Source organism: Chrysemys picta, chromosome 2, assembly GCF_011386835.1.
Source record: "Chrysemys picta bellii isolate R12L10 chromosome 2, ASM1138683v2, whole genome shotgun sequence".
In the NCBI taxonomy this organism is placed as follows: Eukaryota; Metazoa; Chordata; order Testudines; family Emydidae; genus Chrysemys; species Chrysemys picta.
This window is the reverse complement of record NC_088792.1, coordinates 216,052,056-216,121,991: the sequence shown is the minus strand read 5'-3', so window position 1 is coordinate 216,121,991 and position 69,936 is coordinate 216,052,056. Positions and strand designations below refer to the sequence as shown.

At 43.1% G+C, this 69,936-nt stretch overlaps 1 protein-coding gene across 1 annotated transcript; it reads right to left on the bottom strand.

The window, feature by feature from the left end:
* Positions 1–12,923: 12,923 nt before the first annotated feature.
* On the bottom strand, positions 12,924–45,975 carry MEP1B (meprin A subunit beta). The gene is made up of 15 exons (XM_065585439.1): positions 45,890–45,975; positions 43,246–43,264; positions 43,017–43,067; positions 42,876–42,919; positions 41,394–41,466; positions 40,550–40,667; positions 31,198–31,376; positions 29,413–29,631; positions 26,531–26,683; positions 24,352–24,567; positions 19,277–19,738; positions 18,253–18,432; positions 17,476–17,617; positions 15,090–15,294; positions 12,924–13,143 (listed from the first exon to the last, which is right to left on the bottom strand). Exons 1-15 carry the CDS (start codon positions 45,950–45,952, stop codon positions 13,129–13,131), a joined length of 2,139 nt encoding a protein of 712 aa, XP_065441511.1. The 5' UTR covers positions 45,953–45,975; the 3' UTR covers positions 12,924–13,128.
* Positions 45,976–69,936: the final 23,961 nt, after the last annotated feature.

Below are 69,936 nucleotides of genomic sequence, written 5' to 3'. Positions count from 1 at the left end.
TGGCTTCCGGTCAGTGGCGCAGCGGGGGTGTAGAGGCAGGCTTCCCACCTGTCCTGGCACCGCGGACCGCGCTGCGCCATGGAAGTGGCCAGCAGCAAGTCTGGCTCCTAGGCGGAGGTGTGCAAGCGGCTCTGTGCGGCTCTCACCCGCAGGCACCAGGAACCGGCCAATGGGAGTGCAGAGCCTGTGCTGGCCTCTTCCGGGGCACAGTGCGGTGTCGGAGCAGGTGGGCACCAACCTGACTTTTAACATCCTGGTCAGCAGTGCTGACCAGAGCCGTTGGGTTGCTGAGCAAGGCAACTGATTGTTTCTTCCTAAGTGCAGTTCTTTGCATTTGTCCTTATTGATTTTCACCCTATTTACTTCAGACCATTTCTCTAATTTGTCCAGTTCATTTGGAATTTTAATCCTATCCTCCAAAGCACTTTCAACCCCTCCCAGCTTAGTATCATCTGCAATCTTTATAAGTGTACTCTCTATGCCATTATCTAAATCACTGATGAAGATATTGAACAGAGCTGGACCCAGAAATGATCCCTGCAAGACCCCACTCAATATGCTCTTCCAACTTGACTGTGAACCACTGATAACACTGGTCTACAATTTTTGAGAAGTCGTCTGCTTCAGAGATAAAATGTGCTATTTATTATGTATTTTGATGTGCTGAATTCAAATATGACAATTAAAACAACAGATTGGCTACTGTTTCTAAGATACTTAAGTTTTTACATTTTATGTCTATGTATATTGTGTAGATAGTAGAGTTTTAATCATAAATTGTAAACCTAGGTCTTTTCATGTGTTTATGGTTGCTTTACATGATAATATTTCACCTGTCCTGTTTATGTAACACTTTAAAAATCAGCAATGCCTGAAAAAGCACCAGCTGGTCAGCTTCCTCGCTCTGTGGATATTATTACTTATGATGATCTGGTGAATATATGTAAACCTGGAGACAGAGTTCAGATAGTGTGAATATATTACTGCCTCCCATCCAAGCAGGGCCGGCTCCAGGGTTTTGGCCGCCCCAAGCAGCCCCCCCCCCCCCCCCCAAAAAAAGCCGCGATCGCGATCTGTGGCGGCAATTCGGCGGGAGGTCCTTCACTCCGAGCCGGAGTGAGGGACCGTCCGCCGAATTGCCGCCGAATAGCTGGACGTGCCGCCCCTCTCCAGAGTGGCCGCCCCAAGCTCCTGCTTGCCAGGCTGGTGCCTGGAGCCGGCCCTGCATCCAAGAAAGGAAACTTCACCTCTGGCACATTTAGGTAGGAGCTTATTTGTGCTCAGTTTGTTAAATTGTCTGAACTGTGAAACAGAAAACATTTTTTTTTCCATTCCAACAATTCTAAAGAAATATACCAACCCTTTGCAGTCAAGTTAAGGTCTGTGCTCTGCATGAACACAAACTTTATTTATATTTCATTTGGATAACTTGGGGGGAGGCATTTTCTCATTACACCTTTTTAAAAGTAACTTTCTTACATACTCTTTTCTCAAAACTAGTTTATAGAATAAAGAAAACCAATAAAAGAGGGATAATCTTAGAGGCCACAAATCAAAGTGTATTCCATTGCTTTTTTGGTCCAGAAATACAGCTTATTTTCAAAATATTTCTTCTGATTTGCAGCATAGCTTAAAACAGTTGTCTGGTCAACTGTACATGATTAAGTGCAAGCCTCTTTGAAAACAAAAAACCTGTTTGTCATTCTCTTTCATTTTCCTTAAGCAGAAATCCCCTCCCAAAACTCAAAATCCATTCTGTAGTTGGGTACCTCCTACAGCATGGAAAGCATGGCTTAATCAGGTTATTTTTGGGGTGGGGAGAGTGGGAGGATGGCAGAGGGGAGAGAAAAATCCCAAATGCTGGAAAATTATGCTATTATGATGTTGAGACTTCATTAAATCCTCTTTTTAGGGGAGGATTTCCTTCATTAAGGCATGTAAAAAGGATAAATCTAATAACCATTTTAAAACCAAGAATTTGATTCTTTGCCCTCTTTTTTCCTAAGCAGCTCTTGTGTCATGAAGACAATTGTCTTCATTCCAGTATTTGTTTAATAGTTAATTTATGTAATTTTCTTTGCATCTGGGTGAAAAATATCTAGGACAATAATTCTGGCTAATAATATCAAAACTGATGAGCAAAGAAATAGCACCATATTCTCAGCTGATGGTGTGGCAAAGATCAAGCAATTCTGCAAAGCTCAAACTAAAGTATATTACAAATTGCACTAACAGAGGCTAATGGATAATGAGATTCCATTCTAATGTTGATAATGTACAATGTAAGTGTTTCCTGTTTCTTAAACAGGATATCTTTGACCATTTAAGCAAGTCTTTAGCACCAAGCATTCATGGCCATGAGTATATTAAAAAAGCCATTTTGTGTATGCTGCTTGGAAGTAATGAGAAAGTTCTCAACAATGGGACACGCATTAGAGGAGACATCAATATCTTATTAATAGGTAAGAGCATGTAGAGTTAATAGTGCATTGATGAGTTATTTTTATTATCCCCTCCTCATCATCATGCTAGTGTTGTTCTGTTATGCAATATTAGTAAGAAAATAAAAGCCAAACTAGTACAATGACTTGCATCATTTTGTCTTTTACAAAAATCTTTGTTACTGTCTTAGGATCAATGTATTTTATTTTGGGGCACATTTTTACAGTCTGTATTTTGTCCCACACTTTCCCGCTTGTTTGACATCTGTTCTATGTTCATAACTTATGGAGTCATTATGGACAATAAATGTACAGCCTAATCCTGGACTCCTTTTTCTGGCAAAATGCTAGTTGATTTCAAGAATGGTCCATCAGTGTCTCTATCAAGTTTGTGAATCTAGACTTCTTCTGTTACGTATCGGCATAGTAAAAGTTCAGTTACTGCTTCATTTGCAAATACCAATTCTTTTAGGTGTTCATAATTAAACTACATTAACTTAGTGATACCAACATGGTACTTGACAGCTCTTGGTAGAGATGATAACTTTCTTATACATATCAAACTGATCAAGTTATTTTGGTAACTTGTCTTTAAAAATGGATTAACGTGAAATAATGAGTGTTAAATCCTTCCAGAACCTCTTTAAAAAATGCTTCCCTTTTCTTTTAAAACAGAGAACTTACATAGGCAGTTACTGGTGCCATCAAAACGATACTTTGTGTACAGTTTACTGCCAACATTTTAACTAACTCAATTAAAAACAGTAGTCCCATCTTTTCTTGTCTGTATAGGAGCGGGAAGGAAATATCTTGCAATGTATGAAAGCACATTGTGTGTGCAGCCACTAATGTTCAGATTAGTCATTTAATGGCTCTACAGGGCCTTTTGACTCAATACAATATCCATCAAACTTCTGTCGTTAGTAAAACAAAAGGCTGGGATGGATATTGAACTAATTCTTTGGAACAGTTGTAATGGGAATACGGCTTTAAAAAACCTTCATTGAATGTTCAGGAAACAGGAAATTCAGGTACATTTCTCTGAAGAATATATAATTGATGACAATTATTCCATGAGGATTCTGGAGCTAGGGAATCTAGTAATCATAAGGGAAAGTCTCTAATTTGGGAGGTTCTATCATACCTGTCGAAATAGTATGACCATTCCTTCAATGTTCTAGCCTTATTGCAATGGACAAAGATTGTTTTGTTTTTTTTCCAGTTCTTTATAAATATTGTACTAAAATAGCTTGGTTCTATAAAATGTAGCATTCTTACAAAGTCCAGGGTCTGTCCTTTACACTCTAACACTTCTGTTTCTAAAGTCAATGTTCTCTTTCTTGTTTCTAAATTGAGTTTGAAATCAACATGACTTTCTTCGCTTGCAATATTTTTTGTACACTAGCACCATACATGTTAGCCTAGGTCCAGAGAGAGCATTTTGGTAGTTAATTATTGAGGCATGATTTTGAAACTAGCTGGGACAAAAGGAAGTGCTGAAATAAAATATCTGAATTCTAGAATGCAAAGGAGACTTCTCACCAGATTCTTAAAATGTTAAGGCTTAAACTACAAGTATCTCATTGTAAAGGTCTATTTAAGTGCTTCAACTTTCGTTTTTGTGCTGCTTGCAACACGTGAGGTCCAATACAGAAAAGTATTCCTAGAATAATTAAAAATGCTAGGTCAAGGCTCTTGCTTTTATTTAGCCTAAATCATAACTTTTTAACAGCTTTCAGGGTTTATTCAAAGTTCAATCTTTCATGGTCTTCATATGAAAACTTTTATTTTGGGGCGGAGGGGAGTATAAAATACAAGTCACGGAAGCTGGAAATAACATATTACTGATAGTTGAAGTTGCTTACAGGACTTACTGAAAGCACATTGTGCTTTGGAAGTCCCTCTCTCCCTCCCCCACCTCTTCTTCTTCCAGGGTTAAATTAAACTTTGCCAGATCTATGTGTCAGATATATCATCTTTTCAATCTGGAAATAAGGTGTAAATTTTTAACAGTGAAGGCAATGGAACAATTTATCAAGGACCTTGATGGATTCAAGACTGGGAGTTTTTTTCTAAAATATCTGCTCTAGGAGTTATTTTGGGGAAGTTTCCTGGCTTAAGTTATACAGGAAGTCTGACTAGATGGTCACAGTGGTCCTTTCTGGCCTTGGAAATTATGTATCTGTATATGATTCTATTGCAGTCATTTAAATATTCTCTTTTTAGAGGTTTCTTACCTTTACCCATTTTTTGCACAGGAATAGCAGTCCAAAAGAGTCCAACTATGAAACTATGAACTCCAACGAGAAACTGCTGAGCTAGAATTGATATGCAAACTAGACACAATCAACTCCGGTTTGAATAAGGACTGGGAATGGCTGAGCCATTACAGACATTGAATCTGTCTCCCCTTGTAAGTATTCTCACACTTGTTATCTAACTGTCTGTCTGTACTGGGCTAGCTTGATTATCACTTCAAAAGTTTTTTTTCTCTTAATTAATTGGCCTCTCAGAGGTGGTAAGACAACTCCCACCTGTTTATGCTCTCTGTATGTGTGTATATATATCTCCTCAATATATGTTCCATTCTATATGCATCCGAAGAAGTGGGCTGTAGTCCACGAAAGCTTATGCTCTAATAAATTTGTTAGTCTCTAAGGTGCCACAAGTCCTCCTGTTCTTCTTTTTGCGGATACAGACTAACACGGCTGCTACTCTGAAACCTTTCAACTATGAAGCATTTGTCACCGCAATTAAAATATATGTTACAAACTTTAGCTACAATTGACTTTTAGCTGGTTGCCAAAGCCAGGCCCTTGAAGTCCATGGTTGCAGGCTCATCTGAAGTGGGGGACCTAGAAATGTCAGGGCTAACATAAGAGGTTTTTTAAACAAGTAAATTCCTAGCCTGCTGCCTTGTGAAATACTCAAAAGTGCAAGCTAATTGCTAGTTTTAAAATCCTGTCATTTGAGTCATCCTAAAAGGTCACATGTTCTCTATCTTATTCCCACTACCTGTCCAGTTAACCAGATTTGGTTTCTGGGGTCTATGAAAGCTGTGACCAGAGGTCCCGCTCCATGGGTGTATTTGGTGTGTGTGTTATTTTTGGGGGGTGGAGCTGGGATGGGGGTTAAGAAGGGAAAGGACCTCAATCCAGTTCATGGCTGTGGGAGGGCAATGTTTCCCAGTCTGCTTCTAATGGCCCTAGGGCTGCTCCAAGCTATCTTGCAGGTGGATGTCTGCAGTTGAGCTGACTCAAGTAGCAACCCCCCTGTTCATGAGGAAGAACGGACAATTGGATAACTTGTGCTCCACGAGGTGCTGTGTTCAGTGACCTAATCTCAGATTTACAGTGATTTATTGTGACCTTATACTCGGTTTCCTCTCTTGTAAAATGGTGAAATGAGCTACCTTACTATCTGCATAACTACACGTTATGCTGAAAAGTACTGGAGACTGCATGGGTCACAAACCTTGTTGAGAGTGATGGGTGTGAACATACACTTCAATTAACATAACTGTAAGAATAAGTTAATCACAAGTCCCTCCCTAAGACAAGACAAAAGGGGTATGGGAACCCACCCAGCAGCTTTGGACTGAATGGCTGGAGAGGCTTTGTTCAATATTGTTTGGGTAAGGATTGTGGGGGGTTGTGAGTGGGCAACCCACAAAGAATCAGAGAGCAAGACAGGAGCAGCTGAAAGCAAGGTGTTTGTTTGTTTGTTTTTGTTCAGGAAGAAAGTAAAAAAAGAAAACTACAACAAAGACTGGGGAGAATAACTTACTATAGAAATGTTAACAAAAATAATGGTCACAAATGGACTGCTAATAGTTCCATCTCTGGCCAAGGGTGGTTGAGAAAGAACTGAGGTGGGTTAGCCTGTGCATGCTGGCTAGCCTTGTGGCAGGGCAGGAGGAGAGACAGTTCACGTGCGGGTCTAATGGATGCTGTTACTGAAGTTCTCCAATCAGCAGTGCAGGAACACATGCACACCTACAGTGGCACACCCCTAGGGACACTACTCAAAGAAGAATTATTCCTTACACCAGGGATCGGCAACCTTTGGCGGCAGGAAGCGGCGCGGGCCGAGGGACGTACTGGCTGCCGCTTCCTGCTGCCCCCATTGGCCTGGAGCGGTGAACCGCAGCCAGTGAGAGCTGCAATCAGCCGAACCTGTGGATGCGGCAGGTAAACAAACCGGCCTGGCCCGCCAGGGTGCTTACCCTGGCAGGCCACGTGCCAAAGGTTGCCAATCCCTGCCTTACACAGTGTGTGTAGGATGTTCAGAAAATTGGGTTACTTACACCCCTGTTTATGTAACTGCTGAATTTTGCCCAGAGACTTTTAGAGTAAGCAGGTAAAATTTCTATGGACCTGAATTTGGCTCCAAGAGAATGTCTACATTTGGAGCTGGGTGTGTGAGGTCCACTCGTGCTAGCTCTCGTCGAACTAGCATGCTAAAAAAATATTGCAGTTGCAGTAGTATGGGCAATGGCGGGAGGGGCTAGCGGCTCAGAGTACAAACCTGTCCAGACTGGACCCCATGCATATGTTCTTCGTGTGGCTAGCCCAAGCCTCTGCCTGCACCACTGTGAGTGCCTGGCTATTTTTAGTACACTAGCTGGATGTGAGCTGGCTTCTCGGCTCTATGAGCTGTGGCGCAAACGTAGTGTCTCCTCAAGCTGGGATCACACCTCCAACTCCAAGTGTAGACATATCCCGCACGTTAATCTCTCGCTTTGCACACACAAGAATGAAATGTGCTTGAGCACATTGTCCCCTTGGAATGAGTGTACAAGTCTCTTAAACTGTACACCCTGAAAGGGCTTGGTTGAAACATAATGCTAGATAATAGCTATCTGAATTGTATATGTTTACTTACATTTAGACAATGCCAGTTATCCCAATCAGTGCTCTGGCTGTTTCAGCTGCTCATGCAAAAGCCACAATGAGCAGGACAACAGACTTTCAAGATGCTGAAATGGCCTTGGAGTTGGTCCAGGTTGCTTCCTTCAAGAAGGTAGAATCATAGAATCATAGAATATCAGAGTTGGAAGGGACCTCAAGAGGTCATCTAGTCCAACCCCCTGCTCAAAGCAGGACCAATTCCCAGCTACATCATCCCAGCCAGGGCTTTGTCAAGCCGGGCCTTAAAAACCTCCAAGGAAGGAGACTCCACCACCTCCCTAGGTAACGCATTCCAGTGTTTCACCACCCTCCTAGTGAAATAGTTTTTCCTGATATCCAACCTGGACCTCCCCCTCCGCAACTTGAGACCATTGCTCCTTGTTCTGTCATCTGCCACCACTGAGAACAGCCGAGCTCCATCCTCTTTGGAACCCCCCTTCAGGTAGTTGAAGGCTGCTATCAAATCCCCCCTCATTCTTCTCTTCTGGAGACTAAACAATCCCAGTTCTCTCAGCCTCTCCTCATAAGTCATGTGCTCCAGACCCCTAATCATTTTTGTTGCCCTCCGCTGGACTCTTTCCAATTTTTCCACATCCTTCTTGTAGTGTGGGGCCCAAAACTGGACACAGTATTCCAGATGAGGCCTCACCAATGTCGAATAAAGGGGAACGATCACGTTCCTCGATCTGCTGGCAATGCCCCTACTTATACAGCCCAAAATGCCGTTAGCCTTCTTGGCAACAAGAGCACACTGTTGACTCATATCCAGCTTCTCGTCCACTGTGACCCCTAGGTCCTTTTCAGCAGAACTGCTACCTAGCCATTCGGTCCCTAGTCTGTAGCAGTGCATGGGATTCTTCCGTCCTAAGTGCAGGACTCTGCACTTGTCCTTGTTGAACCTCATCAGGTTTTTTTCTGCCCAATCCTCTAATTTGTCTAGATCCCTCTGTATCCGATCCCTACCCTCTAGTGTATCTACCACGCCTCCTAGTTTAGTGTCATCTGCAAACTTGCTGAGAGTGCAGTCCACACCATCCTCCAGATCATTAATAAAGATATTAAACAAAACCGGCCCCAGGACCGACCCTTGGGGCACTCCGCTTGAAACCGGCTGCCAACTAAACATGGAGCCATTGATCACTACCCGTTGAGCCCGACGATCTAGCCAGCTTTCTATCCACCTTACAGTCCATTCATCCAGCCCATACTTCTTTAACTTGGTGGCAAGAATACTGTGGGAGACAGTATCAAAAGCTTTGCTAAAGTCAAGAAATAACACATCCACTGCTTTCCCCTCATCCACAGAGCCAGTTATCTCATCATAGAAGGCAATTAGGTTAGTCAGGCACGACTTCCCCTTCGTGAATCCATGCTGACTGTTCCTGATCACTTTCCTTTCCTCTAAATGTTTCATAATTGATTCCTTGAGGACCTGCTCCATAATTTTTCCAGGGACTGAGGTGAGGCTGACTGGCCTGTAGTTCCCCGGATCCTCCTTCTTCCCTTTTTTAAAGATGGGCACTACATTAGCCTTTTTCCAGTCATCTGGGACCTCCCCCGATCGCCATGAGTTTTCAAAAATAATGGCTAATGGCTCTGCAATCTCACCCGCCAACTCCTTTAGCACCCTCGGATGCAGCGCATCCGGCCCCATGGACTTGTGCACGTCCAGTTTTTCTAAATAGTCCCGAACCACTTCTTTCTCCACAGAGGGCTGGTCACCTTCTCCCCATGCTGTACTGCCCAGTGCAGCAATCTGGGAGCTGACCTTGTGCGTGAAGACAGAGGCAAAAAAATCATTGAGTACATTAGCTTTTTCCACATCCTCGGTCACTAGGTTGCCTCCCTCATTCAGTAAGGGGCCCACACTTTCCTTGATTTTCTTCTTGTTGCTAACATACCTGAAGAAACCCTTCTTGTTACTCTTAACATCTCTTGCTAACTGCAACTCCAAGTGTGATTTGGCCTTCCTGATTTCACTCCTGCACGCCTGAGCAATATTTTTATACTCCTCCCTGGTCATTTGTCCAGTCTTCCACTTCTTATAAGCCTCTTTTTTGCGTTTAAGATCAGCAAGGATTTCACTGTTTAGCCAAGCTGGTCGCCTGCCATATTTACTATTCTTTCTACACATCGGGATGGTTTGTTCCTGCAACCTCAATAAGGATTCTTTAAAATACAGCCAGCTCTCCTGGACCCCTTTGCCCTTCATGTTATTCTCCCAGGGGATCCTGCCCATCTGTTCCCTGAGGGAGTCAAAGTCTGCTTTTCTGAAGTCCAGGGTCCATATTCTGCTGCTCTCCTTTCTTCCTTGTGTCAGGATCCTGAACTCGACCATCTCATGGTCACTGCCTCCCAGGTTCCCATCCACTTTTGCTTCCCCTACTAGTTCTTCCCTGTTTGTGAGCAGCAGGTCAAGAAGGTGAAGCGGTAGTATTCTAATACAATTAACTTTTAGTTTAGAAATTAGATGGAATGACTAGAAAATTTTAAATTATCTTAAAGGTCTTGGAGAACCAGAAAAAAAAAGAAAAGTACATGAAGAGAACGTGGATGAGGGGTCAAGCCAAGAAGCGCTTAGTCAATATGGCATCAGATAAAACCAAAACAAATAACAACAAAAAGCCCTAGCTTCTGTGGAGCAGGTTAATTTTTTTTTAATGCTCTCTTGAAGGAAGAGGTCCAGACATAAGAAAAGTCATGAATTGAAAGCACTTCAGGACTGCTACTTTTTCACCAGTAAAGGTCGTACCCAGCCAGGGGTGCTGGAACAATTTGTACAGTAAGGATGCTGAGAGCCATTGAACCAAACTGCAAACCCTGTATATAATGGAAACCATTCCAAGCCAGGGGATACTGCAGCACTCCAGCACTCCTAGTTCCAGCACCTATGTACCCAGCCAAGTATGTAATAATCTTAATAAAATATACCCAGTTGTTTTCTTCCTTTTTGAAACTCATGAACCGGAGTGGGATGTCTGGTTTACTCATATAGAGCCCGATCTGTACATTAACTGTAACACCTTGATGTGTTTTTACTGACAAAGTATTAATTAACAGCTTGAAATGTGTTCACTTCCTTCCTTCCAAGATTTGTTTTAGCTTATCTAAAAAGTTAAAGTGTTTCACTAAATGTGATGGACCCAGTGCTAGAACCTCTGTAGGGAAATTTTCATTCTGAGACAACGTGAGTCAGGTCTTTGAGAAGACTATATAAGACCAGATCTTGATATATCTTTAGTACTGATTTTACTATAAATGGTCATATTGCAATTCAGCTTCATCCCATCAAATTAGAACTCCAAGGTAAGTTCCTGTTGATGGTGAAGACATTCCCAAAATGCAGCACTTTATCACCCAACCCAGATATGTGTTTTTAATTCCCCACCCTATTTGTTTAAAAAAATAGTATCGCAACAGTTGGTTGAGCTCTGAATGGTGTGTTCTGATTGTTATCCCTCCCCGTAAAAAAGCACCTTTAGTCTCCCAATTTTATGCAGTCTTCAACGATTGCTATTTGAAGTCAGCGGAACTTAGTGTATGATAAGTGTTTGATTGAATTGGAGCCTTGGTCAGTGGAATACTATATACCTTAAGCTTTCTCGCTCTAATGATAGAGCTAGTCATGTTAGAGTTCAGGTGGCACTTTTATTTACAGGCCTCTTAAGAATAAATTGGATAAGCTTCTGGCTTAAAAAATATTATATCTGAAGTCCTACATCTTGTAGTTTGTTTAAAATTATGAAAGGCTGATTGTTTACAACATTCCATTCTTAAATATTTTTAGCCAGAGCTAGTTGAAACATATAAAATCATAAGACTTTTTTGTGTGTCTGCTGTTACATAAATCCATGCAAATCTGTCTACATATTTTAAGAGCTGGGGCGTTTTTGACTACTTACATGCAAATTGATCAGTGAGGTGCCTCAGACAAGGGAAGTTATTTCAAGTCAGATACAGTAAGATACAGATATATAGTTTTAATCCACCCTGCTTATTGCCTCTAATCACCATTATTAGTTTTGCCTGACTGGTCTCTGTAGCCTTCAGCGCCAACAAAGGCTAATAGAAAATGGCTAAAAATGCTTTAAAAATATTAGCTGCATTTTCAGACAATGTTGTTGAAATGCCTTGATCACAGAGCCGATGGGGAAATGGTAACTATTTTACACACACAAAAAATCTAAAGAAATTAAAATTTTTGGATTATGATTTTTGGGTAGAAATTTTCATTTTTCAATTGTTCAGGGCAGGAAGTTCTGTTTTTTAGTAAATTTTTTCAGTTTTCAAAATTTTTCATCTTTTTTTTTTGACAAGTTGTATTTGCTATTATGTTAATACTTTTTTCAAGTACTTGGTATCTAAAATTAATATGAAATATGTATTGGTGAATTGCCTACAGATCTGCAAAATCTCTTGGCACATTCTTTGTAGTAAGTTACACCTCTGGGCACTGTACATCCAAATCTACATAATCTAGTAGATCATTAATTTCTAGTGCTCAATCTGATTAGGCCCAGAGATAGGGTGGCCAGATGACAGAAATGAAATATTGGGACACCGGGGGGCGGAGCCAAAAAAAAAAAAAAGCCGGAGCAAAAAAAAGGAACAAGCCGCCCCAACTGCTGCCTCGTGCACACTGACCGCACTCTGTGGTGGGGCCCCGGGCGGCCCCTCCCCCGTGTGTGCCTGGACCCCGCCCCCACTGCCCAGCACCATAGGGTGCGCTCAGTCCACGTCCCCCAGCCCCCTCCCTCTGCCCACTCTTGGCCAACTGCCACTCGTCCCCTGCCACTCCGCTCGGAACATACCAACGCTGCAGATGGGGGTGGGGAGACAATGGCCGGCCAAACACACGCCTCCCCTCATACCCCGCACTGGGGCTGGGCCAGCACGCGTGGGAGAACCCACCCGATGGGACACCGGGCTACTGGCCCTTTAAAGGGATGGAGAAGCGTCTGGTTCGCGGCTGGATCGCGGTGCCCACAAATGCGGCCCCGTGGCCCTGCCCGAGGGCCAGCCCCGAGAGCACTGCCTCCACCCCGGCCTCCCCATGGGTCTCCCGTCCCTGCAGCATCATCACCCCACCCCGCACGGGTTAACCAGAGCAGCATCGTACCCCCCCCATCCTCCCTCCCAGAGCCTGCCTGGCACAGCCCCCCCGCAGTGCTAGCCTCAGGATCCAGCAGGCAGGTCCTGTCCGGGGACCCCAGCGCCCAGCACCCACTTACTGCTGCACTCTGGGTTTGTGCAGTGCTTGCGCTCGGCGAAGTGCCGGTCCAGGTGCTTGGTGGCCAAGCAGAGGGGCTACTGCACAGGCAGGAGCAGGGCAGAGCAGGGCAACTAGGGCGAGGAGCAGGCAGGAGAAGCGCGGCCGTGCTGCAGCCATGTTCGCAGGGCTGGCAGCGGGGGGATGAGGGAGCGTCCCTCTGGCTCCTGTCCGCCTACAGTTGAGGGGGGCAGGAGCGGGGGGGGCTTGCTTTCCGCGCTGCCGGCATCTATAAGCCCCGCCCCTGCTTCTGTGCATGCCTGACACATTTCCATGTACAATGAGTAGAAGCCTTAGGCCTACCAATTTCAGACACTTTATTGGTCTTGTCATAGTACACAGACTTTATCTAAGACGATGCTTAATTTTTCATTCTTAACAGATTTTAGCAGGATGGCTAAGATGAACAATAACTGTAAAATAATTGTGTGGTTGAGGCATCCAGGTGACTTCAAACACTGATCTCTTGGTCATTGGATTTTATGTCTCAGATTTCATTCATTTTATGTCACAGATGTCTATTCTGTTAAATGAAAAAAATGCATCTTATAACTAAGGGAAATGCCAAAACTTGAATGACTCTAGAAACACAAACAACAATTTTCAGGAACAACATTGAACAGTGTAATTTGAGTGCAGATCAAGACAAGATAAGAGACAGAAATTTTAGGGGGAAGTGAATCTTTGTCGGTATGCTGTTGGAAGACTTGTACTGCATTATTGCTGTTCTCTACATTTACAGGGTACTCCCGTGCCTTGCTATGGATGCTGGGATTAGCCAGTTCTTCATCCTTGCTGTATTTTGAGGTTTCATCTTGATCAGATTGGAATAAAGAGTTTTCTCAGTTTAAGACTACATATGTACAACTCCCTGCCTCAAGAAGACTGCCAGAGACCCTGTTTTATTCAGGATTCAGTGAAGGCCACCTGATTCGGTGATTCTGGTTTTTAAAACAGTTTTAACCTGCTCTCTTCTTTATTGTTAATTTTTTTTTTATTATTTTATTATTTTAACATATTATATCAAAAACCTTTTATTTGCAAAAGGAGCGGCCGTTAGACAAAGATGCTTGTCCTCCTGTGCAGAAACCCAGATGTTTTAAGATAAGCATTTAATAAAAATAGTAGAAAATGCAGTAGCAGATCAGATGTTTTAAGTTTGGGAATGACTGAGGCCAGAGAAGATGAGGACAGTTACCAGTTGGAAATCAGGTTTACACACAGCAAGAGACAGTGAAAGAGAGGGGTGTGTGTGTGTGTGTGTGTGTGTAAAATATAGAATCCTGGCTTCAATGGAGTCAGTGGCAAAACCGCCATTAACTTCAATGTGGTGAGGATTTCACCCATCACGACTCAATGCGTTTTCCTTCACTTTTTAGGTTAACTTTAATTGCTACTTTACACAGGGATGAGTTGGAATCAAAAAACTTTAACGGTGGATATCTGAAAAACATTTTCTTATAATAGAATGGTTTATACCTTCTGGGGAAGAGGTATACACGTTTTTTGGATGTGTAATACAGAAAGTTGGCGTGTGTGTGTGTGTGTGTGTGTGTGCGTGCACATGTACATATGCAGCCTGCGGCAGCAAGCTACCCAGCCTGGGTTGACAGATTCAGGCTTGCACTATTGCACTAAAAACAGCTGTATAGACAGCGCTTTGAAATTGCAGCTTGGACTCTGGAGCCCACCCCACTCCCTCAGCTAGAGCTTGGGCAGTGAAGTCTGAGCCACAACTTCAAAATGCTGTCTATACTGCTCTTTTCAGCGTGCTAACGTGAGTCTGTCTACACAGACTGGGAGGCTTACCATTGTGGGTGTGTAGGCATACTGATACAGGTTATATAAGCAAGGGCGGCTCCAGGCACCAGCGCAGCAAGCACGTGCCTGGGATGGCAAGCCGCGGGGGGGCGACATGTCGGTCGCTGTAAGGGCGGTGGTCAGGCAGCCTTCAGCGGCGTGCCCGCAGGAGGTCCGCCAGTCCCGCGGTTTCAGCAGCAATTCGGCGGCAAGTCCACCAAAGCCACAGGACAGGCAGATCAGCCGCAGAAACCAAATCCGTGTGACCGCGGACCACCCACAGGGATGCCACCAAAGCCCGCCTTACTGACGTGCTTGGGGTGGCAAAAAACATAGAGCTGCCCCTGTATATAAGCAACTGGCATTAGATGCAGGGATTGGATTTAGATAATACTATTTAGAGTGGAGGAAAGGAAGTACTTCAGATAAATGGATTGAAACCTTGCCACCTTGTTTAGTAAGTTACAGGCTTTTTATTTTATCTTTTTTAAGTATCAAGCCAGAGTGTCCTGGACATCTTCTTTTTTCCCTGACATTTGTTCAGCTCCTGTTCATTTAAGTTCACTTTTCTTAATGTAACTATATCACCTATTCAGCACACAATTATTTTGCGAAAAAGCCTTGTTTAGAAAATACCCGAATCTTTTAACTAAAAAGACAAATACTTACGTTTTCTAAAATCCAAGCTTCTTTGTTGTTTATCATTTTTTGGTGGTATTTCTTCCTCATGCAACATATACTTATAATAGTGACAAGTAGCATAATGACAAATACAGCAATTGTCGAAGAAACAGCTATTATAATATTTTCTTTAGTTGAGCCTCTCTTCTCACACTTTTCTCCCATATACCACCAGTCATCACCTGCTGGACATCTATAAAATAAGAGCAACACCTATTCAACAGCTAACAAAAATTAAAGAAAGATACAGTTCTGTAAACTGTAGGTTCGTTATTAGTATACACTAAACCTTCATGATGCAATCTAACTCTGAATTAAAGTTGCTCTATGGGGTATTCCCTTTGGTACATACACACTACTTGAGCTGCCACCTTGATGCTATTGCCCTTTGCTATCCTGTTCGAAATGGAGCCACTCTAGTTGACAGCCTTCTAGGGAAAGTCTAAAGGCCAGACTGGTTGATCATTCTGATTACTTTAGCAGTTGTCTTGATTGTATGTGGCCCTATTAAAAAAACAACAACCCACCACTGAAAAGGCACCATCTATGAGGAGAATTCAGTGTCCTTGGACCTCTCTTCCCTCTGGCTGCTGTTTAAGCTCTTCTTTTACCCCTTGAACTGATGGCATTCCTGGTAATACAAAATTAATTTTCTACTCCGGGAAACTGGTGCTACTACCAGCAGAGCTGTTATTTGGTTTGCCTGTGCTACTGTTAATTCATCGTACTGACCTGCTGCAGTTCTGCCCCCCTGCCATGCTCATCTCCTCTCTGTTGCACTTCTGTTGCCTTCAGCCAATCACTTCAAAAGAGTGTGTGGATGGGAGCAGAGGGTTATCAACAAAAGCAGCTCAACCAACCCACCTGGTGGAACCATCCAGATGCCTTATGCTATCCTTACAATTCAAAAGAACTCAATTAGCATGTTCTAGCAACCCTCTTCTTCTGCACCCTCACCTCTTCCTCTCTCCCTCATTATCAATTAATCTCATCTATCAATTTTTAAACTGGAAGACAATCAGGACAGGAACTATGGGCCAAATTCTCAGGTCTGACCAAGTAGAGTTTGGCACGGGAGCTGGGGCCAAGGAAGCAAAGTACGCCAATTCTGTGGTTGGCCCAACTGAAGATGCTTCAGTCATGTCCCCTTTCCTTGGCCAGGCCTTCTCACCCAGTAGCTGGGTGAGATGTTGGTGTAGGGCTGCCACTTGGGGATTTTCCTTATGCTCGGGCAACTCCAAAAGAAATTGGTAAGACTCAAACAGAGCTGGATAAATTCCACCAAAAAGTAGAAATTGCCTTCTGTTCTAAAGAACTACTTCCTTCTCCTTAGCCAGGGCTGCTGTTGTCCCCAGGAGATATAAGTTCTGGCACATGGAGCAGGTGCTCCTGAGTTCTTTATTGAAAAATATTACTGTAAATGTATAATACTACTGAGTTTACAACTGCCACCTTCCTTCTAATCCACAAGCCTGGCAGCCCTGTAGGCTGCAGTTTGTGGCTGTCTGGCCCCTTTAAACTCCCTATTAAATTATGGCCATAGTTCTAGAAAAGGATCCACTTGCATCGAAACTATGAGCTTACATGAAGTGCATTGGCTTCAATGAGATTTTGCATGATAAGGGCTTAAATTAAAAGTTTGATGCATTTGGCCTTCAGAATTCTACTTCACAGAAGTCCCAAGGTGTGCATGCTCTGGCATGACATTGCTGTACTACTAACCAACTGAAAGGATGATGATACTGAGATCTGGAACAATGTTAACCAATCAGATTGCATATATAAATGAATCCACCTTGCTTAGCTGTAATAAATTACATAAATGCTGCTATTCACATCCTTGAAGGCAAAAACCTAGTTTAGTCATCAAGCTTCATGTCCCCTTTAGTTTCAAAGGCAAACAGTTACACTTTTGAAATTCAGAGCCATAATCAGGACCACCTGATATTTCTGAAGAAACTGTTCAGAATGCATGTAATAATACATATGTTGACTTCTTGTTTCAAAAATATCAATTCCCTTGAGATTACATTTAACTTCTGTTTCATCTCCATTAATATTTAACTCTCAGATTAGGATGAGGTAATAATTATGACAACACATTAACAAATCTATTAAAAATAAATATAAATTAAAATAAATTAAAACAGAATACTTTAAAATAGGAAAAGGCTGAGACTGGGAAAAGCTGTATTGCCCAATCTGGTCACAAATTTAGTCCCCTGGATTTGTGATGTTGGAAATTCACTGTATTAAAACCTGCCAGTCTTCTCCGAGGGTAAAAAGTTTAGTTTATTTTCTTGAATAACAAACTCTACTACATGTTTTTTTTCTGATCATAAAATTAATCTTGGGATTGAATTAAGTCAGTTACCTGCACACTGGTTTTTCATCTACGACAATGGCGATACCACCATTTACACAGAAATTTGGAGTTGCTGTCACTGGTACTGTTGTGGGACTGGTGGTGGCGGCGACTGAAAAGTTTTGTTCAGTTGATATCAGATGTGAGATATCTAAAGGAAAAAAAAATGCACGAGGTTTTCAGGCCATACTATTTTTTAATAGACCAGCTATAAGACTTTTCCATTACCCTGTTTTTGAAACTCTCTGATTTTCTGCAGATGGACACATTTCCCTACATGAAAATGAGAATACATAACACACACAAGTTTGCATTACTGATGAATTCTAAAAGTGAGTAGCAATAATCCACTGGCTGTGACACATCCTAAGCAATTTTCAGCTGTTATAAATAAATAACTGGTATTTTCACCTTTCAGCAGCATGAAATTCCTCTACCATGTTTCACAGTTTACATTCAGAAACAGATAAGAGACCAGAAGTGGTCTAGCTAAGAAATTTTGTATAGGAATAACATCACATATTGTATACTTAGATTTTTAACCTAGTAATGAGCTAGGTAGATGATTATACAGTGAATATAGCTATCCATACATTTAGTCAAGCACATGATTAACTTTAAATACATGAGTAGGCCTGCTGATTGCCAGGCTACTCACGCATAAAATTAATCATGTGCATATATGTTTGTAGGACTGCAGCCTTATCTAGTACTAAAAACATCATACTGCATGCTTACTGCATTATAAAGAGTAACTTTATATAGCTACCATCAATGCTTACATACCTTCCATTGTTAAAAGAATGTAAACACCATCTTCTTTAATGAAGTTGAGGCTTCTAAGCCTTTCATGAGTTAGAAATCCACTAGTTCCACGTCCTGGCCCTCTCATGAATTGAGTCCCATTAGCGAAATTAGCAGGCGATCCTACTTTGTCTGGCCTGTCCCAAAAATAAGATGAGGAATCTGCAAGGGGGGAAAAAGATGTGTGTGTCCTGCATATTTAAACCGGAAATTACTCAAAACTCAGATAAGGAATTATATTGGTTGTAGGATTATATAAATTACTGTCTCTCTCCCCACCATGCTTCCCGGGCCTGAGAATCAACTCAAGTGCGATGTGTCCCTCAGGAGGCTATATCAAGAAAGTCTTCTGGTGGTTTGCTAAATAGATTTTTATCTTGCGATAGGAGCAGAGGAACATGAGGTCTATTCTCTGTGTCATCCAAAAAAACTGTTGTGGAATCTTTTTTTGGAATAGAGTTGGAAGAAAAATTGATAACACCGGATTAGTTTTTAAAATGCATTAGTTTGGTGGTTCTCAAAGTGAAGCATTTGCTGGTAGGTTTCAGAGTAGCAGCTGTGTTAGTCTGTATCTGCAAAAAGAACAGGAGTACTTGTGGCACCTTAGAGACTAACAAATTTATTTGAGCATAAGCTTTCGTGGGCTACAGCCAACTTCATCAGATGCATAGAATGGAACATACAGTGAGGAGATAGATATACAAACAGAGAACATGCAAAAAAAATGTGTGTGTCCTGAAGAATAAATATAAAGGATGCCACCCAAGGCCCCTGCTCAACCCTATTATCCTGCTCTGGGACACACAATTCCCCTATGTCACTGCTTCCTTCCATTGCACCAAATTCCCTACTAATGTAAATAGGTGAAACTCCATTGAAGACAATGGAGCTGCATCTAATTGTACCAGGAGAGAATTTGACCCATTGTCTTTTTTGTTCTTTTCTTACAAAAGCAAGACAATGTGTTGGATAAACAAAACATTGTAGTCATCAGTTTTTAACTAACCTGTTAATACAGATAGATCTGTTGTTACACTTCTTTGATTTGACATGCGTTGACGAATATCAGGATTTTGATCCAACAGCAGCATAGTAGCTTGTTGCCATTCACAAGGCCACTGCAGATGATCATCATTTACTCCAGAGATTAAGTGCAAATATATCGCTAAGTTAAATGGGTTGTCACTGGTACCATTCACATACAAGCCAACCTGAAAAGCATATCCTTTACTAGAGTAAAAAGGCGGACTGTATATTTTTCTCCCTGCAGGACTTGTATTGAGGAGATGTGTGAAATTTCGTATATGCCAGACATGTTGGGGACACTGTGTTTCTGAAAGGTTAATGTCATCAATAGAGAGGCCTCCATTTGATGAACCATTTCCTTTTACGCCTTCAAATACAATCCTGAATTTCCTTGTGGCCTTCAAAGGAACATGGTAAAGCTGCCAATAATCCAGAGGTGAACCTGAAAAAGATGGCAAACAAAACAGTCAAATGCTGTACAGTATTCAGGACCTGTTACGACATTACACAAAAATTTATTAATTCCACTAGAGTTGAGGTTGTGTCAATATCTCTCTTATAAACGCTGCTTATCATGAAATTTAAATATGCGTGCAGGAGCACATTCTTTTCCCTTCTAATTTTCTAACATATGTTTAGTTCTTTAACACGCACAATATTTACTGAATTTAATAGTGGGAAAAAGTTATTGTTCTTGGAGATTTCTTTTTCTTGATTATATATTTTCCAAAGAATTTGGCAGTGAGCTAATCCAAATGTTGTGATAACTGGACATGCACAAAATATTACCTAGTATCTCTGTAACAAACCTCTCCTAAACAAAATAATCCACCTCTACCAAAACACAGCCCATGCACCTAAACAGCTGCATATCTCAAGAACAGAAAAGGATGGATTTATTTTAAATCAGATCTATTTAAATTACCGATTTTAATCATGATGTAAATCAGCAAGCAAGAAACCTTGATTTAAATACATTTTATTTTTGTTTTGCCTTTGTACCATTTAATTACAGTATTTTCCTAAAGAAAGACTGATTCTCATTGGTTGGTAACCATTAAAACATGTTGATTTGCAACTAAATATAACTTTTGCACTAAATTTGGAGCTTCTTTTTCCTAACCAGGAGAATACGCTATATCTGTACATATTTATTTAAGCAGTTATATAGCTTAATTTATACGTAGTCAGATTATTAATTTTTACATTTTTATATTAGAAAATGGTGAATGATGCATTTCTTGTTTACTAGATTAATTTTTACTTGTGATTTGTGTCAAGCTCTATTTGTATGGAAATTCAAATCAATTAAAATGCACAAGAGCAGCATTTTAATTTTTTTATTAAATAAAAAATAGCTGTGTGTACCTTAAATATTCTAGATGGATAAGGAAAAAAAGTTTATCAAACATTTTGTATTGAAAACTACCTGATTTATTAAGCAAAGGAAATATTATCTATATTTAGTGAATTGAATGGATTATTTCCTATCACCATGTTCTCCAGGATTTTGGAACTAGCAGATCTCATCCTCTCACACCTGTTTTCTTGGTTGCCAACTGCTTTCTTAACTTTGAATTAATTAATCATTGAACTACACCAGTTGAATAAACTGAAATGCAGAAAATATTCTCTGCAGCTGCAGAAGAGTCTACTGCTATCAAACTCTGGTTTAGCATGTCAACAAACTGGTTCCAGGTGCTTAGCCAGTGACTTCCACCAATTCAATGGTTTGACTTCCTTTAAAACTTGGCAGCAAATGTGTATTGCTTAAAGGTTGTTTTTTTGTTTTTGTGTATTTAGTTTAAATGATTAATAGATAATAAATTTAGGCCTTAACATAGGTTTTCAATTTCAAATTTAATTTTAAATAGCTTTGTTTAAAAAAAAAACTGTGCTTAATATACATTTTAAAAAAAATCTGATTTAAATATTTTTTTTTAAATCCATTGACTTATCCACCCTGTACTGCAACCAAATATCCATGAGACAGATTTCAAGAAGTAGGCTGAAGTATATAGAGAGTAAACTTTCTGTCAGGATAGGTTTAGTGAGAGTTAGGGGTTCCCTTTAAATTAACCTGAGGTCTATACAGGCCCTGAGAAGCCCTGATACCCGTTTGTAGGAGAGAAATCTGATAGTGTATGGGGATGCCAAGAGCACCAGAGCAACCAGCAGGTGAGGTTCATGAGGCAATCAAGCACGCAGGAAAAAAAGGCATAGAGGACTTGATATTTGCTACAGGGAAGACCTTGCAAGCAAACAGGTCCAATTAGATATAGGCTATGTCTACACTATGCAGACTATACCCACATAACCATGTCAGCATAACTATGCTGGCATAACCCTGTAGTCACAGCCTGCATTGACAGGTTTTTTCTGTTAGTGTGGGAATACTGCCTCCCTAAATGATTGATAGCTACTATTCTTTCCTCAACATAGCTGCATCTACACTGGGGGGGAAGGGGGCGGTTAGATCGGCATAGCTATGTCCATGGATGTGTGGTGTTTTTCACACCCTTGGTCAACATAGCTATATTGACTAACTTTTAAGTGTAGAACAAGCCTTAGTTGTAAAGGGGAACAAGTCTATTTATTATTATTTAGTATTTATTATTTTTTAGTCTAAAAGAGTAAGCATATGGATAACTGGGTAGTCTATGTATAATTATTATGCATTTACCTTTTCTAATGAGATCTGCTCTGACTTATTAACAATGACAAAAGGTCTTGTGCCTGATCCAAAACCTGATGAATCAATGAAAAAACTTCTGTAGATTTCAATGCATTTTAATTAGTCCTTATATGGGAAATACACTATTGTAGACTGGTCCTGTAAACCTGGAGATTGGTGAGGGTTGTATCAGTTTTAAAGTTTATTATATGTTCAAAAAAGAGGGAGGAAAGAAACAGGAAAGAAACTTGCATATTGAGTAATTTTTTCAAAAGTGCCCAAGTGACTAAGCCCTGTTGATTTCCAGTAGGAGTTAGGTGTCTAAATCACTTAAAACTTTTTTACAGTTGAAAGCTCACAGAATATATCATGCTACGTGTCAACTGCAAATTATGATATGTTATTCACATACTTCTGTGAAGTTAGTCCAAATACTGTTAAATAAATGTCTGGAAATATTTTTTTCCAATTTGATAAGATCCCTCAGACCAGGGCACTAGGCTAATCTTTTAAAGTCACTCCGACTTTTCCATTTTTGTAATATTAATATCTTAACTATTAACATTAATTTGCTCTGCAACTTTTTATGTTGTCTAAGACACATCTACCTGCTGTGACGTTGCACCCCATAAGGCTTTATGGAATATGCTTATGAATGTGTATGTGACATAACTGGAATATGTTTTATGCTACCTATGCCATGTAACATATCTATGTAAAGGTTATGATCTACTGAATCTATTCATCCTATTTGTATGCATGTGTCATTGTTGTATTCGAAGTTATGAATATTGGCTGTGTACGTGCTTGATTTCTAAGTAGCCTTAGTAAAGCATTTCATCAGCTTCCTGAGAAAGGAATGTGCAAGTTAAGTGCCCAATCAAGAAGCACTTAACGGACAATGGATCCTGGAAGGCTCCAATCCACATAAGAAGTCTACTTGAGGATGTTCAAGGCAGCAGGTGAACCATGGTTGCTACCTGTAAGTTCTGAGTCATGCATAGACATGTGACTTGCCCATGTGACTCCAAAACTCCATCTTGGAGCTGGACTTTGCATAGAAGAGAGGAGGGGGTCTCCACCCACAAGAGAAAGTCTGTTCAAACCCCTGGGAGATCCCTCCATTTTGTCTTCAGCTGGCTCCACCCCCAAGGATACCTGAGAGAAACTGGAACAAAAGACAGTAACTACTAGAGGGTGTGTGAATGATTGCTGGACCCAGACTAGAAGGAGGCTAGTCTGTAAAAGGAAGCTTACTGGAACACCTCTGAAGGTGAGATTTTATCTGTATTCAGTTTGCTTACTGTATTAGACATAGAGTCGCGTGTTCTACTTTATTTTGCTTGGTAATTAATACCTGGGGGAGGGAGGGCAAATCAGCTGTGTGTACCTATCAGTGTTATAGAGGGCAAACAATTTATGAGTTTACCCTGTATTATACCCTATATACAGGGTAAACTCATAAATTATTTGCCCTCTATAACACTGATAGAGAGGTATGCACAGGTGATTGCCCCCCCCCCCCCAGGTATTAATACATGCTCTGGGTTAATTAATAACTAAAAAGTGATTTTATTAAATACAGAAAGTAGGATTTAAGTGGTTCCAAGTAGTAACAGACAGAACAAAGTGAATTACCAAGAAAAGTAGAGTTGCATGTTCTACTTTATGTCTAATACAGTAAGCAAACTGAATACAGATAAAACCTCACCCTCAGAGGTGTTCCAGTAAGCTTCCAGTAATCTTTGTACAGGGTAAAACAGATTTATTTAGGGTTTGGACCCCATTGGAGTTGAGCATCTGAGTGTTAAAGACAGGAAAGCTTCTTAACCTGCTTTCAATTAAGCCTACAGCTGTTAGGGGACATGGTTCAGACTTGGGTCTGGGTTTGCAGCAGGCTAGCGAGTCTGGCTCAAACCAGGCAGGGCACTGAAGTCTCAAGCTGCCAGGGCAGGAAAGCAGGGGCAAAAGTAGTCTTGGCACAGCAGTTGGCAGTTCCTAAGGGGTTTCTGTGATCCAACCCATCACACCTGCAATTTCAGATCAGTTACCATGAATGCTTGTGGATCTTTAGCTATGTTAGGTGAGAGAACCATATTGATGATAAGTGCAAGTCAGTTGTAGTACCGACTATATTACTGGAAAATGACTGACTGAGGTTGCATCACATATTATATCCTCAGCTAATAGAATCACTGCAATAACAAGAGAGAAGAAAGCAAATAATGAACCTACAGAGGACAGGAGTTAAAAGATAAACAATGATAAAGGAAAAATGCCACTTCACTATAGTATGCTTTTCCCTCCCAGCAGTCTGTTAAGCATATTGAATATATATCCAACCAGAAGGCACACATTTATAAAGCAACTTTATTTCATACCTTGTATCCTTTCAATGAGTCTTAAACCACTAGTGGAGCTGGCTAAAGCATACTCCCTGACTAAGATGTTCAGCTTATCACTTTCATGACCACTGTTGTAATAATAGAATTGTAAGCACTGAAATCCTCTTTTGGGATACAGAATTCGGCTCTCCAGGGTAGCTGTGTTTCCCACGCTGCCAGCACTGGTATTAAAATGCATGAAGTACCCAGTATCTGTCAAAGGTGCATGAGAAATGCAAAAGAAAAAGAAAGTAGAGTTTTCTGGTTACAGTTTTATTAATATTATTTAACATTACATTGTGATAATGCGTAGGGGACTCAGCGTGTTAGGCCCATTATAAATGTAGTAAATGATTGTCCCTACCTCAAAGACCTTAGAGTCTCTGGGGATACAGTATTGGAGTAAAGAGAATTTTTCTCTTTTGCTGGCTATTTTCCCCATTTGCCTGTCTCTTATTATCCATGTTCCAAATCATAGGCTTTTCGGGTCTAGCCATTTAGGGACATAGGACTCAGGAGCGGATTTACCATGAAACAAGCCGTTCGGTAGCATGGGGCCCCTGATGACAGGGGGCCCCCAAAATGCAGGCCAAATCTCTTCTGACAATCCTCCCCCGAGTCCCGGCAGGCGGCGCAGCAGGGCTCAGGCAGACAGGCTACCTGCATGCTGTGGCCCATGGCCCTATGCTGCTCCTAGAAGCAGCCGGCTGCTGGCATGTCTCTGCACGCCCCTGGTGGGGGAGGGCAGCTCCACGTGCTGCCCCTGCCCTGGGCGGCGCATGGAAACCTGCTGCCCTGCTGCCCTCCTCCCCACAAGGGGCACGCAGAGATGTGCCAGCAGCAGGGCTAAGGCGGCTCCCTGCCCACTCTGCCTCCCTCCCTCCGTGCCGCGCTGCTCCCAGAAGTGGCCGGCTTGTCCCTGTGGCGCCCTGAGTGCTGACTCTGCAGCTCTCATTGGCCGGGAACTGTGCCTGCGGGTAGCGATGCGTGGAAATCCCCTGTCCCCCCTGCCTAGGAGCTGCTGCCGGAGGAGTGTGTGTGCTGGTCGCTTTGGGAGCTGCGCCGCCCAAGGTAAGCGCTGCCCCCTCCTGCACCCCAGCCCAGAGCCCACTCCCTGCACCAAACTTCCTCCCAGAGCCCAATCCCTAACCCCTCCCACACCCAAACCTCTTGCCCCAGCCCAGAGCCCGCACCCAAACTTCCTCCCTGAGCCTGCACCCCTCACCCCCCTCCCACACTCCAACCTCCTGCCCCAGCCCAACCCCCGCACCCAACACCCAAACTCCCTCCCAGAGCCCAACCCCCGCACCTCCTCCTTCACCCCAACCCTCTGCCCCAGTCAAGATACCTCACTTTATTTTCATTTACTTCCCATTATAGGAGGAGGATGAAGAAAAAAAGAATGAAAACAGGGGGGGGGGGAGAAGAGATAAGAAAGAATGTTCTTTTTCTTGGGTGGGTCCTGGGGGGGGGGGGGGGCCTGAAAGTGAAGCTGTGCACAGGGCCCCACTAACTCTAAATCCGCCACTGATAGAACTGCAAGGGGCTTCCTGATCTCTGAGTCTAGTCCCCTGCTATCTCAGGCAACCCCGTCATAGATCCCATTAATAAACTATCAAGCTCTATCTTAAAACTAGTCAAGTTGTTTGCCCCAATGACTCCTTTCCAGATGGCCCATTATTTGCTTGCATACACTACCTGGAGGGTTGGCTGATGCTGTTGAATCAAAACTCATGATGTTTGTTTTGGCAGGCTCAAAACAATCAGTTTTTATTCCCAATGAACTGTTTGCCCAACCCAAATAATATATATTCTCAAATCCCAACCCTTTCCAAAATTACTACTGAGCAGATAATCACAAACAAGAATTTATGGTAATAGCAGAAATATTTTTCATATATCTGAACTACCATGGTTTGTAAATCTTTTTTTAAGCCAGTTAATACATTTTGTATAGTTATCTTGTTTTCTGGCCTTTGGTATAGTAATAAAGCAGAGGAAAGAGATTAGAACTTTCAACCTTCATTAATATCTACAGCAAAAATGACACGTGTCCCTGATAATTTTATGCTGCTTGGTTAAAAATTCATCCTCAGGTGCACTCTGAAGAAGATCAAAGTCACAATTCTGCCCTAGCAGAAAACATTGTCAAGAGATAAGAATTCCTTGACATTACCTTTGCAGTGTCCCATATTGGTATGATCAGTATGTGGGCCAGCAGGTACCTGAGACACACGCTGCCAGTCACTGTTATCTTCTGAACTTTGAATCATGCCACAAACATTTTCAAGTTCAAAACTGCATGTGTCCATAAAGCTTAGTGAGGAGGCTGCAAGATACAAAAGGAAGTAAGTGGTACATCTGAATTCTAGTCTTCCAAAGCTGGTCAGAGAAAATACTAAGACATTAGGCTCCTATGGAATCCTATGCATCCACCAATCCCATCAAAGTCAATATGAGTTGCATGTTTAGCACTTCACATGAGTGGGCCTTTAATTAGCTGTGACAGACTGGAGTGGGAATGACTAATGTAAAGTTTGGGTTCTTTTTCAGCAATCGTGAACATCAAGTGACTCCATCGTATCTGAGAGATCCATTAATCATCTTCTGCATCTCTTAAGTGTTGTATTTATATTGTGCAATAGACAGTTGTTTATAAAAATGATAGCCCAGATCCTCCAGTCCTTACTCAATCAAAATGATGATGGACTCTCCTTCCCCTTCAGACCTCCATCTCCTCCAGTTATCCCAGGCATGGCCACTGGTTTTATCAAAATTTCCCTGATGAATTGGTTAGACTACTAATTTTGGAATATCAGTTGAATGTAACACTAAAGAGCAGTATGGAAGACATGATTTAGCTGGGATTTTAAAAAAATGTAACACAAAAACCTGTTTGCATTTGAAACCTATGATTGCATCAGCCCGTGGAAATTTTGAAAGTTTTGTCTGTCTCATATAAAAATAAACTAAAACCATACTGAGTGAATGCACAACACATGGTTTAATAATAAATATTAAGCAGACTGTAAGGGAAAGTACAGGCCAGATTTAGGTCTCTGTCTAAGCTAGGAGAGAGACTGGTTGAAATCCTGGCCCTGATTAAATCAATAGCAAAACACACATAGACTTCAATAGGCCTATGATTTCTCCCACTGAGTGGATGTGAATGGAGATAAGGATAAGAGATATAGAATGGCACATATGTAGTGAGAAAATAATAAAATGTGGGGAAAAGACAAAGAAAGGGGTGGTATACAATTTACAAAAGGGGAAACGGTCAGAGTTGCAAGAGATAAGGGGAGGACCCAGCTATGATCCCAATTCAACAAAGAATTTAAGGACACTGTGACCGGGCAGAATGGCCCCGCACTGGTAGAGCAGGGGTTAACCCTTCGCTCCTAGCAGAGGAAGCCACGCCCCGGAAGCTCTGCTGGGCATGCTCCAACTGGAGAACAGATATAAAAGCTTGCAGATCAGCTCAGTCTGGGCTGACTGCTGGAGGAGGAGGACGCATGCCGCTAGCTCCTGCAGAGGGAGGGCCTGCAAGCCAGGATCTGGGAGTCAGTCAAGCTGAGGCACTACCTGAGACCCCGACGGAGGACCCCCGCTGCAGACAAACTGGTATTCACAGTAGGAAATGACCCAGGGGAACTATAGAGATAAATGGTGTGAAAGCTGTATTGACGCTCGACGCGTTGCGGGCAGATCCCCGCCGAGCGAGTGGCAAGGAAAGCCTGCCACTACCAGGGCCCTGGGTCGGGGCTCGGTGGAGAGGGAGGGTCCAAGTCCCCCTACCCCCTCATCCCAAACCATGAGGGATCTTATATGGAGTCTGGCTGCTAGGCCGTGCTACCCTGCTCGAAAGGGAGGTTATATGGACTCTAGCTGCTAGGCTGCACTACCCTGCTCGAAAGGGAGGTTATATGGACTCTGGCTGCTAGGCCATGCTATCTCGCTCGTAAGGGAAGTTATATAGACTCCAACCGCTAGGTCATGCTACTGCTCCAGACAGGGGAACAGTAGAGAGGGAGACCAAAAGACCGTAACTGGCTGCCTGCAGAGGGGCGGCCACAAGGATTGGAGAGTGGTGAGGTGCCGACACCCCATCCTACCCCTGACTCAAGGGGGCGCTGCGGTGCCAGGCCCACCACAGACACCCTTAAATTTTAAGCACATATGTAAGTCCCACTGACCTCAAGTGCTTCATGTGCCTAAAGTGTGTTGCTGAACTGGGACTTAAGCAAGCAAAGAGATTTTTACTAGGCGCTTGTAGAATTTTAATGCTCATACTTATTGTAAAATGTTTTTTGAAACCATAATTGTTTTTTTTTTAAACATAATGTCTAATGATGCATGATTTGCTTATTGTTGTGGTGAGGTTACCAAAAAAGTTATGATCTGCAGGCCAGCGTATACTTATCTGAATTGGTTTAGCCAATCACAATTACAGATTTTTAATCCCCTTTGATAATGGAACCATATACTATAATTCTCCCTCCATTGTTTTCATTCCTCTTCTTGAATTACCTGGCCTATGTGCAGAGGTACTGGTCTTGCACTATCACCATGTATTTTCTTCAGAGAAACCCCCCGCAGTGTAATTTGATGAGACACACTCTATATCTCCCAAATTGTGATAGGTAATGGTGCAGCCAATGCAGATATAATAGAGACAGCAGAGATGTGAATTTTTCTACAGTGTCTATCGCAACTGCTGGGGAATCAAAAAACTCTGTACAGTAAAGTATGTCTTAAAAAAAACAACCACCCAAGGGATAACCCAAATCAGCTGCCTAGAAAAGGTGTTCTTTAACTAAAGGTCAAATAAAATTTCACTGGAAGCTTTGCATTGCCTCCTAAACAGCAGGACTCCTGCAGGTGTGGTCTGTTATTTCTGTCTGTCTTAATTGTACTGATATTTCTGGTGCTGTTAACACACCCACTTTTCTAAACCGTTAGCTTCTCTTTTACCTGTGCTGGATACATTTTTCTTGATTTCTTCCATATAATGGACAGAAAAAGCAACAATGATTCAAGAGAACTTGAAAAACTTACTGCAATTGTATAGGCGATTTAGCTTCTGGAGATCATAATCACTGAAATCCATTCGTTGCCCAATCACATCCATGAATTCTGGTATGTTAGTTACTATGGTTGGTTCAGTTCCATTCATGAATGCCGTTTTACTGTAGTGCATCACAGAAGTGTAATCGTAAGGAACGTTCAGGGCGCTTGATGTTTTATCATCATATGTATTGAAATTGTGTTCTTTACCTAATGAAGAAAATGAAAGGAGAGAGAATTGATCAATCAGGATATAAAAGTTACCTAAAATACGTATATGTACAGTCTGCTTTTATATTAAGAAAACTGTGTAATTTAAGGGTTTTAGGACTGAGTCATAGATTTTTAAGGGCAAAAGGGAGCACTATGATTTTTTTAGTCTGCCCTGCTGCATAACACTGACCATAGAATTTTACCGCATGATTCCTGCATCAAACCCACAACTTCTCATTAAACTATAGCATATCTTTTGGACCTCCAGTCTTGATTTCAAGACTTCAGGTGATGAAGACTCTACCACAATCCTAGGTAAGTTGTTTCAATGATTATTTACCATCACTGTAAAAAAAATACTTTATTTCTGGTCTGAAATGTTTGTAGTTTCAGCTTCTGACCATTGAAACTTTTGACTTTGTTGGTTTAATATAAAACGTCTAACTCCAGTACGCATGTTGCACCAGTAGCATACACGCAGGATGTCTGTTCTGTTTTCAGTTTGCATTGTGTGACACATGGTGGTAATTTGCTGTGAACTGATGGAATAGCATTTTTGGGGCAGAGATACATGGTCCTTTGCTTCAGAGCAGGGCAGGAATTGGGGTACGTTGTTGCAGGCATGACTGGGGCTGGCTCTTCAGCTGTCTGGCATCAAGGTCCTGGATCCCCAAAAGATCCTGGCTCTTAGGGGACAGCTCCTCTCTAGCATAGGTGCAGACTCCATGGGTGCTCTGGGGCTGGAGCACCGATGGGAAAAATAGTGGGTGCTCAGCACCCATGGATGGTCCTACTGATGTGCTCCTCCCCTTCTCACTCCCCTCCCATGCCTCCCACGATCAGCAGTTCAGCAGCATGCAGGAGGTGCTGGTGGGAGAGGGGAAGAGCGGGGATAGGAAGAGGTGGAGCAGGGTGGGGCCTTGGGAGAAGGGGTGTAGTGGGGGAGGGGTCTGGGGCAGAGCAGGGGTCGAGCACTCTCCGGGGAACTCAAAGTCGGCGCCTCTGCTCTCTAGTATCCTCCCGCTCATCCTCTAGTGGACCTTGCTGATTGTCCTCAGTGTCGGGGGAGAGTGCAGCCGGCAGGCTCCACATGGTGTCTTGGATGGGTAGTGCTATAATTGTGTAGGACAGGGGTGGCCAACCTGTGGCTCCGGAACCACAAGCGGCTTTTCAGAAGTTAATATGCGGCTCCTTGTATAGGCCCCAACTCCGGGGCTGGAGCTACAGGCACCAACTTTCCAATGTGCTGGGGGGTGCTCATTGCTCAACCCCTACTCCAAAGTGCTCCCTTACTCTGGGTATTGCACCTGGCACAATGAGGCCCCAATCCTGCATTGAGGCTTCCAGGAAATACCTTGATACAGATGATAATAATAATTGAGGTCTATTGCCCTAATTAGAGTCCCTTAACATTTATCTCTTTGGTGTGGGTAGTTGTTAAAATAAAAAAATTGAGGTGAAGGAATTATATTTTTAAAACCCTACTGTAGCTGTATGAGATGTTACACAGATTAGTCTTCTCCATTGCCTTAAGTGAAAAGAACGCAAATGAAAATAGTTTACCAGACTGAATTCTGTCTCGCATTATGGAGACATAATCATCCCGGTCGGATCGTGATTGCTCATGCCAGAATCCAAGTGCATGAAGGAACTCATGTTGAATAGTCCCAATCCTGTCGCAGTTGGCTCCAATTGAGAGTTGCTGCTTCCCTTGTTGGCGGTTCCCTACAGAGGACCAGCAACTAATAATAAAATAAAATGCAGGACAGGTCTGAGAAATACATAACTAGTATCCCCCAATAATCTTTTTAATCAGTCTGTTCTGACAGATACAGTTTAAATGTAAGAGTTACAAAGTTTTATGAAATAATGTGTTTGCTACACAGAGAACGCATTTCTTTTTTTCTATAATGTATTCTGGTTTAATCTATCTGGAGTTAGTTCTTCAGACTTGTCCCTTCCTCTAATATTCAGTTTAGTGGTTTTCACTGTTTGTGTCTGTCTGGAACTTGTTTTGTTTCTATTGGTTTATTTCTTTAACAGGAAAATGTCACAATACTAATGACAGAAAGGGTTGATGAGATTTTCATTGATACTGCAAAAACCCCAGAAATGAGGAGCCACATAAAATTTTGCCAGAAAGGTGATTCCCCTGGAAAATGTTAAGAGACAACATTCAGGCCATCTAATTATTTTTTTAATTAAGGATTTCCCCCCCACCCTTAATGAAATTAGTTGTTTGTGGAAGATGCTGGCATTGGCAGCCCTGAAGAATGAAGCCATCTGTATAGCCTTAAAAATAGGGAGACAAGTTGAGTCAGGTAATATCTTTTATTAGACCAACTTCTGTTGGTGAGAGACGACTTTTTGGTTCTGAAGGAACTCAAATATAAAATTGTAGAACTAATTGTGGTATGTAACCTAGCACTTAAATCAGCTTCTGTACCAGATGACTAGAGGATAGCTAATACGACACCAATTTTTTAAAAAAGGCTCCAGAGGCACTCCTGGCAATTACAGGCTGGTAAGACTAACTTCAGTACCAGGCAAATTGGTTGAAACTATAGTAAAGAACATAATTGTGTTAAACATATTGTGTTCCATACAGCTTTTGTAAAGGGGAATCATGTCTCACCATTAGAATTCTTTGAAGGAGTCAACAAACATATGGACAAGGGCAATCCAGTGGATATAGTGTACTTGGACTTTCAGAAAGACTTTGACAAGGTCCCTCACAGAAGGGAAACTAAACAGTTTTATGCAAACTAAACAGTCCTGGGATAAGAGGGTAGGTACTCTCATGGATCAGTGCTGTTCAATGTATTTATAAATGATCTAGAAAAAAGGGGGAAACAGAAATGTAGCAAAGTTTGCAGATGATACAAAATTACTGAAGATAGTCCAAAGCTGACAGTGAAGAATTACAAAGGAATCTCACAAAACTGTGTAACTGAACAACAAAATGCCAGATTAAATTCAATGTTAATAAATGCAATGTAATGTAATGCATACTGGAAAACATAATCCCAACTACACATGCTAAATGATGGGGTCTACATTAGCTGTTACTGCTCAAGAAAGAGATCTTGGAGTCATTGTGGATAGTTTGTGCAGCATCAGTCAAAAAAAGTTAACAATGTTGGGAATCATAGTGCCACAATATAAATTCACAGTATGCCCACACCTTGAATACTACATGAAGTTCCAGTCTCCTCGTCTCAAAAATGTTGTTAGAAATGGAAAAGGTACAGCGAAGGCCAACAAAAATGATTAGGTGTATGTCACAGCTTCCATAGGAGGAGAGATTAAAAAGACTGGAACTGTTCATCTTAGAAAAGAAAAGACAAAGGGGTGATATGATAGAGGTCTATAAAATCATGGATGGGGTGGAAAAAGGGAATTAAGGAAGTGTTATTTACCCCTTCACATTACTCAAGAACCAGGAGTCACCCAATAAAATTAATAGGCAGCAGGCTTAAAACAAACAAAAGAAAGTACTTCTTCATACAGCACACAGTCTACCCAGTGCTTACAACGTTTTGGCACCTGAGGCCGGGAGCTCAAATGATGCCCCCTCGCTTGGGCCAAAACTTTGAAAGGGCTCAATTCTGCCTTCTTCCTGTTCTACTCCTCTCATGGTACTGTTCTGCTACCTACTTCAATAAAGGAGAACTAACAACTTAAAATGCCTTGTTCAAAAATGTTAAGTAACTCTTAACTTTCAAACACCTGAACAGCAAATGTAACTTTTCTTGTCTGCATAGTAAACACTGGCATTTTTATCTGTTTGAATAATCAAAGTGGTGCTTTCTGTGCCTTCTTGGTTGCAAAGATTTGAACTGCTTCCTGAAGGTCCACAGTCTGGGCCAGCTCATGCTCTACTGAGATGGTTGCAAGGCCGAACAGCCTCTCCTGTGTCATTGTGGAGCATAGATGTGTTTTTATTAACTTCAACTTGGAGAAGTTGCATTCTCCACTGGCAACTGTTACAGGAAGTGTTAGAAGTATGCGCAGAGCAACAAAAGCATTTGGAAAGAGGGTGGTCATCTTATTTGTGCACATATATTCCAGAACAGCCTTTGGAGTTGATCCCGCTGAAATGTATCTTGAAAGGGCTTTCAGTTCATCACCTAAATCACTCGCATCAATATTGCACATGTCATCATGTGTCAACACTGTCTCTAGTGCCCTGCATTGCTGGTGTAGGTCATATTCAGGTATGGTGAGGAGTTTTGGAATATCATACAACATCCCAAATATACTGCTGTGTTCCTTGAGCTGCATGAAACCTTCAACTGACTGTATTGCACAATCTAGCACCTGGTTAAAGAATTCAACTTTGAATTGTTGTTTGTGGTATTCTCAATAAATGCTGTGTATTTACCTTCCTCTATAAAGATCCCGTGTGCTTTGTATGAGCATAACACCATTGCTCCAGATATATCAGTCAACACCTTGGAGTCTCTTGCTTACAACATTTATTTCAAACAGTATGTCATGCCACAACACTAAGCCACACAGAAATTTGAAGTTATGTATGTTTCTGGTGATTCCATTTCCCTCTGCCACTGTTCTCCCATGAACAGTTCCTGTCATAGCATTATCCTCCATAATGGCAACTATGGCATTATCTATCTTCCCAATTTGGTGTTTGATAGGCTTTATCGCCTCCACTCAACTTTCCCATTGTGTGGCTTCAGTGTCAGAGACTGCATTACTGACCACCGTGTTCAATGAATGAGAACTGCATGGGACAAAAAAAGCTCAAGGGTTTAACTCTCAGATCCGTGTCTGCACTCCTCTGTTCTTTCCTCTCATGTTGGCATCATTATCGTAGCCCTGACCTCTCATGTCAGCTATCACAATTCCCGTATCTTCCAACTTTTTAAGAAGCACATTTGTCATACCAGCTCTTGTAGTATCATCGATGTCAATAAATTCTAGAAAATGCTCTCTGACAGTCACCATTGAAGGGACATTTTCACTAGGTTCTGTTACAAAATGCACCATTCAAGTCATTTGTTCCATATGGCTGATGTCAGGTGTGCAGTCCAGAATAACAGAGTAATATCTTGCTGACTTCAGATCTGCCACAATCTTATGTTTGACTTTTGTTGCCAGTAACTGTATGATCTCATTTTGAATTGTTTTTCCAATGTAGTGATGTGTGTACATTTCTTGGGTGGTGACTCTTCTTAGATGCTCTTGGAGTACAGCATCAAACTTAGCCATCAGCTCCACAATTTTAAGGAAGTTTCCATTGTTTGGCACATGCAGCTGATCTGAAGTGCCACGCAGTGCTAGGCTTTGGGTAGCAAGCATTCTCACAATGACAATGAGCCTTTTCAGAACATTTTGCCAGTAAAGAGACTCTGATGTAATCTTCTCTTGATACTGATCATCTATGGTGGCCTTTAACCTTAGTCTCATCTCAAGCTCTTTCCACCTACAGAATTCTCTGTGGTGATTTGCTGCCTTCTCATGGCATGCCAGATTTTTCCAGTCCTTTGTTCCTGTAGAACCCAATGTGGCTGGAACATTAGACAGGAAGAATCTGCAACAAAAACAGTATGCAGCTTTCTGGGTTTTTGAGTACATAAGCCATGGCCTCTCCACCTTGTCACCGTTGGGGATTGCACACCAGTAATATGTTGGATGGAAACTTCTATTTTCATTGTCTTTGGGGAACTTGAAGTTTTTCACTTGCTGGGTCCCGTGCAGTATAAGGAAGTCCCTCAGGCTACTGCTCAAGTGGGTCCACAGTCCTGGATCATCTAGACTTAAGGAACTAAACTCAGCAGCAACTGTTTCTTGCGCCTCCACCACACTCTTCTCTGATCTACACTTTTCTTCAGGAATGTGCATGGTTACATCCATTTGAGATGGAGATGTGGATCCTGCAGTAGCTGCCAGGTCACCTGCACTCTGACTAACTGGAAGATCAGGCATCTCCTCACCACTCACATCCTCACTGGGGCTGGAAGGCTCACCGTGAGCATTTGTGTCTATGTATCTCAGGAGAGCACCTTCCTGCTTAGATAGAAAAGCTTCCTTTTGCTTTCTTTCTTTTTCTGAATGCTGCCCCAGAGGGGCATTTTCTTCTTTCACTCATGACTGCTGTTCTGGGCCATCTATAGTGACTCTCAACACTCAGTTGAAGGGGACAAATAAGCAGGCTGGTAGCAGGGCCTGAGTGAGGGAAGATATCAGCGTCTTAAAGGCCTAACTGGCTCCTAATACTTCAGTTGACTACCTATTCTCCTCAAGTGGGTTCAGGGAAGCAGCAGGAAACAGGAAGCTCCCTGAGAAGCTGGTGTTAATCAGTCCAGGCTCCTGGGGGTGCTAGAGAGGTACATAATAGGCTCCTCCTCCTCTCTCTCCCTGCAGCTCCTGCTGCTTTCTGTTATTCCCTCTCACCTTTTCTTCTGCCTGCCTGTTATGTCTCTTGTGCCCTCCTTCCTCCAGCACAGCACTCCACCATCTTTGTGCATCTAGAGCAGAGAGAATACATATGCACCAGCAGCAGACACAATTTGCTACACTCTGGGTCCTAGTGGCACCCTCCACACAGTCTGGCACCTGAGGCGGCCACCGCAGTTTGCGTCATGGTAAGGCCAGCCCTGAGTCTACCTGTGGAACTTGTAATCATTGGGTTAAAAATATAATTAGATAAGTTCCTGGAGGAAAAGTCCATCTTGACTAATTGACCCCTATTCTCTGGGTGTCCTTAAGCCTCTGATTGCCAGATGCTGTGACTGGATGACAGGGGGTCACTTGATAACTGGCATGTTCTTTTAATTCCCTCTGGGGCACCTGGCATTGGCCACTGTTGGAAGACAGCTGGGCTAGATGGACCATTGGGCTGAGCCAGTATGGCCAGTCTTATGAGCTTACACAGAGCTGTTCTTCAGGTCAGCAGTAGTCCAGAGTCCTGACAATGTGCTGCAACCTTTACCTAAAGAGAGCAGGTAGTTCCTCAGTCATCGAGTTCTTGATCTCTGTTGTGATGTTACTAACAAGAGTGTGAAGTGTAACGATCGTTTGTGATGTGGAGACATTTCCATTAAGAACTGACTGAGACCATCAACTCATTTCACACACAACAGCAATCAGATGGTAACAATTTTCTCTTGTTACTGATGTCATTTGAATTTAAAAAGACAACCTAGACATTAAAATACTCCATATCCCCTTATTAATCTACTTCCCCACCTCTCAATGCATCTTTTATGGAGGCAAGCAAATCGGATACATGTATGTAAAAGAGGGGATTCGTCAAATCTTTTCAGGGGTGATAAAGTTTTATGGATCTGTTTGTCATCCCCATGAAGTTTACGCTGCTGCCCAAACTACACCCTTTAGACTAGGGTTATTTAATCTGCAGACATAGGAGACTTGACTGAAACAATCAGTTATGTAGGACAGAGTGAAAAGTGATCAGTTCTTGCCTTTTTTTACCCTGTCCTATAATAGAACATGGGCACACAGGGAAACAAAAGGGCAGTAAGGATGGAACCAATTTGAAAAAGTACCCGTTGAAACTTGCCAGCCAAGAGGCTATAAAGTCATAAATTTTAGATGCATTTTTTAAAGTATATGACTATCAATAACTTTTACTGATAAACTAATCAAAATGATAAGGGTAATCAAACTAACTGTGTAAGCATATAAGGAAGGAATTTCTCCTTAAGCACAGCATTGCATAACTTAGCAATGAAGGCTAGATACATTACCAGACTAGATGGGCCAATGCTTTTGTCTGCTATGGCAAATTCACCTCTAATAGAGGTACAAAAAGGAACATGATGACAATTGGACCTCTAACAGAGTGAATGCCAGTGAAAATGAGGTAGGATCTGAGCCTAAAATAGGGAAAGAACAAGTCAAAAATTACTTAGGCAAGTTAGATGTCTTCAAATCACCAGGGCCTGATGAAATACATCCTAGAATACTTAAGGAGCTGACTGAGGAGATATCTGAGCCATTAGCAATTATCTTTGAAAAGTCATGGAAGACGGGAGACATTCCAGAAGATTGGAAAAGGGCAAATATAGTGCCCATCTATAAAAAGGGGAAATAAGGACAACCCGAGGGATTACAGACCAGTCAGCTTAACTTCTGTACCCGGAAAGATAATGGAGCAAATAATTAAACAATCAATTTGCAAACATCTAGAAGATAAGGGGATAAATTCCCAGAGAGTAGTTATTAGTGGTTCACAGTCATGCTGAATGGGCATAATGAGTGAGGTCCGGCAGGGATCGGTTCTGGGTCCTGTTCTGTTCAATATCTTAATCAACAATTTAGATAATGGCATAGAGAGTACACTTATAAAGTTTGTGCATAATACCAAGCTAGGAGGGGTTGCAAGTGCTTTGGAGGACAGGATTAAAATTCAAAATGATCTGAACAAACTGGAGAAATGGTCTGAAGGAAATAGGATGAAATTCAATAAGAACAAATGCGAAGTACTCCCCTTAGGAAGGAACAATTAGTTGCACACATACAAAATGGGAAATGACTGCCTAGGAAGGAGTACTGTGGAAAGGGATCTTGGGGTCAGAGTGGACCACAAGCTAAATATGAGTCAACAGTAGAACGCTGTTGCAAAAAAAAAACATCATTCTGGAATATATTAGCAGGAGTATTGTAAGCAAGACATGAGAAGTAATTCTTCCGCTCTACTCTGCGCTGATTAGGCCTCAACTGGAGTATTGTGTCCAGTTCTGGGCACCACGTTTCAGGAAAGATGTGGATAAATTGGAGAAAGTTCAGAGAAGAGCAACAAAAATGATTAAAAGTCTAGAAAACATGACCTATGAGGGAAGATTGAAAAAATTGGGTTTGTTTAGTCTGGAGAAGAGAAGACTGAGAGGGGACATGATAACAGTTTTCAAGTACATAAAAGGTTGTTACAAGGAGGAGGGAGAAAAATTGTTCTTAACCTCTGAGGGTAGGACAAGAAGCAATGGGTTTAAATTGCAGCAAGGGCGGTTTAGGTTGGACATTAGGAAAAACTTCCTAACTGTCAGAGTATTTAAGCACTGGAATAAATTGCCAAGGGAGGTTGTGGAATCTCCATCATTGGGGATTTTTAAGAGCAGGTTAGACAAACACCTGTCAGGGGTGGTCTAGATAATACTTAGTTCTGCCTTGAGTGCAAGGGACTAGACTAGATGACCTCTTGGGGTCCCTTCCAGTTCTAAGATTCTATGATAATGATGTTTATTAAACACCATTGGCTAAATCTTGCAATTCTTACTGTTGAAGTCAGTGGGAGTTCAGAAGTCCAGGATTTAGCCCTATATGGTCTTTTTGATCTGACTGCTAAAACATCTGGATTTATTAGCATGGAAAATTCATAGGTCTAGGACCATAGATTCATAGGTTAGATTCATAGATTCACAGCCTTTCAATGCCTAATGTTTAGACGTTCTGCCAGCTAGTGGAGTCCACAACTCTGAGTTAGGTGTCCAGGCTCCCAGTCCCTGTATAATGCATGAGGAGAGTCAGATGCCAAGAATAGGATCCACCAAAGCCCAGCATGGTACTGAGTGGGGAGACGCCTAAGCTAACAAGTAGAAAGTGCAGAGGAGAGGATTGGTTGGCCTAAGCCCCACTCCTCAAAAGGAGGTAGACATCTCAAATAATACCTGTTCCACTTTGTATCAATAGTCATTAGAACAAGGCATGGAACGTGCACCTCACACATCCCAGGTGGGATGGGTAGTTTCAAGAGTCATTATCATTGTCTCTCTGGCCCAATGCCTTACGTATTTCATACAAGGTGGAAGAGATTCAACAGGAGAGACTGAGAGACAGGCATCCCTGAATACTTTTTAGTGTAGTGGGTAGGGCAGTCACCTCTCAGGTGGGAGACCTCACTTCAGATTCCTGCTCCACATCAGACAGATGTGGGATTTGAACCTGACTCTCCCCCCTCCTGGGTGCATGTGCTAATCATTGGGCTAAAAGTTACAAGGAGGTGGCACCACTAATAGTGTTTCATGTGAAGCCTGATCTACTAGGCTTGCTCTCAATATGCCTTCTGGAATGGGGCCCACAAGCAAGATAGATGGGGCAATGCCTAGTTTGAAGATCTTGCTGGGGCATGGATGTGAGCTGGGTATGAGGACTGAAGTGGCTGTGTGCATGTCCAGTAGCTGAAATTTAGGTAACTACAGGGTTAGGTGGCAGCTGAGTGGAGGTTTTGAGGCTCTATATTTTGGAGTTAGGTGCCTAAATCCCTTTGTGGTTCTAGCCCATAGCATTCAGATCATACTTGCACCTTGGTGGTTCACAATTAGTACACAGGTCTCTAAAGTAAAATATTTATAGTGATAAATAGTCTGGGGCTGACTTTGTATTATTTTCCAGACACAGGTGGGAGTCAAAACAACCCTGCTATGTCACTACCCATATGTAATTCCCTTTATTATGGTTGGAAATTTTGCAGTCCTGCAGTCTAGGTTATGGCATTCCCTCTGTGGGGAATTTTTTTTTATAAGGCAAATTTAGTATGAGAACATGAGAATAGAACTTCATATGCTCAAAGGCCAAACAAGAAAAAATGATTTGATCAAATAGCTTGATTTACCATGAAAGGTAAGGTACCATGTCTGTTAAGGCTTCAGTTCTGTACTCAGTTGCATCGGTACAACTTCCATTGGGTCCTAGAGTGTTTGTTTGCAAACAAGTATAATAAGGGAAAACTTAACCTTTACCAAGTTCATACCACGTTTTGGACTATTATACTTTCCAGTGTGTAAAATCTGAGAAATGACTAGGTTGAGATAAGGAATTATATTCAGTATATTAGTATGTTCTCCAGTTTTTGGAGAACATGCTAATTAGTGCACATAAAATTGGCCATTTTGCCAAATGAAATGAGAATTTGTCACATTTTTCCTCTTACCCACTGCCCTTGAACACTGATATATAATTTTTTTCTCCTTCCCAAGGTTTGAAGTCGATACAGGTTTTTAGGCGATACCGTTCAAATGCTTTGAGGATAAGTCCTTTAGCATTCATTTCTGTAAGGGAAACAAATAGCATTGTTATAAATATAAGGCCAAATCCTGAGGTCCTTGCTGAGCTTTTATAGACCTCACTCTGACAAACTGCTATTAAAATCTTGGAGTTTTGACAGATTAAGGATTGAGCAAAAATTCAGTAAAGGCCTAAGAATCTAGACTGCTGGAAAATTGGATTCTACCTTTGTAGACATTTGTTTAAACATAATACAATACGTTTCATGGGTGACTTTCATGTATACAATATAAGATGATGAGTACATAATGCTTGATCCTGACAGTTGCTGAGTGCTCTCAACTGCAACTGACTTCAGTGGAGTTTATAGGACCAAGGATTGAATAAAAACTGAGTAAAAACCTCACATTTCACCCAGAGCAAGTAAAGGGTTATAAACACCTCACTGGCATCGTTCAGATCCTTGAATGCTAGCAATACATCTGGGTCATCTCCTCCAGGCGACTTACTTGGCTTAAATCGGTTAATCTTTTCCTTCATCTATTCATATCCAAACTTTTGGTCACTCTGAACCATGCAAATGAAAAGGTGAGATTCCCTAAATTAAAAAGATCCCCAGTAACTTTTTCTTTCTTTTCACTTAATGCAGTGTCATACCTTAGGCAGATGACTTTAAAAACAAACTTGTATTTAAAACTAGTGCAACTGTTCAACCAAAGCAGACACTATTATATTAATTTATGTATTTATTTCAAAGGCAAATACGGTACCCAGGCTATCCTCAAGGACATATGGGATGGTGAGGGGCCACCGATAGTTGTCACCAATAATGGAGTTTCGTTCCTGTATTTGAGAAGAAAAATAAATGTAAAGAGTTCAAGTAAGGGATGACATAGGAGGAGGTAGTAAAAAGAAAATTTAGTAGCTCTAACCTGCAAGTAAGAAATATGTCTCTTATGAATCTGTTTGAGTAGTTGAGAAATAAGCCTAGGAGCACAAATGCTGGGGAAGATGGCTCAGTGGTGTAGGCTTCAGGTTTGAAATACTAGAGATCATGGGCACCGACTCTATGGGTGCTCGCACCCATGGGAAAAAATGGTGGGTACTAAGCACCCACTGGCAGCCCCCTTATCAGTGCCTCCCCCTCCCCCCAGCACTTCCTGCTCACCGTCATCAGCTGTTCCACGGCATACAAGTGACGCTGTGGGGAGGGAGAGCGAGGTCGGGGTGTGCTCGGGGGATGGAGCAGAACGGGGCAAGGCAGGGGCGAGAAGAGGCGGGATGGGGATGAGATCTTGGGGGAAGGGGTGGAGTAGGGGTAAGGCCTATTAGAACATTAGAAAGTTGGCGCCTATTCTAGAGACTTCCCAGGACCAGAGTTTCAAATCCCAGCAGGGTCAGCTAAACCCTAAGTTCCTTGACGTTTATAAGGGTCTATCTTTCAGTATATCATTATAATATAAAGTCTTATCTACTCTGCCTGGAAATTAACAATCCCATGATTCTTTTCATAAGTGTAGGAATTTGTTCCAGTGTCCTTGACTAAAACTTTCCTTACTGTCACTGATGTACCATGTGCAGATTGATTTCCATCCTCTATCCCAGAAGTAATTCAGTAGTGACTAATAATCATCTGCTCCCATTGAATTAGATGGCAAAATTGCCATTGACTTCAAAGGAATTAGGCTAAAGTAGATTGTCAGGCATGCCCACTGGGGTTCTTTGAGATAATGCATTATATAATGCAATGATTTTTTGAGGTGAATAGGGATATTAGAGGGATGTTCTAAAATGAGATGCTAATCAAGGACCTAAACTTGAATGAGGAGGCAACTCACATGAGGAGGAACGGTTTGCAGGGAACAGTCTGAAGTTTCATATACTGACAAATATTGTGCAGAATTGCAGATAAACTAAGGATATCTCAAGTACGCCTGTCTGCATGTGATTAATGCCAATACTCTTAAAACTACAAGTCGAAATCACAGTAAGGGAAATAAGAAGTTTATTACATTGATCTAATGGCTGAACTGATTTTTATTCTAGTTAATGCTTCTGTAAATGTACATGACTCGTTCATTATCTATGACATTTATACAAATACATTCCCAAATTATTTCAATTTATTGTTACATAAACAACATTTATGGCTAGTTCAAGCTGGATGGGCTGAGCATGTTCAGATCAGCCGTGCTTTATATTACATAAGTCAATGACACATTTCTGTTTTTATATTTTATGTTTGAACTCACCCCATCAAGTTTGATATCTCCCTCAAAAAGGTTCAGTCCTAAAGCTAAAAAGTAACAGCTGATTAACATTCAGACATTGTACTGATCTCTCACTGTTACAATGAAACTTTCAAAATATGAAAAAGAAAATTAAAAAATAACCTTCATTGATGTCCAAGACATCTCGATCAATTCCACCATCTACATCTACTTCTGAAAAACAAAAGACAAGTGAGATAGGACATTAGTCTTTGCTATTATCTTTATGAAGTGTGAAAATTAACATAATAACAATAATAGTAATTATAAATCTGTCCCTGCTGTGTTTATTAGCAGCTGTTTTTGTTGGCTGCCTTCAGTGCACTCGTATAGAACTCTAAACAGAACTCACCAAATGACTCTGGAGTAGGCTAGTGAGGGAGAAAAAAAGAGAGAGATTATCAGGATACACAAAATGAAATCCTACAAACATTATTCTTTTAATAATATTGCAGATCCAGCTTGAGCTCAACTAACAGCATTTATTGCTGGCCACTTTGAGTGTGCTTTAATAGGCTACAATCAGGTTGCACTGGGAACCATGTGGCTGTGTGTGTGTGTGTGTGTATGCACTCAGATGTTCCAGTTCAGAGTATAGACTAGATAAGCCAAGAGATCCTTTCCAGCCCAATCTTCCCTGATTCTATAATGTCAATAGTCCTCCATTAAGTACTAAAGTTTTATGGCATTTATGTCTTACCATCACATAAATCTACCTTTAAAAAATTTTATTCCATAGTATGTCTAACAGATACACATTTGCCATGGGAATGATACCAAAGAATTTTTACAGACTCCATCTGCTTTTGAAGAATCCGATCTTGTAAACTCTTACTCACACATGTAGCCCGCACTTATATGGGTAAAGACTACCCACACACAGGTAAGGGTTGGCAGGCTCCAACTCAGCTTGCATAGAATACATAGTTGTCATCCTGTGCATTTTCCTAGGCTTATTTAATTTTCTTTTACATGGAGTTTGATCCAATGTCCATTGAAGTCAGTAGGAGACTTTCTAGTGTCCTCAATGGGCTTTAGATCAGGCTCTCAAGTGGCCAAATCAGAGCAGTTTCATTGAGAGGAGTAAATGAGTGCAAGGTGAGGATGAATGTAAGGAAATTAAAAAAAAAAAAACCCTACTAATAAGAAGTGTTCCATGTATTGGTTTAGAGGCCAGAGACTGGTAATGAAAGAGTATAATTTGCAGCTGGACTGAATACACAGAGGAGCCAATTTATTTCCAAACAGCATAAAATCTCATAATTCAATTAATGGTGATCTGATTTGAAAGTAATTAATAATTGCCTTGATAGTTAATCTGACTAAAATTAATCCCCCAAGAATGATTTAATTAATATGGTCAGTTTCATGATGGTTTATCCAAAAATTGAAATAACAGTTTCTATAAACATAAATTAAAAAAAAAAAAAGCTTTATCCAAAGTGCTGAATACCTTTAGTGCCATTAATAAAAGGTAAAGCATTTCTGTGGTCGCTATGATTACAATCACAATGCCTCCAGGCTTCAAAATCCATCATGCAAACAACAAATACGTCACAAAGCTCATTTTTTTTTCAGTCCCCGGACAAGATTTTCCAGCTGCATCAAAACTTTCATAAGTAGAACCATAAAACAATTTAATTGATTCCACCCTATACACTCCTGATGAGTAAGAAAAAGCATGAGTGGGAGATTATTCAAATACCAAATTATTTCTAATTCCTCATGTAATCAAATCCAGCCCAGGTCAGCAGTGACTGAAAACTGTCACCAACTGATGGCTTCAATGTTGAAGGAGTTGGTGATTTCCTGCTAGATAGGGTCTAATCCTTACTCATGGCTATGGAATCCAACATGTCCCAGTGAAATTACCTATTTTAGTGGGGATACTTCTGCGTGTAAAGATTACTCGAGGGAGCACCAGCTGCAGGATCCAGCTGCAGGTGTCCATAGCCTCAAAGCCAACACAATTTACCAGAATTCCAGCACCTACTATTTTATGAATAGCTACAATTTAGTACATTTATAACAAATTCACAATTAAGAATAACACTGCTAGCTGACACTAATTAAGGGTGTGTCAAGGAGAAATCAGTTAGTCCACTGACTTACTTTTTTAAAATCTAAACGGAAGACGTTTCCTCTTTTCTGAATAATTTACCGTTTGTGGTTTATTCAGCCTAACTATGGGAAAAACTTTGAGGCACGTGAATGATGTTATATACATTAAAATGTAAGGGGGCCAGATTCTGCCACCTTAACTCATATTAAGTAATACATTGCTCCATGAGTTGTCCCAGTGATACCGACGTGAGAAAAGGTACCAGATCCTGCCAAGTAATAACAGTGTAATCAGACTCCACTTCCATCCACATGGTGTTTGTCTGACCCACAGATTCAGAATATTGTGTGCTCCAAATTCTTAAGAATCACACTGGGTCTTATTCACAGAAGTGGGAAAATACTGCATTTCTCTGGAAAAATATAAGGCAGTATACAATTTCAAAGTTGCTATTGTTGTACGTTGTCATAAAATAGCTCACCACAGGTTGGGGAAGCTGCTAGTACAGCCAAAGAAAAGCATGTCCAGCTTGACTAAGAGGGCATTCACTTCATTGACATATTTATTATATTAAACAAAATACTTGATATCACTATCTGTATTCCAAATAATAGAATAGATGTTACCACTTCCCCTGGTCCCAGTGCTGGACTATGTATGCAGCCAAAATTGTTATAAAAAAATCAATGGTAGTTCTGCCTGAGCAAGGAGTAGTAGGATCAGGCCCTCTAGATATAGAGCTGGACTGATTATAAGTAGCAGCAATAAGAAATCTACTCAGAAAACAAAATGTTCTGTGCCCCTCCTCAATGTTCTTAACAATTGGAGAGAAACCCTCATTTGCAGGAACTATATGCATCAGTTTTTCTTTTTTTCACAAGCTTGTCATGACCTATATTACAATTCAAAATGTAAAGATTCTTTGTTTTCTTACCAGACCACAGCCAACCTGAAGAAGACACCAAGTCAGGAGCAAAGGCATAGACAACATACCCATCTTGCTTTACTCTGTGAAAGGTTATGGACTCAATTGCAAAGCAACTTTCTAATTAAGGAAGTAAATTTAATACTTCAGAACCTTTGCCCTGGTATCTGTAGCTAGCTGTTTTGTATCTTTATCTTAAATTGTCCAATCAGTAAAGTCTTTTTCTTTTATCAGATTTATTACCATCATACATGTGTTCACTTCTCAGTGAACAGTTAATGTGTATTTTACACGTAACTTTTCCTTATGAAAAATAAGAGTAATAATACTTAGCATTTAATTTTGGAAACTAATCACAAGACTCTTATGAGGCAGAGAAATTATTATTAATATACCTATTTTACAGAAAGGGAAACTGAGAGAGAAAGTTTGTGACTTTCCTAAGGCCACTTAGGAGGACTTGTCAGAGCCAATGCTCAAATTTGAGACCATGCTTATCTATATACAGGGCCGGCTCCAGGCACCAGCCGAGCAAGCTGGTGCTTGGGGCGGCAGCTTCTAGGAGGCGGCATTCCGCCCAATCCTAAGGCGGCACGGACGCTTTTTTTTTTTTTTTTTGTTACACTCCGGCCGCCCTGTAGGGGGCGGCGGCATGGAGGATGGGAGCACCCTGCAGCAAGCCCGGCAGAGCAGCCCACATCCTTCCCTCCCGACCGGAGCAGCGCAGAGCCCTCCCAGCAGGCGGCGGGGCGGGAGGGGCCGTGTGGCAGCGCCCTGCTGAAGCCCTGGCCGCCCTCCTTCTCTCTCTCTCCCTCCCGCTCCCACCCCCTCCCCACTGCATCCTGGCTCCGGCTGCGCCGCAGGTGGTTTTTTTTTGTTTGTTTTTTTTTTTGCTATGCCGTTCTGGCCGCCACAGTGGTGTTTTTTTTTTTTTTTGCTTGGGGCGGCCAAAAAGGCAGAGCCGGCCCGGTCTATATAATGCCTTTCTCTAACTTGAAGTACTGCATTTGTCAGTAAGTTGAATCATGGTATCCTGCTGGATCATTTACAAGTTTCCTCAGATTGAATTTATTCATTTTGGCATTACCATTTTGTTATCCTTGAACACAGTTCTACTTCTGTCTAGATTTTGTTTAGTAACTTGCAAGCCTCAGTTAAGCCTTCTACTATTTTGCATATACAGTGGTCACCATTTGCTAACACAAATGATTATCACAAATGTTCCTTATACTTAGAGTAAAAGGTACCTAAGTTTGGAAAATTAGGTAACCATGAGTTTAATGTGCTCCATCTGATCAAGATTCCTCAAAAATGTAATGATTACAATTTTTCTGTATTAGACATTAGATTTATATATCTACTATCCCAATTTTGGCTAGTGGGATCTCAAAGGTGAACAAACTTGAATTAATAAAATGTCCCATAAATTTGAGTATCAGCATTGCTGAAGAACTGGCTGATGGTAGATAATGGGGACAATGGAATATTTTCTAGCTGTTCAGGTACATGATGCTTTTCTCGTAACCCAGTGAGGGGCAGAATCTTTGGGAATAATTATGGAGGTAGGTGTCTATTGTTCCATATGTGGGTACCAAATTGACAGCCCTGAGGATTGTCATTCTCTATCCACAAATAATGATCTTGTCGGGTGTCACCTAGTCAATGCTCTTTGGAAGCTGTGAGGTTACTATGTTGTCTCTCTCGGAAATCTTCTGAGGTTTTTTTATGTGGATTTATCACACTGCAATCCTTTTCGTAGGTTGTCTGGTTGGAATTATTATCTGACTTTAATAGAATCTAAGTGCTTTGTTGAGATATGTGACGAGGCACGGCCAGAAGGCTATAGGAAAGTAGTGAGGAACAGGTATGTTAGCCCCAGGCTAAACAAATCCCTGGTTCCATGGTAACCAAATGGCAGTTGCTCCAAGTTAATCAAGACACCTGGGGCCAATTAAGATCCTTCTAGAAAGCAGCAGAGATAGCTAGATTGATTGGGACACCTGAAGCCAATCAAGGGCAGGGCCGGATTAACCTTTTGTGGGCCCGGTGACAAACATATTTGTGGCCCCCCATGGAGATAATGGAGCATGGTGCAGGGAGGTCAGTCCCCAGAGTGAGGGGCCAGCCAGAGGCAATGGGGCATAGCATGGCAAGGGCAGCCCTGCTCCGTCCAATGTGCGGGCACTATTTACAAACTGGCAGGTGCCAGATGCACAGTGGCCTGCCCGACCCTGTGCTGCCGGCATGCCCCTTCCACTCTGGGGCAGGCCCATGCCACACCACACAGCCCCCCCTGCCCAACACCCCCGACTCTCTATGGCCAGAGGCCCCCGGGACCCACTATTCCCAGTGCCCCACTATTCCCAGTGCCCCCCCAGAACCACCCACAAATGCACAACGCCCTGCACAACACCACCCCTGCCCACAGCCCCACCACAACTGCCCAGCACCCCCCACACAGAACCCCCACTCCCTAGTGCCCCAACACACACAGATCTTCTCCACCTCTTCACAGCCCAACACCCCCCACACTTCCCACAGATCCACTCCCCAACACCCTGCCTCCCAGCCACACTCACCAGCCCTTCTGGGAGGCGACAGCGTCTGCCGGGCTGAGCCAGCAGCACAGCCAGGGCTGGTCCCAGGGCCAGGAATCACTCCAGTCCCTCGGGAGTGGCGCGATCAGCCAGGCCAGGGCCTGCCCTGGAGAGGCTCCCTCAAGACACACTTGCCTGGAGGAGCTTAGCCAAGCCCTCCGTACTGTCTCCGCCCCACACCTGGCTGAGACTGGTTAGGATTCTGCACCAGTCCCAGGCGACTCAGCTCCAGGGAGACAGGTGGGGCCCCACGGGTGATGGGAAGCAGAGACTGCCCAGAGCCAGAGGTGCACTGGAGTCTGGCCAGGGGGCTGAGAGGAGCAGGGGATGGGGACAGGGGGTGGAGAGGAGCCTTTGGCCAGCTAGCAGGCAGGCCAAGAGGAGCAAGTGGTGGGCGGGGGGAGCCAGCGGGATCTCAGGGCGCAGTGCAAGCAGATCAGGCCGGGGCCCCTTCTCAGCATGGGCCCCGCTCCATGGAGCCACTGGAGCCATTGTAAACCTGGCACTGTCTGGAACTAGTTAAAAGCCTCCCAGTGAGGCATGTATTTCACAGGGCCGGCTCCAGCATTTCTGCTGCCCCAAGCAAATAAATAAATAAATAAATAAATAAAAGCCGCGATCACGATCAGTGGCGGCAATTGGAAAAAAAAAAAGCTGCGATCGGCAGCGGCAGTTCAGCGGCAGGTCCTTCCCTCCTAGAGGGAGTGAGGGACCTGCCGCCCCCGAATTGCCGCAGGTGCCGCCCCTCTCCCTTGGCTGCCCCGAGCACCTGCTTGTTAAGCTGGTGCCTGGAGCCGGCCCTGGTATTTCAGGAGCTGTGGGAGAAACTGGGCAGTACAAACCCTATCAGTCACAAGGAAGGAGGGCCTGAGGTAAGGGTGAAGTAGATATTGAGGAAGTGGGGGCTGCTGTTGGGAAGTTGCTCAGGGAATTGAACTTGTCCTGTTTCAAAAGGTCAGCTACCAATAGCTGCTACTATTAGGGTTCCTGGACTGGAACCTGGAGTGGAGGGCTGGCCTGGGCTCCACCCCCACCCCTTCTTCCCCACTCTCCTTGATTAATCACAGAGACTGTGAGATGACAGAGACTGTGCGAGGGAGGGTTGCTTCTTCCCACCTCCCTCACTGGCTTATGATGAAAATGGCTCAGTAGGCTGTGACCCTTGCCTTTAGAGAGAGAAGGGCTATATGGACGGTCACAGTGGGCCACTGAGGCTAGCGAAAATCTGCCTGGAAGCGCGGGACCCACTGAGACAAGGTCGGGGCTTTGTTACAGATAGTAATGTTGATAATCTTGCATGAGCCCTTAGCTAAGGCCTTGTCTACACTACAAAATTAAGTCGATTTAAGTTACGTCGAAGTACAGCTGCTGCAGTAATTAAACAGCTACTGCATGTCCACACTACAATCCTTGTGTCACCGGTGTGCATCCATATTAGCAGCACTTGTATCAACACAGAGAGCAGTGCACTGTGGGTAGCTATCTCACTGTGCAACTCGCCACCATCTAGCGCAGGGTGTTTTGGGAAGAGTTTTCAATGGACACAAACCAGGGCTTAAATTCAATTGAAGCCATACAGAGCAGAGCTCCAGTAAATATTTTCAAACCTGCAGGAGCCCGGGCCTTGCCCCCGTGGGCACGGGTGGCAGGTTTGTAGAAATTTTGGTGGTGCCCAGAATGCACAGAGCCCACCGCTCCAACTCCTCCCCGCAAACTCCACCCCCCACCTGCCTAAGGCTCTGGGAAGGAGTTTGTGTGGGAGAAAGGGGCCTGGGGTGCAGGCTCTGAGACAGAGTTTGGGTGCTGGGTGCAAGCTCCGGGATGGAGCAAGGGGTGGAGGATGCAGGCTCTGAGATGGAGTTTGGGTGTAGGCTCCAGGCTGGGGCAAGGGGAGGGGGTGCGGGATGCAAGCTCTGGGTGGGAGTTTGAGTGCAGGCTCTGGGAGGGAGTCCGGAGGGCTGGGGTGCAGGCTCTGGGAGGGAGTTTGGGTGCTGGGTGCAGGCTCTGGGCTGGGGGTGAGTGTGCAGCAGGGAGTTTGGGTGCAGGCTCTAGGTTGGGGCAAGGGGTGGGATTGCAGGCTCTGGGAGGGAGTTGGGGACAGGAGGGGGTGTGTGGGAAAGGGGTGGGGGTGCAGGCTCTGGGAGGGAGTTTGGGGATGGGAGGGGGTGTGGAGCGAGGGGGGTGCAGGCTCTGGAATGGAGTTTGGGTGTAGGCTCTGGGCTGGGGCAAGGGGTGGGATTGCAGGCTCTGGGAGGGAGTTGGGGGCAGGAGGAGGGGGTGTGTGGGAAAGGGGTGGGGGTGCAGGCTCTGGGAGAGAGTTGGGGGTGGGATCATAGAATATTAGGGTTAGAAGAAACCTCACAAGGTCATCTAGTCCAATCCCTTGCTCAAAACAGGACCAACGGCCTTAGCGGGTCAGAATTGGGGTAGTGTGGACGGAATTCGACGATATTGGCCTCCGGGAGCTATCCCACAGTGCTTCATTGTGTCTGCTCTGGACAGCACTCTCAACTCAGATGCACTGACCAGGTAGACAGGAAAAGACCCGCGAACGTTTGAATTTCATTTCCTGTTTGTCCAGCGTGGAGAGCACAGGTGACCACGCAGAGCTCATCAGCACAGGTAACCGTGATGGAGTCCCAGGATCACAAAAGAGCTCCAGCATGGACCGAACGGGAGGTATGGGATCTGCTCGCCATATGGGGAGATGAATCAGTGCTAGCTGAACACCGTAGCAGTAAAAGAAATGGCAAAATATTAGAAAAGGTCTCCAAGGCCATGAAGGACAGAGGCCGTAACAGGGACACACAGCAGTGCCGCGTGAAAATTAAGGAGCTAAGGCAAGCCTACCACAAAGCCAGAGAGGCAAACGGAAGGTCCGGGGCAGAGCCGCAAGCATGCCGCTTCTACGCGGAGCTGCATGCCATGCTAGGGGGTGCAGCCACCACTACCCCAACCGTGTGCTATGACTCCTTCACTGGAGAAACACACAGGGAAGAGGGTTCGGGGTACGAGGAAGAGGAGGATGAAGATAATGTGGATAGCTCACAGCAGCAAGAAAGCGGAGAAACCAGTTTCCCCAACAGCCAGGATATGTTTAGCACCCAGGACCTGGAGCCAGTAACCCCCAAACTCACCCAAGGCGTGCTCCCAGACCCTGAGGGCACACCGGGGACCTCTGGTGAGTGTACCTTTGTAAATATTACACATGGTTTAAAAGCAAGCGTGTTTAATGATTAATTTGCCCTGGCAATCGCGGCCAGTACAGCTACTGGAAAAGTCTGTTAACATGTATGGGGATGGAGCGGAACTCCTCCAGGGACATCTCCAGAAAGCTCTCCTTGATGTATTCCCAAAGCCTTTGCAAAAGGTTTCTGGGGAGGGCTGCCTTATCCGGTCCGCCATGGTAGGACACTTTACCATGCCAGGCCAGTAGCATGTAGTCTGGAATCATTGCATAACAAAGCATGGCAGCGATGGTCCCGGTGTTTGCTGGCATGCAGACAACATCCATTCCTTATCACTCTTTGTTATCCTCAGGAGAGTGATATCATTCACGGTCACCTGGTTGAAATGGGGTGATTTTATTAAGGGCACATTCAGAGGTGCCCGTTCCTGCTCGGCTGAACAGAAATGTTCCCCGCTGTTAGCCACGCGGTGGGGGGGGAGGGGTGAAGTGATCATCCCAGAGAATTGGGTGTTGGGGGGGGGGGGGAGGGAGGGGGGTTAGTTGGGTTTGTGCTGCATATTAACCCGGGAACCGCAGCCCCTCCTTTTACATTGCAAACCCATTTTAAATGGCAAACCCAACGGGTGCTTGGTATGGGAAATGGGGGCGCTACAGTTTGAAACCGTTCCCACATGTTAAGAAGGTGAAAAAAGCCAAAAGACTGTGGCTTACCATGGCTGCCTGCAAGCCGAAATCTGTTGCCTGGCACTGCGTGAGTGATCTCTCACACCAAACCGGCAGGCCTTCAATATAAGAGGAAAAATGCGACCTTGTAACGAAAGCACATGTGCTGTGTAATGTGAACAGCAAAATTTAACGTGAAAGAGTATACCCATTATTCTCTAAAATGTGTCTTTTTTTAACCACCTCTCCCTTCTCCTCCACCAGCTGCAAATGTTTCTCCTTCACAGAGGCTAGTGAAGATTAGAAGGAGAAAACAGCAGACTCGGGATGACATGTTCACGGAGCTCCAGATGTCCTCCCACGCTGAAAGAGCACAGCAGAATGCGTGGAGGCAGTCAATGTCAGACTACAGAAAAGCACAGTATGAACGAGAGGAGAGGTGGCGGGCTGAATCGTGGGATGAACAGAGCAAGTGGCGGGCTGAAGATGATAGGTGGCGTCAGCTTGCAGACAGAAGGCAAGAGTCGATGCTCCGGCTGCTGGAGCATCAAACTGATATGCTCCAGTGTATGGTTGAGCTGCAGGAAAGGCAGCAGGAGCAGAGACCGCCGCTACAGCCCCTGTGTAACCAACAGCCCTCCTCCCCAAGTTCCATAGCCTCCTCACCCAGATGCCCAAGAACACGGTGGGGGGCCTCTGGCCACCCAGTCATAGACTCATAGACTTTAAGGTCAGAAGGGACCATTATGATCATCTAGTCTGACCTCCCGCATGATGCGGGCCACAAAGCCATCCCAACCCCTTTCCCTTGCTTCTGCTGTTGAAGTCCCCAAATCCTGTGGTTTAGAGACTTCAAGTAGCAGAGAATCCTCCAGCTAGCGACCCCTGCCCCATGCTGCGGAGGAAGGCGAAAAACCTCCAGGGCCTCTGCCAATCTACCCTGGAGGAAAATTCCTTCCCGACCCCAAATATGGCGATCAGTAGAACCCCGAGCATGTAGGCAAGATTCTCCAGCCAGACCCTCATTGGCCATTGATACTATTTACCAGCGATGGCATGCTGTTCATTTGACTAGAATCATGTTATCCCATTAAACCATTCCCTCCATAAACTTATCTAGCTTAATCTTAAAACCAGACAGGTCCTTCGCCCCCACCGTTTCCCTTGGAAGGCTGTTCCAATATTTCACCCCTCTAACGGTCAGAAACCTTCGTCTAATTTCAAGCCTAAACTTCCCCACGGCCAGTTTATATCAATTCGTTCTCGTGTCCACATTAGTACTGAGCTGAAATAATTCCTCTCCCTCCCTGGTATTTATTCCTCTGATATATTTAAAGAGAGCAATCATATCCCCCCTCAGCCTTCGTTTGGTTATGCTAAACAACCCGAGCTCCTCGAGTCTCCTTTCATACGACAGGTTTTCCATTCCTCTGATCATCCTAGTGGCCCTTCTCTGTACCCGTTCCAGTTTGAGTTCATCTTTTTTAAACATCGGAGACCAGAACTGCACACAGTACTCCAAATGAGGTCTCACCAGTGCCTTGTACAACGGAAGCAGCACCTCCTTATCCCTACTAGATATACCTCGCCTAATGCATCCCAAGACCGCATTGGCTTTTTTCACCGCCACGTCACATTGTCGACTCATAGTCATCCTGTGGTCTACCAGGACTCAGAGGTCTTTCTCCTCCTCTGTTACTTCTAACTGATGTGTCCCCAGCTTGTAACTAAAATTGTTGTTAGTCATCCCTAAATGCATCACCTTACACTTTTCATTATTAAATTTCATCCTATTTCTGTTACTCCAATTTACAAGCTCATTCAAGTCTCCCTGCAGAATATCCCGATCCTCCTCCGAATTGGCAATACCTCCCAACTTTGTGTCATCCGCAAACTTTATCAGCCCACTCCTACAATTGGTTCCGAGGTCAGTAATAAATAGATTAAATAAAATCGGTCCCAAAACCGAACCTTGAGGAACTCCACTGGTGACCTCCCTCCAACCTGACAGTTCACCTTTCAATACGACCCGCTGCAGTCTCCCCATTAACCAGTTCCTTATCCACCTCTGGATTTTCATATCAATCCCCATCTTTTCCAATTTAACCAATAATTGCTCGTGCAGTACAGTATCAAACGCTTTACTGAAATCAAGGTATATTAGGTCCACCGCATTTCCCTTATCTAATAAGTCTGTTATTTTCTCAAAGAAGGAGATCAGATTGGTTTGGCACGATCTGCCTTTGGTAAAACCATGTTGTAATTTGTCGCAATTGCCATTGACCTCAAGGTCCTTAACTACTTTCTCCTTCAGAATTTTCTCCAGGACCTTGCACACTACAGATGTTAAACTGACAGGCCTGTAGTTACCCGGGTCATTTTTTTTCCCTTTCTTGAAAATAGGAACCACATTAGCTATTCTCCAGTCCAACGGTACCACCCCCGAGTTTAAAGATTCATTACAAATTATCGCTAAGGGGCCTGCTATTTCTCGCGCCAGTTCCTTCAATATTCTTGGATGAAGATCATCCGGTCCGCCCGACTTAGTCCCGTTAAGGTGTTCAAGTTTGGTTTCTACCTCGGATATGGTAATCCCCCCTCCTGTATCCCCCTCTGTCACGCTGCCAATATTCCTAATCCCTTCATTGGCCTCATTGAACACCGATGCAAAATATTCGTTTAGATATTGTGCCATGCCTAGATTATCCTTAATCTCCACTCCAGCTATAGTCTTCAGCGGTCCCACTTCTTTTCTTTGCTTTCTTCCTATTTATATGGCTATAAAACCTCTTACTGTTGCTTTTAATTCCCCTCGCAAGGTCCAACTCTACACGGCTTTTGGCCTTTCTCACTCCATCTCTACATGCTCTGACCTCAATAAGGTAAGTTTCCTTACTGATCCCTCCCCTCTTCCACTCTTTGTACGCTTTCTGTTTTTTCCTAATCTCCCCTTTGAGACGGTCGCTCATCCAGCTCGGTCTAAATCTCTTGCTTACTAACCGTTTTCCCTTTTTTGGGATACAGGCCTCCGACAGCTCCTGCAGCTTTAACTTAAAATAATCCCAGGCATCTTCTGCCTTTAGATCCATTAATATGTTTGTCCAATCCACTTCCCTTACCAGTGCTCTTAATTTATTAAAATTAGCCTTTTTAAAATTGTAAACCCTAGTCACTCCACCCGAGATGATTGCCTGAGCATCAGAAGGCTGGCCTTCAATAAGAGTTAAAGTTTTAAACTACAGTGTGTCCTTTTCCTTCCCTCCTCCCCCACTCATCCCGGGCTACCTTGGCAATTATCCCCCTAGTTGTGTGATGAATTAATAAAGAATGCATGAATGTGAAGTAACAATGACTTTATTGCCTCTGCAAGCGGTGCTCAAAGGGGGAGGGGAGGGTGGGGTTTTTGGTTTATAGGGAAGTAGAGTGAACCGGGTGTGGGGGTGGGGTGGAGGGTTCAGCGAGGAGAAACAAACAGAAGTCTCACACCGCAGCCTGGCCAGTCACAAAACTCGTTTTCAAAGCTTCTCTGATGCGCACTGCGCCCTCCTGTGCTCTTCTAACCGCCCTGGTGTCTGGCTGCGCGTAATCAGCGGCCAGGCGATGTGCCTCAACCTCCCACCCCGCCATAAATGTCTCCCCCTTACTCTCACAGATATTGTGGAGCGCACAGCAAGCAGCAATAACAATGGGGATATTCTTTTCGCTGAGGTCTGAGCGAGTCAGTAAGCTGCACCAGCGCGCTTTTAAATGTCCAAATGCACATTCCACCACCATTAGGCACTTGCTCAGCCTGTAGTTGAACAGGTCCTGACTACTGTCCAGGCTGCCTGTGTATGGCTTCATGAGCCATGGCATTAAAGGGTAGGCTGGGTCCCCAAGGATAACTATAGGCATTTCAACATCCCCAAAGGTTATTTTCTGGTCCGTGAAGAAAGTCCCTTTCTCCAGCTTTCGAAACAGACCAGAGTTCCTGAAGATGCGAGCATCATGTACCTTTCCCGGCCATCCCACGTTGATGTTGGTAAAATGTCCCTTGTGATCCACCAGGGCTTGCAGCAGCATTGAAAAGTACCCCTTGCGGTTTATGTAGTCGGTGGCTTGGTGCTCCGGTGACAAGATAGGGATATGGGTTCCGTCTATTGCCCCACCACAGTTTGGGAATCCCATTTCAGCAAAACCATCCACTATGGCCTGCATGTTTCCCAGAGTCACTACCCTTGATATCACCAGGTCTTTCATTGCCCTGGCAACTTGGATCACAGCAGCCCCCACAGTAGATTTGCCCACTCCACATTGATTCCCGACTGACCGATAGCTGTGTGGCATTGCAAGCTTCCACAGGGCTATCGCCACTCGCTTCTCAACTGTGAGGGCTGCTCTCATCCTGGTATTCTGGCGCTTCACGGCAGGGGAAAGCAAGTCACAAAGTTCCATGAAAGTGCCCTTACTCATGCGAAAGTTTCGCAGCCACTGGGAATCGTCCCACACCTGCAGCACGATGCGGTCCACCAGTCTGTGCTTGTTTCCCGGGCCCAGAATCGGCGTTCCACGGCATGAACCTGCCCAGTAACACCATGATTTGCACATTGCTGGGGCCTGTACTTTGTGAGAGGTCTATGTCCATGCCAATTTCCTCATCACTCTCATCGCCACGCTGCAATCGTCTCCTCGGCTGGTCCTGGTTTTGCTTTGGCATGTCCTGGCTCTGCATATACTCCAGGACAATACGCGTGGTGTTCATAGTGCTCATAATTGCTCCGGTGATCTGAGCGGGCTCCATGATCCCAGTGCTATGGCTTCTGGTCTGAAAAAAGGTGTGAAACTAGTATCTGACGGACGGAGGGAGGGAGGGAGGGGTGAGTGACAACATGGCGTACAGGGAATTAAAATCAACAATGGTGGCTGTGCATCAGGGAGAAACACAAACAACTGTCACACGGAATGCCCCCCCCCACCCCCCCAAGATTAAACTCAAAACCCTGGGTTTAGCAGGCCTTTGATTTCACGGAGGGAGGGGGAAGCAAATGAATACAGAACAAATCTATTTTTTACATCTTAAGCTGCAGCATGACTGATAGCCCTCAGCATCTTCTGGGCGCTTGGCAGAAAATAGCATATTACGACTGATCGCCATCATCGTCGAGACTGTTCGATAGGACTGAGCATGTCTGCCCAGGTGCCCATGATTGACAGCCACTGCAGTACGACGACGACCGATATCAATCGTAATATACCATCTTCTACCAAAAGGCAAGGGGCTGCTGTTGTGTGCAATGTAGCCCCATGTCTGCCAGCACCCAGATAGCCGATGATGGCTACCAGTCATACTGCACCATCTACTGCCAAAAGGCAATTAGCTCCTGCTGTGTAGCAATTCAGTACCACGTCTGCCGGCACCCAGAGGACATATGGTGACGGTGAGCTGAGTTGAGCTGAGCGGGCTCCATGCTTGGCGTGGTATGTTGTCTGCACAGATAACCCAGGTAAAAAGGCGCGAATCGATTGTCTGCCATTGCTCTGACGGAGGGGGAGGTGCCTGACGACACGTACCCAGAACCCCCCCACGACACTGTTTTGCATCATTCAGGCATTGGGATCTCAACCCAGAATTCCAATGGGTGGCGGAGACTGTGGGAACTGTGGGATAGCTATCCATAGTGCAACACTCCGGAAGTCGACGCTAGCCTCGGTACTGTGGACGCGGTCCGCCGACTTCATGCACTTAGAGCATTTTATGTGGGGACACACACAATCGGCTATATACAACCGATTTCTATAAAACCGGCTTCTATAAATTTGACCTAATTTCGTAGTGTAGACATACCCTTAGAGTTTTTTGAAGGTGTCAACAAACATGTGGACAAGGGGAATCCAGTGGACATAGTGTACTTAGATTTCCAGAAAGCCTTTGACAAGGTCCTTCACCAAAGGCTCTTACATAAATTAAGTTGTCATGGGATAAAAGGGAAGGTCCTTTCATGGATTGAGAACTGGTTAAAAGACAGGGAACAAAGGGTAGGAATAAATGGTAAATTCTCAGAATGGAGAGAGGTAACTAGTGATGTTCCCCAAGGGGCAGTCCTAGGACCAATCCTATTCAACTTATTCATAATGATTTGGAGAAAGAGGTAAAAAGTGAGGTGGCAAAGTTTGCAGATGATACTAAACTGCTCAAGTTAGTTAAGACCAAAGCAGACTGTGAAGAACTTCAAAAAGATTTCACAAAACTAAGTGATTGGGCAACAAAATGGCAAATGAAATTTAATGTGGATAAATGTAAAGTAATGCACATTGGAAAAAATAACCCCAACTATACATACAATATGATGGGAGCTAATTTAGCTACAATGAATCAGGAAGAAGATCTTGGAGTCATCGTGGATGGTTCTTTGAAGACGTCCACGCAGTGTGCAGAGGCAGTCAAAAAAGCAAACAGGGTGTTAGGAATCATTAAAAAGGGGATAGAGACTAAGACGGAGAGTATCTTATTGCTCTTATATAAATTGATGGTACGCCCACATCTTGAATACTGCATACAGATGTGGTCTCCTCATCTCAAAAAAAGATATACTGGCATTAGAAAAGGTTCAGAGAAGGGCAATTAAAATGATTAGGGGTTTGGAACGGTTCCCATATGAGGAGAGATTAAAGAGGCTAGGACTTTTCAGCTTGGAAAAGAGGAGACTAAGGGGGGATATGATAGAGGTTATTAAAATCATGAGTGATGTGGAGAAAGTAAATAAGGAAAAGTTATTTACTTGTTCCCATAATATCAGAACTAGGGGCCACCAAATGAAATTAATGGGCAGCAGATTTAAAACAAATAAAAGGAAGTTCTTCTTCACACAGCACACGGTCAACTTGTGGAACTCCTTACCTGAGGAGGTTGTGAAGGCTAGGACTATAACAGTGTTTAAAAGAGAACTGGATAAATTCATGGTGGTTAAGTCCATTAATAGCTATTAGCTAGGATGGGTAAGGAATAGTGTCCCTAGCCTCTGTTTGTCAGAGGGTGGAGATGGATGGCAGGAGAGAGATCACTTGATCATTACCTGTTAGGTTCATTCCCTCTGGGGCATCTGGCATTGGCCATTGTTGGTAGACAGGATACTGGGCTAGATGGACCTTTGGTCTGAACCAGTCCGTCCGTTCTTATGTATGTTCTTATGTCCCGAGTCCCGTCTTCAGCCGAGGACGGTTGAGAAGGAATTGAGTGGGGTACAGGATGCGCACGCTCAGGCAGACCCTAACGATGCTGCAAGACAGCAGCTGAGCGCATGCATCCTGACCAGGCACTGCTACCAAAGATCTCCGATCAACGGCGCTGGGACGCACTGTCACCTGGAGTGGAGCACCCACAGGGACAGCACTCGAAGAAGGATAGTATACATACAGACATGAGTCAATCTTGAGATTCAGATTCATAGCAGAGATGGAGAGCTTTGTAGATGCAAAGAGTTCTTTCAGAAATAGTCCATAGGCTATAGTCCAATGTTTGTATCCAGGGTGGTCCAGTCAGAACTGGGATCTCAGTCCTTATGGCTTAGGCTTCCCCTGCATGAAACCTCGAGAAAATCTGAGATGACAGGATCAGGATCCAAGGGTCTTTTATATAGTGTTCTAGCAGCCACTTGACCATACAGTCCTGGGTGAACTATGGGCTTTTGATGTAATCTTCTGTTTCCTAAGCACCACCATTAGTTACACAAATTAACATAGGGCAATTTATCCTTTAGGCAGCCTACCATAAACGTCAAAAAGACATATAGACAATGACATTATTTCACCCAAGATTCATCTGAATGTTAATATTCCCTTTTTAATCTCTGAATTAATAGTTATAGTAACAGACAGGAACTGTCTGTTTACATGGCTAGCATCTAAGATACACACAATTAGTATCACTTCTAAAAACATAGGTTTGCATTTCAAAGTTCTAGTCTATCTAGCATTGAATGGCCCTAATTACCATTCACATACTTTCTAACATGCTTTAAAGGTTGGCTCTGGATTATTTAGTCTGCAAGCTGCTTAACCCTTTCTGGTCATATGTCACAACTACAGTGAAGAAAATATCCCCATGGTCACAGCTGCCTGCTTTGAACTTCATAATATCTGTGAAGCAAAGGGGGAAAAGTTTCTGCAGGGTTGGAGCGTGGAGGTGGATCGGCTGTCCGCTGATTTTGAGCAGCCAGATACTAGGGCTATAAGAAGAGCTCAACGGGGAACTATTCGGCTCAGGGAGGCTTTGAAGGAGCATTTTAACAATGAACTACAGTAATGTGTGTATGCTGTACCTTGCACTCTTTTTTTGCACCGTGCTATGAACCTTGTAATGAGTGCTGTATGTGTGCTAATATAGGTCAATGTAAGCTGCCTTCCGTCGATTAACTCTGAAGTGTTGACTAGGCCTTTGTAATATCAGCTCCTGAGTCTAAACAGCTGGTATTGGGTGTGACACCTATTTTCCTTCCCACTCAAACACCTGTATGAGACAACCCCTTTCTATACACTCTCTCTCTTGCTCTCTCTGGCTGGCTACAAGAGACATCTAGCAGTCAGGGAAGACCAACTTCCCTCAAGAAACAAAGGGGATCCATTCCCCAACTGCCTTACCAGCAAAGAGAACCAATCCCCAACCATTCTACAGCTGGAGACAGTAGGATGTCTTGCTTATCACCACTACTGCAAGCAGATACTGCATGACAGCCCACCTGTCATGTCTGCAGTGCTGTAAGGAGCAGCCCCCAGGAAGGTGAGCGACCTAAAAAAGAGTCCATAATTTGCTGAGAAGGGGGAAGAAGAGGTACCGAGCCATATGGAAGGAAGGAATTCTATTTAGTAGAGTTTGTAGCATTTCCATGTGTTCTATATAGTTGGTTTTCCCCGATTATTTATCCCAAATCAAGTTAATCAATGCTGGGTTTGACATTGCACCCAACCAGTCTGCATATGTAGGACTTGCTTCAGACTTCCATCTTCTCAGCAGGATGTATTTTGCCACTATCAACGCAATAGCAAATACCATCCCCATAATACCGGCAGGTTCTTGGTGTGCCACTTGGGCAGACTGCCAAGCGCGGCCCTCAACAGAGACAAAACTAAACATGACTAAAGCTATAAACCAGCTAATTAAACAAATCCCTAACTAAGAAACAGCTGAGTGGTTATACACAATTACCTACCAGAGGTCAAATGCTGTTATTGCTTATAATAATTTACTACATTTATACCCCTTCTTTTCTCCAAAAGAAAAGTGCTCTCCTTTTTTATAGCCCTCTCTCAGCAGCCCTGAGGTCTACCCAGCATAGATCTTAGAGGAAAAGCAAACAACCAACTTTCCCTTTTGCAGTACTCCTTCTTTATAGAATAGGCTGGATATTTTGGCAGAGAAATAACCAGGGCAGCCAATAACTCTGATCAGTCAGTTACTCCCACTTTAACTCAATTAAACTGCTGTATTCAAGGAACTAGTAAATGTGACCATGAATGAGAAAATGAAAATAGAGGCACATGTGAACACTTATATGCATACCTAAATTATCATCATAAAACCAGTCACATCACAGTGAACTACATGAAAAAGCAATATATTAATCACAAAATTTCAGGACATTGAGTGAAAGACCTTAGAGCAGTGGCTCTCAAACTTTTTTACTGGTGACCCCTTTCACATAGCAAACCTCTGAGTGCGACCCCCCCCTTATAAATTAAAAACACTTTTTTATATATTTAACACCATTATAACTGCTAGAGGCAAAGCGGGGTTTGGGGTAGAGGTTGACAGCTTGCGACCTCCCCATGTAATAACCTCGCAACCCCTTGAGGGGTTCTGACCCTCAGTTTGAGAACCCCTGTCTTAGCGCAACAGTAACTCTGTCCCTCATGAAGAGTGTACATGAATTAATTACTGTTTAGATTCAGGTCTGGCAGGTGGCCCATTCAGGAGAGGGAAAACTGATTTCCAAAATAACAAGAATGTGAGGCCTGGCCAGCTGGTTCATAAAAGTTGTGCCAATCACACATGCTGTATGGGTCTGCACCACCGACCCCAGCAAACAGGACAAGGTGAAGCAACATTAAGGTGATGAGTAAATACTTAATGTTCATATTGGACTTTGAAGACAAAAATTATATTATTTAAATTCTGAGTGTTATAATGGGTTCTATTATATGATCACACACCTGGGCAATAAACCTCCAGCTCTGAAACTAACTTGCTTTGTGATTTCAGACACGTCACTTAACCTTTATCTCCTTTAAAATGTGAATAGAATAATAGTCACCTAATTCATAGGCTATATAGCACTATGTGGCAAACTATGTTTTTAAGGCAATGGTCCACATTGGGATAATCCTTCTCTGTATTCCATCGTTGACATCACTTGAAATCTAACCTCTGATTTAAAAAACAACAACTTTAAGGTAGAAGTAACACCATATATACTTTAAAAGTATCTCTGTTGGAGGGATGGAAACAAGTTCTGCCTCTGAAATGTGACTATGAGGAACTGGATGAGTGCACTGTGAGTGGAACTGAAAGTGAATTTGTTATAGAGCTGATTACATTGAGTGGTAAAGCATGTGCATTGTCATCAGTGTGGTGGTTGATATTGATTTAACCAGTGACTTCCTTGAGTTTTAGTGATTGCATTGGTAGGAAATATACTTGAGCAAACTTAATTGTAAATTAACAAAGAGGGGTGTGTGGGTGTGCGGGTGCGTTACTGTTTTGTGGCTAATGTAGCAGGCTAAGATATAGTTTTAAACACAAATCACAAGCACATAAACTGAGGATTCTTAAAGTAATATTGGAGAGGCATTAACAAAAGACATCTTGGTATTCCCATATACTATGTATCTAATGTATTTTAGACTGTACAAAACAGTGCTATTCAATCTGCAATTCAATTTTCCCCCTATGATGGGAAAGGTGTTAACAGACCACTTCACCTTAAGTAGGCCTTTGAAATTCATGTAAACTACTTTTGCTAAACAATCTTTTCCACCTTGTATGTAACTGTGACACTCAGTACACTTCCCAGACCTGAAGAAGAGCTCTGTATAAACTCAAAAGTTTGTCTCTCTTATCAACAGAAGTTGGTCCTATATAAGGGCTGGTCTACACTGGGGGGGGGAGGGATCGATCTAAGATACGCAACTTCAGCTACGAGAATAGCGTAGCTGAAGTTGACGTATCTTAGATCGACTTACCTCCTGTCCTCATGGCACGGGATCGATGGCCGCGGCTCCCCCATCGACTCCGCTTCCATCTCTTGCCCTGGTGGAGTTCCGGAGTCGACGGAGAGCGCATTCGGGGATCGATTTATCGCATCTAGACGAGATGCAATAAATTGATCCCCCATAGATCGATTGCTATCCGGCGGGTAGTGAAGACATACCCTAAGATATTACCTCACCCACCTTGTCTCTCATTCAATCTGACAGACAGTCTGGGATATTGTCACTTTCTTCCTCAATCATCGCTGCATAAGACAGCCAAAAGTAGCCTGGACCCTTTCTTTGCTCATGCCAGGAACTCAGAGGAATGTAATAGTACAACTCAACACAATGGAAAATACACTATCACCCCACTAATCTGCAGGTGGTGTCCATAAATAGGGTTCAGAGTCGTTGGCTTGAGGAGGAGATTCTTGTTGGGGTCTGTCTAGGCCATGAACGTCTTCAGTTTTCCCAGTCTGTAGTACTTGTACATTTGAAAAAATAATTACATTAACTAAAAGCTTAGGGCTTTTATCTTAGTTCTTCTCCTTGCAATTTGTTCTCTTGGATAGGAGTGACAACTTGAATGAGGCAAAACTGCTTAATGAGTCCTGGGCTGCAAACTCTGATCCTTTGGCAGCCAATTAGATGCCTCTTTTTTTTTTTTTTCTTTTTCATAAGCCCAAATGCTCTCCTCCCCTTACTAAGACAAGGAGAGAGGGGTAAAACCCAGCAGAAAGTGGAGGGTGATATAGGCCTATTCTAGTAACCCTTCAATCTCACTCTGCACATTCACATCCCCACAGTTGCAGAGGGGGAGCCATGTTGGGAGAGCAACATAAGCTCTCCTTGGTAGGGACCATCATTTTGATGTATGTTTGTACAGTGCCAAACACTCTGGGGCCTGGACCTCTAGGTGATATGGTAGCATGAACAATTATTAATAATTTCGAGGCTATTATCCTTTCAACAGACTGAGGATTTCCCTACAGCAGGTGACGTTGACTCTGTCAGGGTTACTGCTCCATCATATACCCACACCATCTTGGAAGATTTTCTGAATCAGCTGCTATACAAGACATAAAAATGTCTATATCCACAATACAAGACATAAAAATGAGTGGGGAACAGTGGACAAAGTGAGGGGTAGGAAGGAAAAACAGAAAACCTCAAAGGACAAAGATGGAAATATAAGCAGAGGCACAAAAAATATTTGAAGGACTTGAAGCTATTTGGGGAGATAAAGAACAAGAAAGGGGCTGGACTTATGGGTGAGGGATAATACTCTACAGCTGGGGAAAGAGACAGTAACAGGGGCATACAGGATAAATGTGGGAGGGGAACAAATAAGCAGGAGAAAATGGCAAAATGTTGCTTGCCTTGTTTGCAAATACTGTCACCATAAACTACAGAAATTTAATCCCCAAATGTAACTTGAGCTAACTACTGAGAGCTGTGAAATGACTGAAAATGAAAGAGCCAGCTTTGCCTTGTTTTTGACCTATCTTTTTTTGTTTGTAGCTATTCTGGATATAAGGACAGATGCACGGGTAGTTTTGTGAGGGGAATGTTGCTTAAAGGACAAGGGTGATGGATGATTGTGCATTGACTGCTGAGTGGGGCCAAGTGATTAGGATGCCAGCTTGAAATGTGCGAGGCCAGGGTTCATGTTCTGCTTTACCACTGGCTTCCAGAAAAACTTAGTCACTTAGGCCCAGATCTTCAAAGATTTTAAGCACCACTGTGAGCCACAAAACCTCCGCTTGACTGCCACCTACCCCTTTTGGCACCTAAAGTCACTCAGTGCCTAAGTTTTTCAGGGTAAAAGTTCCCTAGGCCTCTACTTTTCTGCCTCTAAGCAAGCACACCACTGCCGGCCTCTAGGCATCCTGATGCCTCTCTCATACCTAAGCCGCAGCACAATCCATGAATTGGGGGAAGATAAGCATTCCTCTGCCTAACTCACCTGCAGGTTGTGATTTGGAAGGTGTGTTTAGAGCAAACATGGTACCATGTTATGATTCAGGGTTATCAAGAACTAATGCAATCAGCCTTCTGTTTTCTCCCACTGCTCAGCCATAGTTAAATGGGCACAGAGCATGAGCTTGGGCTTGCGGCATTTCATCTCCCATCAGCCTCTCTCCCCCACCCCCAAATTCTCTCTCTCTTTCAATCACACATACATACATGTTACCTTTAGGAATGACTGTAAAAAATGCTTTTTCATATGTTTTGATAATTATTTCAAATGATTTTTTTTTCAACTGGAATTCGGCCCATGTCTGACATACTTCTACACTAGTATTTTTTTTTGAAGTAAAGTTCCTCTGTTGGGCAGATTTTGCACTGTGGTGTAGTACAGCTTCTTTAGGCTCCTCTGCTGGCACAAAGTGGATGCTGGCCACCAAGGTTATTCCAATAAAGGGCATCTCCCAAAGATACAGATCCAGCATAAAAGCTGTTCTGCCACTCCTGTCCCAGCTGTCAGAGTAGGAGACATGGCTTCAGAAAAGGGGAAAAGGCTTGTGCCCCAGAAATCCCTGGCTGCTAGATCAGTCACTTGGCACTATCAGCAGGCAGTGCACAGCCAGCCCTGCTTCAAGACAGTGCCAATGTGAGCAGGTGCTATAGCTTTGGGCTCCCCAAAGGAAGGATTCTCCTTCTGATTTCAGATTTTCTCCCTGCACCACCTATGTACTCAGGCTGTGAGCTGTCCAGAGGATTTCTCCTTAACAAATAAGCTATGTGTGGCTGAGGTGTTTGCAGTTTATAAGGAAAGAAATCTAAATTCAACAAAATTCAGCTATGCCCGCTTCTCTTCACTACTGTATAATGTAATTATCCTCACATGCTCCCTTGTGGTTCTTATTTGTACATCATCAGTTTAATTTTAAAGGTGACCTCCAAAGGGTGGGGAATAGTTGGATTTGTACCGCTTCCCCCCCCCCCCCCATGTTTAAATTTGGCCTGACATGGTTTTTTAATTTCTTTATTTTCTGTTCCAATTAATAGGAGTTGAGCACTCTGCCTCTTCCATGTTGGAGCCTTTAGTTAACACAGAGCTATTAATCTCTTTGCCAAACGTAATAAAGTAAATAGAGAAATTCTGGACATGTCAGCCTTTAACTAATAGCAAATCAGTAACCCAATTAATGTAGACTTGGAACAGTTACAACAAGTCTATTACTGCAGATTCATTTTTAGAGGTGAAATATTTCAAAAGAGATGTACCACCCAGGAATAGGATAACTGCTCAATGAATTATCATCCCTAAATGGAACAAATATAAAAACATTTAATTTAAAGGTGAAACCTTTCCATGCACTTTGTTTTTGGATTTAGACAATTAAAAATAATTAGTGCCTTGTTGTGGTTTAATGATAGACTAGGAAAGTTTTTTCAGGGGGGGAAAAAGGCCTGGATAAAATGACTTTACAAAAGATTTTCTAGAGTTAAACAAAAAAAAAAAAATGCAGTTACCCCCTTAGATGCTGCTACTGCCAGAACAGAATCAAAGTTCGTGTTGAAAAGACCCATCTAATTAACCTTCTTGCTAATTTACATTTTTTTATCGACACCTATAGAAATAAAAGTGTCAGTGTCAGACTTCTGGCCTTCCTTGATGTATTTATGTAGCTTGTATGGCACATTCAAATTCTGCTGAAATTAAGCTTTCATTTAAAAAAATTTCTAGCTATAATTGCAAAGAAAACTTTGCTAATGTAAACCAAGTGTTACTGATGCAGTGCTCACTTCATGAATCTGCAATCAGTCTCAAGCAAGAACTGAGGGGTGTAAAGTCGTCTGTCCACAACACTATAGTAGTGACTCTTAAGGCTAGTGATGACATTTTTAATGTAAATTTAGCTATTTAACTGCTGATCACTTTAGCAGTAGGGAAGTGGGTGAGAGTGAAGTCTATGGATGTGGAGAATGGGGATTTGCTGTGGGAAAGGAAATGTGGAGGGGGGAAAAAGGAAGACACACGAAAACAAGCATGAGAAACAGAAGATAGGAAACAAAGGGCAGAAATAAGGATCCTAATGGGGAGTACACTTTTCCCATTTAGTGATGTTGAATGTGACTAACAAATAACCAAAGATTAATAGATACATAAAGGCAATATTCCATTCTTGATCTTTGTGCAAACCTCCCATTGATATTCATGGAACATAAGAACGGCCACACTGGGTCAGACCAAAGGTCCAGCTAACCTAGTAGCCTGTCTTCTGATAGTGGCCAATGCCAGGTGCCCCAGAGGGAATGAACAGAACAGGTAATCAGCAAGTGATCCATCCCCTGTCGCCCATTCTCAGCTTCTGGCAAATAGAGGCTAGGGACACCATCCCTGCCTATTCTGGCTAATAGCCACTGATGGACCCATCCTCCATGAATTTATCTAGTTCTTTTTTGAACCCTGTTATAGTCTTGGCCTTCACATCCTCTGGCAAGGAGTTCCACAGGTTGACTGTGCACTGTGTGAAAAAATACTTACTTTTGTTTGTTTTAAACCTGCTGCCTATTAATTTCATTTGGTGGTCCCTAGTTCTTGTGTTATGAGGAGTAAATAACACTTCCTTATTTACTTTCTCCACACCTGTCATGATTTTATAGACCTCTATAATATCCCCCCTTAATCATCTCTTTTCCAAGATGAAAAGTCCCAGTCTTATTAATCTCACCTCATACGGCAGCTGTTCCATATCTCTAATAATTTTTGTTGCCCTTTTCTGAACCTTTTCCAAGTCCAATATATCTTTTTTGAGATGGGGCGACCACATCTGCATGCAGTATTCAAGATGTGGGCGTACCATGGATTATATAGAGGCAATATGATATTTTCTGTCTTATTATCTAACCCTTTCTTAATGATGTCTAACAGTCTGTTTGCTTTTTTGACTGCCGCTGCACATTGAGTGGATATTTTCAGAGAACTATTCACAAAGACTCCAAGATCTCTTTCTTGAGTGGTAACAGCTAATTTAGACCCCATCATTTTATATGTATAGTTGGGATTATGCTTTCCAATATGCATTACTTTGCATTTATCCACATTTAATTTCATCTGCAATTTTGTTGCCCAGTCACCCAGTTTTGTGAGATCCTTTTGTAGCTCTTCGCAGTCTGCCAGGGACCCAACTATCTTGAGTAGTTTTGTATCATCTGCAAATTTTGCCACTTCACTGTTTACCCCTTTTTCTATATAATTTAGGAATATGTTGAATAGGACTGGTCCCAGTACAGACCTCTGGGGGACACCACTATTTACCTCTCTCCATTCTGAAAACTGACCATTTATTCCTACCCTTTGTTTAGTGTCTTTTAACCAGTTACCAATCCATGAGAGAACCTTTCTTCTTATCCCATGACAGTTTACTTTGCTTAAGAGCCTTTGCTGAGGGACCTTGTCAAAGGCTTTCTGAAAATCTAAATACACTATATCCACTGGCTCCCCCTTGTCCACATGCTTGTTGACCCCCTTCAAAAAATTCTAGTAGATTGATGAGGCATGATTTCCCTTTACAAAAACCATGTTGACTATTTCCCAACAAATTATGTTCATCTATGTGTCTGACAATTTTGTTCTTTACTATAGTTTCAAACAGTTTGCCCGGTACTGAAGTCAGGCTTATCGGCTGTAATTGCCAGGGTCACCTCTGGAGCCCTTTTTAAAAATTGGCATCACATTAGCTATCCTCCAGTCATTTGGTACAGAAGCTGATTTAAATGATAGGTTACAGATGACAGTTAGTACTCCTGCAATTTCACATTTGAGTTCCTTCAGAACTCTTGGGTGAATACCATCTGGTCCTGGTGACTTATTACTGTTTAGTTTATCAATTTATTCCAAAACCTCCTCTAATGACACCTCCATCTGGGACAGTTCCTCAGATTTGTCATGTAAAAAGAATGGCTCAGGTTTGGGAATCTCCCTCACATCCTCAACTGTGAAGACCGATGCGAGGAATTCCTTTAGTTTCTCCACAGTGGCCTTATCGTCATTTGGTGCTCCTTTAGCATCTTGATCGCCCAGTGGCCCCGCTGGTTGTTTAGCAGGCTTCCTGCTTCTGATGTACTAAAAAAAAAATTAGCTATTACTTTTTGAGTCTTTGGCTAGCTGTTATTCAAATTCTTTTTTGGCCTTCCTAATTATATTTTTACACTTCATTTGCCAGAGTTTATGCTCCTTTCTAGTTTCCTCATTAGGATAACTTCCACTTTTTAAAGGATGCCTTTTTGCCTCTCACTGCTTCTTTTACTTTGCTTAGCCGTGGTGACTTTTTTGGTTCTCTATATTTTTTTTAATTTGGGGTATACATTTAAGTTGAGCCTCTCTTATGGTGTCTTTAAAAAGTTTCCATGCAACTGGCAGGGATTTCACT

What these genes read in the sequence shown, in the direction of transcription:
- MEP1B (XM_065585439.1), bottom strand. Translation starts at nt 45,952, where the DNA reads ATGGGTATGTTGTCTATGCCTTTGCTCCTGACTTGGTGTCTTCTTCAG. An exon ending in CAATATGGGACACTGCAAAG is followed by an intron (nt 24,568 to 26,530) that starts GTAATGTCAAGG and finishes CACCTTTGACAG; the next exon opens with ATACTGGGTACTTCATGCAT. An exon ending in AGATCTATCTGTATTAACAG is followed by an intron (nt 18,433 to 19,276) that starts GTTAGTTAAAAA and finishes CCCCCCTTGCAG; the next exon opens with ATTCCTCATCTTATTTTTGG.